Here is a 60,948-nt window from a genome sequence, read left to right as displayed (position 1 = left end):
GTGATAACTTTTCTGCACTCTAGCAGCAGAAGGCAGTTCCCCAGGTGTATATTTCTGATCAAGCATAAACTATGCATAAACTGACACTAACAGGAATTTTTTTCTTCTGTCACATTTTCCCTTTACTAATGCGTGGGTTCAAGTTAAAAACTCGCCTCTAATTATTTCCCATGTACCTACACACCAGTCATTTTATCATGTCACACAGGAAAAGAATGTCTTACTTTAGTAATTAATAATATCTCTTCAATAACGCTGCCCTTGAATAATTTTCACATGATTACATTGTTTCATGGTGTGTGTGTGTTCTGGCTTTAGTAGATCAGTGTTAAAAGCTTCAAGAGGACCTTCATTTAGTTTCTCATACTAGCAGTGAGTTTTAAGTCATTTCCCACATCTAAATAAAGGTGGTCAATCGTTCCTGAACAGCAGAAGTTGGAGGCGTCAATTTCTTAGTAAATATAAAAGTCTATAGTGGCAAGTAAGCAAGCCAGATAAGACTTCTTCATCATCCTGTCCCAATTTGGTGTTTCCCTTTCTGACGTTATCGACCACAGTGACGTGACACCAATATAAGCAGCAGTACTGAGAGTATGCAGGAGAATCAAGTTCTTCTGCTGAACCTGACAGAGCTGACTCAATAGCTTCTTTAGAGACAAACATGAACACCTCTGCGTTTCAGTGCTCTGTATTTATTAGTGTGATGATGGTCGTGGTGGTGTATTCAGCATCGGTGCACAACTGTCCACCAAACAAAGAAGTTGCGTGTAGAGCTCAGCTGCGCCGCATTGCGAATGCAAGTAATCATCTGTTAAAAGAGGTAAGAATACTACAAATCACTTATTAAGAGTTTTTTTCCAGGTCTGATTGACAATAAGCTATCATGTTTTTATTTTAGAACGTAAGCGGAATGGTGCCAAAGGTTTATACAGGTAGCTGCACGGTATGTGGAAAATGTTAATTTTTTTTAGATGGCTGTATTTGTGTCTTTAAACTTTTACCCATTTAGTCATGATGCAACATGTAGATTAATGGTAAAAATGAAAAAAGGGTTGATTCCCTCTAAATGTAAGATATTAGAGTTCTCAATTTAACAAATAACACTGGAATCTGTTGTTTCTTTATCTACATCAGAGTTTAGTACCTTATTTTTATGTTTCCCAAAAAATTCTACACTCCTTTTCTTTTGATCTCAATGAGTTAAGATGTAAAAACCATGAATGATTCTCTAAATATGAACTCTGTTGGCTACTTTTAACGATGATTTTTACACTTTATAGAACCTGTTCTTCTGTTTGGCGGAGAAGGCTCTTAATAACATTACTGGGGCAACGAATAACTCTCACCACAAGTTTAAAGACCTGCAGAGGGCCCTGCATCAATTCAACAACATGGTACAGAATAATTTGCATGCAATCTTTATAGTGTATTTAATGTTTTTAATATATCTGCTGAACGAAATATTAAGAGTCTTTTCCTAAAATATTGTGCACATTAATTCTGGTTTGAGATAAACTGAATGTGTGTGTTTTTTTTATTTTTTATTTGGAGCTAAATTTGTCAAATTGATTTTGTTTCAGACAAACGAGACCCACTGCCCACTGGATTTCAAGAGTAAATATCAACTCCATGAATTTCTTAAGAATGTGAGCAAGTGCACAGAACGTATCCTACATCTTCCCAGGTCTATAAGATGAAGGGACCCCATGACGTATTATGCACATTGTCTAAGTTATTTATAATAATGTAATATTTATTTTTTTATATTTATTTTGCGTTTCTATTGTAGATGGAATGCCTTTAAAAAAATAAATTGAAATGTGACAATAAAGGTGTTAAGTAAGCCTTTTTTTAAATAGATCAACCCAGAGGAGGATCTTTAAATTAACAGGCATAATTTCATAGGGAAGCTGGATGCACCACATTGCTTTGTGACATCACTACACAACGAGAACCTGAGGTCAGACAGGAATAATTTATTAAATAAAATCCAGATGTTTGTTGGTGTAAACATTTGACATACACTATGACAACAACAACAAAAAAAGCTAGCTTGCATTCACTAAAGACCAAAACATAAAAAAGAAAGTCATACAAGTGCATAAGGGATACAGGTACATACATTTATGGTGCATCACAAGTGTTGAAAATAAAGTTGACTGATGTGGAGGAAATGGTGCAGATGTAAGAGCTAAACGGCATGCATGCCCTTACTGCTTCTGACCTATAAAAGAAAACAGATTAGAAAGTTTTTTTGCGCTTCAGTTGAATTTAAAGCGTTTTCTTACTTCTGCAATACAATAATTTGACTAACTAGAATCTGATTAGAATGTATTCAGTTTTTTATTGAGCAGAAATATGTTAATTTATGAGAAGCAAAACAGTCAAAGTTTAATTTCTGAAATAAATGTGCCAACAGGACACTTGTAAAGGTGTTGCTGTTTGTAGGCCAGCACTGTGATTTCCTTTTAAACAATCTGACTGAAGTGCCTTGCAAAAGTCTTAACTCCCCTTGTACCAGTTCTCATTATGTCATGTGCTGAATTTTAAAAATGGAAAGGAAATGACACATAGTTTCTAAAAAGTGTGGTGTGCATTTGTTTTCAGCCCATTTTATTCTGATATCCCTAGATAAAATGTGACATAACTTCAGAAGTCACCACGGTATAAAACAGAGCCCATCTATATGTGACTTAATCTCAGTATAAAGCTGCTTTCTGAAGGAAGAATGTTAACAATTCAGTCTCATGTAGCTCTGCAGGAGCTGCAAAGCTCCCCAACTCAGTTGGAAGACCTTGTTGTCAGATCAACTACTATTTGCACACTTCAGAGATCTGGTCTTTGAATGCCAGTGCTGAAATAAAGCCCTGTTGCAGTTTGTCGCAAACCAATTAGAGGAACCAGCTAACAACAAGAAACGGAGAGAGCTACATGGCCTCCCTGTAAATTGCCAATTTATGTAAAAACACACCATTTTATCTTAAACACACCATTCACAATGTTGCACAAGGCGAGTGGTGTCTGTCCATACAAAGCCAGTAGAGACATAACCCTGAAAGCTCTGAATACAAATGCACACCACACTTTCAGGTTTCTATTTGTGAGGAATGTTAGAAGCAATGCGTCATTCCCATTACGCTTCCCAGGTATGCACTTGTCTCTGTTGGTGTATCACATGAAATACAAACAACATTCATTGAAGTTTGTGGTTCCAATGTGGCAAAATGTGAAAAAGTAGAAGAGGCCTGAGGCATTGCTTCAAGCAGATCGTCTTTCGTTGTGTCCTATTTTCAAGTGGTTGTTCTCCTAATAAACCTTACCATCTTATGCAGTGTGCGATCAAAATCTATTACTGTTCAACCATAAGCAGGACAAAATACTTCTTTTACGTTACATCAAAGCTGAAGTCAAGGTAAAGCTGTAGTGAAATGTTGGCCTCCATATCATCACTGCAGAAGGGAATCGATCACTGTGTCTGGTTTTGCGGATCTTTTCCTGTGGGGAGATGGCTGCATGATTATTGTTATCAAACATCCTTGGGTAGCTTTAAGTTTCCTGATTTCTGAGAACAGCGTCATGACACCGTATCAGCAATTTCGATCAGGCTTTTGCATAATTTTAACAAACACACACAAAAAAATGTAATGATGTACAGGCCCCCCAAAAGAGTTGCACAAAAAAATTCTTATGCAGCTTCATTCAATAGCAAAGAAAGAAAAAGTTGAAATTCACGTTAGGAAAATGCAAGTAAAAACAATAGGTGAGGCATCAACAGCAATAATAATATTTAGCAGCGTTTTGTTTAAAATAGAACATAAAAATGCAAAACGTAAAATGGTAAAAAAAACAACGCAAACAAAAAAAAAAAAACTAAACGGAAGAGTTGCAACAGAGTTTAAAATGAGATGGGTTAAATTCTGGTAACACCTCTGAGGACTGTTGCAACATATGCATGTTATTATCTAATATCAGATATGATGGGTTGCATCACTTTCAAGAAACAACCAGTAAATCAGTTGAACAGTTAATCACTTAATCAAGCAAGCAAGTACAAACATCACCTCAAACAAAGGTTTCACCCCACTAATTAGTTTTATTTTATCACTACATAGTTTTTATTATGCAGACATGGGAGAATTTATTGAACAATTATTTTTTTTATGAGCGTGCTCGGGTTTATAAAGGCTTGGGGTTAAACAGTTTCGGTCTCAGCATGAGGTGTAAAGGTCAAACCGAATGGTTGTTTAAGACGCTCAAGAAAGAATTAAAACAAACAAGATGCTCAAGCGCAAAAACAAAAAAAAAAAGTGTAGCAGAAACTGCAATCATGTCAGGAAATGTCTTTCTGATTTGAGAAGAAACAGCAGGAAAAAAAAATGCTTCATATTCTAAGACAATGTTAAAACAGAAGGTTGATTCCTGTGGAGAGAAAAGTTTTGAACATACATGCTGGATTATCCTTTTATAATGTTCGTACTGTGCAAGTTATTATTTGTGTATTTTTGTCAATATCCTACAGAGTAAAAATGCATTTTAAAACAACAAGCCTAGAGAAATAAAAATCACAAAGGTTGCTGAAGAGTAGAGTCTAGTGGTGCATGAAACATAAGGTCTTGCTTTGGAGCAAATTTACCTTCGGCCGGTCTTCGGTCTGCCACTTTTACTGCCTTTAGAGGCTTTGGGCCTCTCTAGTTTCATCAGAGATTGCCGCATGCTCTCCTCTGTATATGCTAGATACACGTGGGACATATCCACCTCAAATGGCTAAAAGTGGTGAAGACAAACATGAAAAGGGTCAATACTGCACCTCAATAACAACTAAACATCTGGATAATTAGTCATTGGTGACAAACTTCTGAAACTCACATCTTTTTCTTTTTTGTCTGGAACTGGGGTTTGTTTTCTCATATTATTGCCAGTGTACGCCACACATTTCTGAAAAAAATTAATTACAAACAAAGGTTAAAAATCAAGATTTTAATCCAACTGCACAACTGTGCAATCTCAACTCACCAGCTGCCATTCTCCAATATCTTCATTCCAGTGGACATAATTTTCTATCATCGCCTACAAAAAAAAAGATAATATTTTTAGGAAGTAGAAACTATGTCAAATTTTCACTCAAACTAAACCACCAGAGTCTGCCTAGCATAGTGCAGTAAACAATGCATCATTTTAATTTCTGATTTTTTTTTTTTTTACATTTTCTTGAACTAACAAACTTCAAAGTGGCTCTGGTTCAGGCCCACTGTGCATGAGAAGTGTGTGTGCGTGTGTGTGCCGGCATCCGTCAGTCAGGCTCGACTTCAGTCAGGGGCTGGGATTAAAACATCTCTCTCTAATCGAATTTAAAGGTGTAAAACATGCTAATATAAAAACTGTTAAAACTATAACATAAGTTTTCAAATAACTTTTGTAAATATCCTCTCTTTTTGTCTGGCTCAGGGTGAGACTATATATAGTTCACACTTTAAACGGCAGATTATGGATTACATATTAATTTGTGGTATGCAACCATTTTTAAATTGAAGAACGGGAACATGTAACATTCTTGCAATATGTATAAAACAATATCCTTAAAAAAAAACAACAACATAGACCTGATATTCCTGGGGAATAAAGTTATCTATGATGAGCATCTGGAGCCTCAGTTCTCGACTCAGCTGGCGGATGTTTTCCAGGAGGCCTTCAATCTCTCTGTTGTGCTCTTGTTGCAGATCTGCCATCTGATAAATACATCAGGAAAAAATATATATTACTGTGAGAAAATGTTCTGTTATCACTGACAGTAAAACGAACTCATCTGTGGATAGACACTGCAAAATGAATTACTCTATTTTATGTCGTTTATGGTTATAGGCAAGTCAAGTTTTTCAAAGAAACACTCATTTCTATCAATTTCAAGATAGCATATTTTAAATATTAAGGGTCACAATAAATAGAAATAATTAACCAAAGATATTTCTCAAATTAACTTTTTAAGAGCTCATAAAATATTGACACATCAATTCACAAGGATGTGCTTCAAAAACAAAAGAGCTAATAGTGAATAATGAATGAATAATAAAACAAAAAGAACAGCAAACAAGGCCGCAGCTTATTAATGGTGTATCTAAGTTTTATGGGTTTCTATCAGTACATTTCCATCTTGGTTAAAATTCCCTCTTAGTGAGTCTATACCAGCTCAGAAAAACTAAGTTGCAAAGTGACCAAATCAGAGGCCTGTCAATAATTTGGATCAGAATCTGTCATTTTTTTAAAAAAAACTTAAACCATTTCAAAGATCCTAAAGAACAGTCAGTCAGTGGAACAGAACTCTGTGCCACGAGATGAATGGTATCTTTACGAACAAAGTTCAAGTAGCAGCAGGCCTGAGATGACAGCATCTCTATGGAGGTATCATGTTACTTCAGAGGGAGGGGAGATCAGTAACCAAGGTAGATGTGAATAACGTCAAACGTATCAACCTCCAGATCACAGGAGGCATGAAAAGGGGGGGGGGGAATCTGCCCTCAACAAGCTCATTTCAAGTCACTTCAAAGATGTTTCTGCACAACGAATCTGACATTCTTGTAATCCCAATTGAAAAAAAAATACTAAGAAAAGGATCTAGAGCAAATTAACTAAGGATAGGAGCTAAAGTCTAACATTGCAAGGAAGTGTGAATAATTAATTGAAATTATTCCAACGCAGACAATTCCGTTCACTCCCAGATCATTTTTATTTATTGGACTTACTTCTGATTTGGCAGCCATGAGCATGGTCCACACTTTCTTCAGCTTTTTGGTCTTTCCTTGAGCTTCCTCCTGCAGACTTGTGTACTTCTCTTCTATATCTAAACGTTCTTGCTGTTTATGGAGGGAGAAAGGTCATTTGTTATACAGAAACATACAGTACAATATAGTATACATTGTAACATACAGTGAGTATTGAAAGTATTCTAACCCCTTTAAATTATATACTATATATCAATCAATCAATCAAACTTTATTTGTATAGCACATTTCAGCAGCAAGGCATTTCAAAGTGCTTTACATCAAATCAAACACAAAAACACAACGCAACATAGAATCAACATTAAAAACACAACATCAAGTCAGATTCCGTCAATAAATTTGCAATTGATTACGTTTCAAATACGACTCTAAACAAGTGGGTTTTTAGTTGAGATTTAAAGGAAGTCAGTGTTTCAGCTGTTTTACAGTTATATAGACAGATGTGTGGCTTTCCTAATCAAGTCCAATCTGTTTAATTAAATACAGCTGGACTCCAATGAAAGAGTAGAACCATCTCTAGGAAGAGCCGAAGAAATGGACAACATGCGAGTTAAATACGAGTATCACAGCAAAGGGTCCGAATACTTATCACCAAGTGATATTTTAGTTTTTCTTTATTAATAAATTTGAAAAAAATTCTACATTTCTGGTTTTTTTCTTTTTTCTGTCAAGATGGGATGCTTGGTGTACATTAATGAGAAATAATCTGAACTTTTTGATTTCAGCAAGCGTCTACAATCCAAGAAAGAGTGAAAAATCTAACAGGATCTGAATACTTTCCGTACCCACAGTACACATGGTTCAGTTTAAGAAGATTCCTTTACAAAGAAAAAGAAAGCCAAATCCTGCGTCAGTGTGAGCTGATGGGATAACACCAACACGGAATGTAAGTAAGATAAGGACGTGAGAATCTGAGAGATAACCTTATTTATAACCACAATGATTCAGCTTTTGAGTTTTCAGTAAGCATTGTGGTCTCATATCCTGTATAGCTTGCACTTGGTGACCGACAGCAGATTTTAGGTGAAAGCTGCGCAAATTTTGTTTGGCCACCTGTTGCTCTTAACATACAAAATCAGACTGTTCTTATCGCTCCATCAGGCTAGAAGCTGTATACCATCAATTATTCATACATGCCACAATTGTATCAGATAGAGAAAAACTGAGTCATAATGCAAGTTATCAATCAATCAAAGTGGCTTGGTGCCAGGCAGCTGGCTTGCAGCAGATCATACCTCTTTCTCTTCCAGCTCCTTGCGTAGCTGTTCTGCTCGTTTGCGACGCTCCTCAAGCTCATTATTCGATTCGTCCAGGAGCTTCTCCTGCTCCTCAGCCTTAGCGAGAAGATCCACTCCACCTACAATCACCTTCTTCTCTAAAGCCGACAATTTCTCCAGCAGGAGGTGATGCTCCTGTCTAAAATATATGAAAAATGGTTCACTCGGGATGTCCACATTTGACCTCCATAAACATGTATGATTTTTAAGTTTAATGACTCACTGGGCTTTAAGAAGATCCTTCTCCCTTTTCTCCAGCTCTGCTCTTGCCTTGTTCCTCTCCTCTTCCTCCATGTCCAGCTTGGCCTCCAGAGCCTTTCTTTCTTCCTCAATCTTTGCCTGCATCTCCACCATCTTGTCTGGAGAAACCTTCTTCCTTCCTAAAACGAGAACAGAGAATATGATCTGAAACTTCTTAGAAAGTATTAGTGGTAGTTCATCGTTTGCACAGTTCCAGTTAATTACACCACTGTCAAGGAATGATGGTGGTGTAATGGACACTAAAGAATGGATTTGTTGTTCCTTAAGGGGAATGATAATGCAAAATAATAAATTCTTAATATGTACCTTACAAAACCTAGACAATGTCTTTAAACTGTTGCACATTATGTCATTTGACAATCATAAACTTTCACGTATACCGTCACTGGGATTTTATGTGATAAAACAAAGGGCAGAATTGTGAAGTAGAAGGAAAATCATGCTTGTTTTTTGAAATATTTTACAGAAGAATAAATCTGAGGCGTGCATTTTGTTGCTCACCTTTCATTACAGTTACACCTAAAAGTCTTTTGCATGTATAACTGAATATGCACAATGGATGTATATCCATTCTTTGGTCCCAATATTCACACACTCTGACCTTTAGCGTCTGCACAACTAAGAGACATACATTAATTGTGGGAATCAAGGAAAGTGAACACAATAGGTCCAAAATGTTATTGGGAGGCAGAATTTGCATGCATCGCATGCTGAATATTGCATCCATGCAGTCCTGCACGACTGCAGCATTGCTCACACTAATCAACATATTGTGTAGCTCTGAACAATTCCTTCAACCTCAGCGTGATGCACTACTTCATGTTGGTTTACCACATAAAATCTTAATAAACTACATCAAAGCCTATGTTAATACAGTGGGAACATTTGTAATGTCTTTTTTTTCTCCCAAAGAACTGGACTAAATGAGAGATTCAACACGGTGATTGTCATGAAGATGAAAATGAAAACTGTCCTTGAAAGCCAGACAGAAAGATGTTACCAGTAATCGTCTCTTATTCAAGTAATTCCATCGGAGCGAGCTACAGTTTTAGCTGAATCTCCTTAAATTGTAATGTGATTGTTTGCTACGTGACTTAGAACCATCCGGGGTTTATTTTTTAACACCAACCTCTTTGGCCTTGAATAAAGAGGTATAAAGCGAGTCAAACAGGCATCATTTGCAACAGGAGGAGAGAGAAAGAGAGAGAGAGAAAAAAAACAACAACGCATTACAAAGTGATTTAGAAAGTTGTGTAAGGGGGAGGGGCACCAAATAAGAGGTCAAACAGTGAAACAAATACTGACGAAAACTTTCAGCAAGACCAACTATGTGCCAGTCAAGAATGATGAATTTAACTATATATAATGAAACAGGACGTGGGCAAACTGCATCTTTGAGGTTAGGGGGGCAAACATTTCACATAATAAAGCAAGTCAGAGATGAAAGCCGACAATCTGGTTAGACAATGCTCATGCTGAAGCTCTTTATGATGTCAAAGGAGTAACCAGTTAGGTAAAATGTGAAAAAAAAAGTTCTGGGCGATGCATTCACAGAAGTATTCATTCTTAGAAAGATTTACTGCTACTGAGCAGATAAGTCAGACAGAAATCTGCAAACACCAGGAACCTGGGAGACACTTAATATCCGTGTAATAAAAATGAAAGAAAGGTAAGGAGCTGTGCTGTGATAATACAGGGGTGATAAAGACAGGAGGAAAAGACAAAGCCCTTTTTACACATGTTCTTAACTCTGGAAATGATTCTCTGATAGACTGCCTACAAAGAACAGAAATTATTTTTATGTTCAATACTCAAAGATATGTCTCAGCTGCCCAACTCTTTAATATGAGTTTTATAAACTCCTGCATTTTTTAGTAACAGCAGAAATGGTCTAGTATTTATCTGCATTGGTACCGGTCCGAAGGCCGCCAATAATCATTAGTTTAGATTATTCTAGGATTAGGATGAATCCTAAATAATGTCCACAAAAATAATTTTAATGAACTTTTTAAATCATTAAATTAGACTTTCACATGTACTGCAGTCATCATAAAAAGTCCTTTAAAGATAGAAACCGATGTATGAAGTGTCAATCCCTTACTTTTTATTATTTAAGAAATAAAGTATTTGTTCAGATACTTTATCTGATATTGTGAATATTCAGGATACTAAACACAATAGGGTTCAACTAAAACTTACAACTGACCTCTATTAATGAACTCTGTGTAATATTTATTCATTTCTGTGATTTTATCTTCTTAGTCCAGGTAAATAAATGTGGTTAAAACAAGATGTTTTACAACTGGCTGCAGAGCATCTGCACATAATCACAGAGGAACAAAGTTATCAACATATCTGACATCACAGACTGCACTAAAAAGATGTAAAAAACCCTGTTGAGCTTCTTTGTCTTTACTGTTGGCACATCAGTGCCCTCTGCATGTCATCTCTGCAGCAGCTACTACTGTGCTGCTCGGGTTAAAATTGTATGCAGGAAAACCCCAAAGGGTGTCCGAGCCCCCCATTTCCTGTTGCCCATAATGTATGGACACAAAACTACTAAACCGACAAAGCTGCGCTTCGCTAATGGCCCAAATAACCAGACAGCTGAGGTACTTAGCAAACATAAAATATTATCAGCTCATTTGTGTGGAAAGTCTGTGGATTAAAAGAGACAATAGTCAATTAATACACAATTGTATTGAAAATATTTGATAGCAATCCAAGTCAAAGATCTCTTGGAAACATTAAAACCTGACAATCTGATGACAGTCTGATAATTAAACATTCATTTCTTGTCGTAATTTAGTTATATTTTTAGATTTGATTATTTTTTGTCATTGATTTTTTTTTTTGTGACTTTGTTGTAGAACGGTATACCGACAAATTTATTTGAGTTTGTGTTTGATATAATAGCCTACATTTCAACACTTACTTTATTGAAACATATTATTGAAGAGCAACTGCTGCATTGTTTTTCTAACCTCAAGACACAATTATTTAATTGTGACAGTATTTGTTAACCATTATTATGATTATCACTTCCATAAGCAAGGAATACATGGAAGAACGAGGAGCAGTCCTGCTTTTTTAAAAAGCTCCCTGTGCAGGGCTGGATTTTATTCTGTACATTTGACAACTCTTTCAATAAAATACTTGTAATCAAAATAAATTATTTTTAGCTCAGGTTAAAATTTTCTGTCTGCATCAGAACCTAATCACATCGATTTGATTGAAGTATCCTGAGCAAATTCAAAGTGACTGAATACGACTAAGATCAACCGTCAGCAGTGTTGGCATAGTTACTTTGAAAAAGTAACTTTAATCGGACTACTGATTACTCCTTGAAAAAGTAACTTAGTTATATTACTGACTACTTGATTTGTAAAGTAACTAAGTTACATTAAAAGTAACTTTTTAGTTACTTTCAGCAGCTGCTAACAACAACGCTCCACCTACTGTGAAAATCACATTGAGCTTTGCCAATACTTAATTGTCAGCTATTTTATAATGGTAACATCAACAATGTGTCTCCACTGATAAGGTTGAACTGAAGAGGCGATTGTACAAAAAACAGTACAAAAAATAAAAAACGTGAGTAATTTGTGTGGTCCTCTGTTGTCTGGAAAACTCTAAGAAGGATTTTAAAGCCCCCCCCTCCCCCCAGGCTCCAGGTTCTGCGTTACAGCCCTGCGTTTGGTGTCGCAGCGCACAGAGCTCCTCCTGCAGCTCCACAGCTCAGATGGCTGCACAGATTTGTGACACTTATCTTAATATTAATAATTATAGTGGCGATAAGTTGCCATTATAATTATTGGCAACTACGGACACGTTCATTCGTGGCTGTTTTCACGTTTATTGCGCTGTTCATATTGGTCTCGATGTTTGCAATTTTCTGGAGCGCAACGCGAAGCTCGACGTAATTCAGAGGTAATAAGTTAACTTGACATTAACAAAGACACAGCGGGACGAATCATCCAGGAAATGATGAACAGGGAGAGACTGAGTAAAACTACCTTAATGACGGACAAATTCTGGGATTTATTATGAGTCTCTGCTTATTCCAAAGCCCAAATGAGTAACTTCATGTTCAAAAACGAGCCCAAAAAGGCGCAACCCGCCACTCATTAAATTTGCAAGCGACTTAAAAAAATGAAGCCCAAAGCCACTTACAATAATCGGACTTGGCGACAGAAACTCAAAATAGTTCCAGTTTTTCCACCAACAAAATGCGCATCTCCCTCCATTGTTTACATTTCTGTCGCATAGAGACGTCGGTCACTCGACAAGACGCGTAGAGGAAATACGATTAAATTACAAAAGAAGATAGTAACGCACAGTGATTTTGATAAGTAACTGTAGTCTGACTACTCGATTTGAAATAGCAACGCGTTATATTACTCGTTACTGAAAAAAGTGGTCCGACGTCAGTAACGCATTACAAATTAACGCGTTACTGACATCACTGACCGTCAGTCACTCAATTTAAAATGTCTTTAAAGAAAACTTTGCGACACTCCAACATTTTGTACCATTGCTCAAAGTTTTATATATTATCTCACATCTATGGCAAGAGAAAAAAAATAGATCCTCTGTGACTCAGCTTGTAGACTTGACATCAAGGCAACAGGAAACCCCCTAAGGAAAACCACCTACCTACACATCATCCAAACCATTTTAGCTATTTACAGAGTGTTACTCAAAATCTTACAGGAAGATCTTGAACCACATGCATTAATAACGTAGAAGTATAGGTCACATATATGACAACTTTGACTGGATTTAAGGGATTGTTGTCTACAGATTTAAGGAATCGAAGATCCTAAACTTCCCCAAAAGATCTTTATGCGGCTGCCATGCTACAAAACGCAGCTTTCTAGAAACTTTTATTCCAAGAATATATTCATATATTTCTATTTTGTTCTCTTCTACTTGAGAATACAGCCATATAAGTCAAGAAAAGTAATAGGCACCAAGAAAAAGAAATAAAGTAAAACATTCAAATGAATGCATAGTCGCAGCAGCAAAAGTATCACATTGGATTTAATATATTAAAAGCTTCAAATTTCTGTGCTCATGTGTGAAAAGGGCTATAATTTGTGGGCAGGCTGGTTGGTGAGCAGAGGGCTACTCTAACTCACTATCCCGCAGGTCGGCGTCAGTGGGCGGTGGCACAGAGGAAGTGTCGGTAAATTCTGAACTATTACTTCTGCTGATATCACAACTGTCTGAAAAAGAAGCAAAAGAAGTCCCAAAGCCCACAGACAGAAACATGAAAGAAAGATCAACCATAAACAGTTGTAGGAAAATGTGATTATAAGTTTGAGAACAAAAAATAAGGCAAAAATAATTTGCAAGTGAAAAAGCCGGAGGTACGGACACGCAAACTGCTAACTCAGAGAAACAACTTAAAACTAAAATCACAAAAAAATAAAATAAAATAAAAAAATAAACTAACTAACTGGAATTCTATTGTGATGACAAAATAATTCTTGTTCATTTTTCACACCACTCACAGAAGGTACATGTTGAGAATACCAGGGGAACTCCTAAATGTGCAAACTACAAGGTTAACTGCAGCTTTAGTCATGCTATGCATCAAACCTCAAAACAACTTCGACTTGAATCAGATCTTAGGAACTGAATACTTGCTTAGCATTAAAACACTGTCGACAGATCAAACAAGTTACATGCAAATCATGTAGATGGTTATCTACTCTTGTGCTAAAACCGCACACTAAACTGCAAGAACAGATTTTGTTTTAGTCACAAAAGAAATGTGGGTGGTCTAACTTTTTCCACAATTTGTGTTCATTATCGATCAACTCGTACCCCTCCTCCTCCGGCGGCCTTCTCCTGCCTCTCCTGCATCATCGTCCCCTTCATCCATTTCCTCTGATCCACTGCCGTCTGAGCCAGAAATCTCTTCACCTAGTGTTGCACAAACAACAACGGTTTAGTCTCTGAAGAAAACACGCATGTTATGTTATTTTTTTATTTTTATCACTTAGCTCCTTACCCTCTTCCAGTTTCTTTTTGAGCTCCTCAATCTCTTTCTGAAACTGCCGTAGAAGGGCGTCCTTGGGATCTTCGTTGATTCTGGCTTTGTTTTTTATGTTTTTAGCCCTGTTAGCATAGCGCAAGGTACTGATGGTTTCGTCATAATTGTAGTCTGCGGGACCTATATTTGCACACTGGTAGGGAAAGGTATGGTGTGTAAAATTTTAAGGTAGATACAGGTATAACAACTTTCCTCAGACAACTAATGAAAACAGTACATATAAAATTAGAATATCACATCAGACCAATAAAACAAATGCTATAAATTATTAAAGAACAACTTACCTAAAGGTGGATTTTTTTTTTTTTCAAATAGTACTTTTAAATCCGACACAAAAATCTTATCAGAATACTGTAACACAGCCTTACAATTAATCCATGTGCGATATGACATTTAAAAAGGGCTCCTAATACTGTGTTCAAACTGAAGCTGTACCATCATGGTCTTGGAGTTTCCTCCCAGTGAATCCTGAAGCAAACGGGTCAGTTTGGAGTTTCTGTAGGGGACGTGAGTGCTCTTGCCGTCCACCAGGGCAGAGATAACGTTACCCAGGGTGGAGAGGGACAGATTGATCTTCGTTGCTTCCTTCAAACGCTGACCTGTGGCTCCGGTTTTGCCCTGTCTTTCTGAACCCTGTGTTTGTTGAGAATAAGCGGTAGTTGGTGAAAACTATGCAGAACATGTGCAGTGAGCCTTATTTAGAAGTACATTACCCTCACTGCTTATATACTTCATAAAAGTTTAAAAAGCTTTTATTATTTCATACTTACTGCCAGATCTACGAGATGAAGCTTTCCCATGCGCACATGCTGGTTACCATCAACACCCTTCTCACTGCACTCGATGGTGATGGTGAAGATGGCATGAGAGCGGGAGCTGTGCTCATTCATGTTTGTAGCACCGACGGATCCTGCACCAAAAAAAAAAAAAAAAAAAAGAAGAAGAAAAAAACATTTTTAACTTGACATTTAAAATTTTAAGCACTGCTCCTCCAATATCTCAACCTTTTTGTTTTGTGCAATTCAATAGTACCAGTGGTAGCACAGCAGAACCTCAGCATGATGCATCCACCACTATTATTGACAATGGCAAAGTGTTCATAAATTTGAAAGCCTCACCTGACTTCACCAAACATATATATGATGACTGGTGATGACTATTATATTCCAAGATCATGAATTCATCATTTGGATACAAAAACATATAAAGTGTGTTGGATTGAAACTGACTGCAAAGTGCTCAATAAATTACAGAGGATTGGAAGCATCACTCTACGGTAAGAGAGAGATGGGTGAGAAAAATAGAGATTTATCATGAGTAGTGTCGTTGCAACATCCAACAAAAATGTCGCATTTTATCTTTATTTTTTTTCCATTTCCTGAGCAGATGTGACAGATGGTTAAAAAAATATTATGTTGCAACTGATAGTGGTGTGAAAAATGTCTTGAGAATATCTCAAAACTATCATTATAAACTGAGGTTCCTGTACAAAGTGTGTTATTCATAAACTATTTTCTAATTGACACAGGAAGTTTGTATTAGCATATATCTAATTTTTTTTTTTTAAATGAACCGCAATACTTCCTAGATAAACCAAATTCACATACTTTATTACAGAGGCAGTAAATTAGATGTAAAATGACATCAACCAAGTCATGTGTGCAAAAACAGGAATTTTTGCTACAGCGGGGAAAAATTACAAGGAATTCGACGCCTTATGCACATTAACATAACAAACAGAAGCCTGTGTCTGCAGTGCATTTCACATAATGGCGCCTTAGCATTTTTCACTACAAGCAACAGACTTTCATTTTGATGAAAGTCAGAAGAATAAACCCACAATCCCTCCTGCACCACGACTGCTGTGTGCAAGAAGAGAAAATCATGGAGGCTATTTTCAATGAGCTTTGAAATATTTGAAGTCATAGCACAGCTTTAAAGAAATTTATGTGCCTGAGCACAGCATGAAATTCTGAACCTCATGCCTTTTTTTAGTATGGGTCACGCCTGTCCCCCACATGTTATACAATTCCTAAGTTTTGCCTGAAGCAATTCAATAACTGGATTTGGTATATGTGTCAACACGGCAAATTATAGAAATTATATTTTTAAGATGATATTGTATAAAGAGGATAAACTATTACTAATACTAATTAAAATTGTTGATGATGGTGAATTACTTTTAGTCTGTAATAATATTTTGCATATGTTTAACATGTTTAATAAAAAAATAACATTGATAATCTTGATGGATTTGTACAATAACCATTGTTTTGGCCAGAAGAATGTCAGAATACTTCAGGCAAAAAAGTCAAGCTATTAATAAGTAAGTGAGACAGGCAAACAAATCTAAAAACCAAATAGACACTGCTAGAAGCTAACAGACTTAGCATTAGCTGCAGGGAGAGTTAGTCTGAACAAAAGTCTCTACATGCAGTCATGTCTTTACAAAAACATGTGAAATGTTAGTCACAACAGTGTGAACAAGAAGAAAAATAATTTCCACATTTGACATATCATTGGTCAAATTCTGGAGCTAACATACGAGGGTGACAGTTTGGATGTTATGGTTAAAACGTGAATACCGCTAGGTGCTCCAACCCATTGATCACACCTTGAACCTGGCCTGGGATTGGATGAAGCTGGCTAACTTTACATTTTTGGAATAGCCTTACCGGAACCAGGCTTTAACTTTATAGAAAATGCAAGAAATAGGCTTGAAAGCTGGATCAGTTTCAGCAAACAAACCAATTTAATGGAACTCTATCAAATTTTATCAGGAAAACTGATCCAATATTCAGCCAGATATAATCATTGAGACTTTATGCAGTTGCATTATCCCAGCCGAGAAAAACGATTCAAATAATCCATTCAAAACCCAAATGTATTATGACATCTATGCCCAGGTGAGGTGCATATGAACCTCAGACCACAGCAGATTTTCTCATAGAAACAGAGTTAATAGTTATATACGTTTTGTGTTTGATCTGTTACTGTCATCACTTGTTATCAGTTCAGTGGCTGTGCTTACGGTTTTTGTGACCGAGTGTCATAATCCTGTCCATATCGTCAGCATTGTTTACAACATAACCAGAGAGGTCTTTGATGTACACGCCAACATCAGGTCTCTCTTTGACCTACAAAAAAAAAAAGATCTTTATCATTGAAAGCTGCAACAGTTGCAAATACAAATTTAGAGTTTAGCAATGACAAATGAAAACTGTGCCTTTTAAGACAAGTCATTGTGCAAAACATTTATAATCAGTCGGTAAATGTATCCTGTTACCTCAAGCCTTTGCAACTGGTCCTTGCCCAGCAAATCCCGCACTTCCTCGTTGTAAATCTCCAGGTATGAAACACGAACTAAAAACCTGTCAAAGACAAACATAGAAATAAATTACATTTTAAAAAGGCTGATGCTGGAATATAAACATTTGAAACCTTTCAAAAAGCCCTGTGTATATAAACGCTTTCACTTTGCTCCCACAATCTCGATGAGGGGGGGGAAAAAAAGAGCTAGCCCATTATAGGAATATATAAAGGAAGTCGATCACCCAATTAACTTCTATGAGGACAAGTCATTGTATATTTCTTTAGTAGGATTTAATAAGCATGTGGGAAAAATCTTTACTTCTCCTGAGCTCATCCAGACAATTACATTTGTTTAATTATAACTAGCAAGTAGGATAACTTATGTTCAGAGCTTAGCAACAGGAGAGCTTTATGTTTATGCTCTGCTTATATAACACTACTATTCAGAAACAAAACCACCTCACATATTTTACAACTTTAAGTGCAGTTACGAGAAATAGATTAAATTCCACGTTATTGGTTAGTAAAACTTGCCAGCCACTTAGTTGTGTCATATTTCTAAAATGACTGTCAAAGCTGTTGATCTACCAGTGCAAAACTCTGTGTTTATCAGGCGCAATCTCAAAAGAGGGTAAACCACAATAAGGATATGAAATGTTCACCTATGTCAAAAAAAAAAAAAAAAAATCCTAGCTCACTTCAATCATGTAGATTGTGTGAACCAGTGTTCACAAGAAAAGGCGGCAATGCCTATCCTAGTTTCTGCAAGCAACATTTCCTGTTTCCTGTTCATGTTTATATTACGCTCTAAGGTTTGTTTCCCAAGAGTATCTGGCAGAAGCCTTAATATGCTTTGAATATCTTTATTTTAGCATCTTGTTAAGTAAAACGTCACTGTATTTTGCAGGGATTATATGTGATAGACCATCACAAAACAGTGTATAAAATGTGGAAATAAAGTGAATTGGAAACCAATAAGTTGCTGCACTACTTATTACTAGTGCAGCAAGATAGGTTTATTATTTTTTATTTATTTTTACAAACAAATAGAAGAGTGTAGTGTATATTTTGTAAACTGCAGCCATCACTCTGCAGTTTAGTCAGTCTCCCAATTTACATTCTGTGGGACAACAAAAACTGAAGTTAACAGCTGCTCTCTGGCCAATGTGACTGAGCATGAGCTAATTTGGAATGAAGTGTAATAAAGTTGGTCTCTTCATGTGAAAACCTTTCACTACTAAAACCTTTTTGAAGGTCATCCGTCCATCATCTATACCTGCTTATTATTGCAGAGGTTGTCTGCAGTCTGATTTCATACCTTGTGTCGCCCTCTGCCTTGGCAATGTGTCCAAAAATATGAGCAAAAGAATTTGGAATAATCCCTCGAAGTTCTGGTACCGCCCTCACCCCCTCCATGGTGAAGGTTTTTCCTGTGCCAGTTTGCCCATATGCAAAAATTGTGCCTGGATTGGGAAATCAAAGAATATTATTCCATAATTCCTAATAATATAGATTGTAAAAAATGAAAATGACAAAGTATCAGGTAGAAGTTACTTTAGAAGAACTGTTATGTGCTTGTTATAAACCAGACTACAGTAATCCCTGCAACAATTGAAAGTTAACTATTACACTGCTTTAACAGAGCTTGTTAAACAAATCGTTTCTATAAGGACAACAACTGTACCGTTATATCCCTCTAAAACGGAGTCGATGATTGGGCGGGCTGTCAGGTTGTAGACATCTAGCTGCTTGCTGTCAGGCCCAAACACAGTGTCAAAGGTGAATGTCTTAGGAGGCTCGTGGGGGATCTCCAGTTTGTTCACCGTTATGGTGCCACGGATCTCGTCCACAATGACGGCCAGCTTGTGGGCCATCATCTTCTCCTTCTGGTTGAGGGGACGACATCTTACCACAACTTTGACATTATCACTGACTTCCTGTTTCTCAGCCTTATTGCTCTGAAATGGATAAAAATAAAAAACACATGGACTTATAGGCATAGCTGACAAATAGCATGGGGTACATATATGAATACACAGGAACATTTTGGCATTCATAATGAAGATATGCAGAAAAAGTATTGTGGAAAAACAGTGGTGAGAAAAAGCATTTGCCCCTCTTGATTTTCTTTTCTTTTTTTTTTGCATGTTTGCCACACTTAAATGCTTCAGCACATCAAACTAATTAAAATATTAGTCAATCCTCTCTCATGGACAAGCAAAAGAGAACAGTGGTTGATTTTCAGATCCTTGATACAAAACATAAAGCTAAATTAATACAATATAGTGATATCAGTCCCTATACTTAAATCCCACAGAAAACCCAATGGTTTAGCTAGAGAGTAGCCGGGATTCTGGACAGTCTAGACAAGGCCAGGGGTCTCCATCATTGGTCTTAGTTGCTTTCCTGCAACTTTCAGATGGCTCTGCTACCAAATACATGAATCAAACAGAAAGGATAAACCTCAGCAAAATCTGCAGAGGCCTGGTAATTAATCATTCATTTGATTCATGTGTGCTGAAACAGACTCCAAGGAGAAATGGTGAAAAATCCCTCTCTCTGTCTGCTCCAGTCCTGTGAAGTGCTGCTCCACTGGCAAATCATGTTGCATTGACAATAACTGTGTACTGATTTTGTTACAGTAGTTCTTAGCATGTGGTTTTAGTCCGCAAATAAATTGTATATTTAAGTTAAAGGCTGGATTACTAAAATTTTCACTGCGAGATTATTCTGCTAAACTAAAAGATTTTACAGCTTTTTACTGTAAAAAAGTAAAAAGCTTTTTTAAAAGGTTTCAATTAAATCTGTATGTACATACGGAATTTACTGTCTCAGAAACGCCCCATAAGAGAACACGCAATCTAAAGCAGACACAATAAAATCATAAATCAATCAGAGCTGAGAGGCTTTATGTTATAAGATGTTGCTAGGTAACGACGTTAAGGTCTTTGCTTTGACCGCAGCTGGTTTGCTAACAATAACTGCAATGTTCACTTACATGGAAGAAGCGAACGTAAAGTAAAAGCTATTGTGATAAAATAAACCCAGTAGTGCACAAAGCATTAAAAATAAACGGACAGTTCTCAGAGGCCTTTAACATATCTCTGTATCATGCAACAGCTACGATAACTGATATGCTAATGCTAAGCGGGGTTAGCATCACATCAACAGACGAAGGGAGGAACCCTACTTACGAACAAAACAAAACAACAAAAAAACATACAAAAAGGCGTGGCGACTTACCGGCATAGTGAGGAAGTGGAATGTGCTATATACGGAGGCTTCTAGAAGCTTGGAGTGTTCTGTTCATTTGATTTTGGGTTACTGCTCGCTGAATTTGTGCACCAGCGATGTTGTCATTCTCATCAGCAGCTCATGGCCGTTAGCTTGTCAGCTCCAGTCTGAGTCGGAGACGGTGTGCGCATGCGTATCCACTGGTTTCGACTGGACAGTTTTCATACAGTAATATCTATTAGTATTTTGCAGAAGTTAATTTGGTAACTCTACAATGTATTAAACCATAGAACTGTTATTTTAATAACATAAACGAGGACTTTGAGCTATTAGTCATCAAAATATCTGACTAAAAATATCTATGTAAAAATAGATATTTTACAATACAATTTTCTTTTTTATTGTAGGAGCCAATGTAAAAAAAAATGTGCTCATTACACTGTACCTGGATACAGCAATGAATACAATACTGGATCCATAGCGTATATGTAAAATGCCTTCTGTAGCCTATATGTAAAATTTTATAAATTAATTTCTCATTATGTAGCTCTCAAAAACTAAGATTAGACTTTTTTTTTTATTTGGACTTGAAACCCAAAGCAAACAAACAAACAAAAAATCCCTTTTCTTTAATATTTCAGAAAAAACCCTACCTTTAATTTGAATATTGATAGGTACTATTGATAACTCCATGCTAAGAACAAACAAAATAACTAGAGACGCAATTATATCAGTGCTGCTGCCGCAATCTGTTTAAAGAATCCATCTTTGTTCTGACTAATGGAGCTGTAGTTAGTCTTCTCCGAAGTTGCTATACATGGACTGTGGCGATTCGGCTCCTTGATTGTTGCTGACTTCAAACATTGCAATTTTATGGTATTTAAAATAGTAACTTCTGCCTTTCCTGAATTAAGCAGTGGGAAATTTAGAACCACTTTGTCATGTTTGCTATGGATGCACTGTTTAAGAATCTATGGTAGCCTGATGTCATGTGCTTACAGTAATAAAAAGTTGTCATCAGCATATATGTTATTAGATACAATAGTACTTTAATGTTTTCTCAGATTTATAATCACAAAATGATAAATTAGTCCTTTCCTGTCAGCTTAGATCAGAACTTGTGGGCACCATATCTAGACAGCAGGTTGCAGTTTTTAAGTCATGGTTCATTTCTATGAAACTGAGATGAGATGCATTGTTCAATGGTTCAAAATTAATCTACGTGAACAAATTATTACAGAGGCCACAAAGGTCTTACTCTTAGAATTTTGTCTCTGAAATAATCAGCAGGGTTTTTTCTAAATCTTGTATACAGGTATGATAACTCACTTTAAAAATGTTCTGATGGTTCTAGTTTAGAAATTTAGTTTTCTTGACCAGCGTTTGGTTCTTCTACACTTTTTTGTTCTGACTATCATAGCAGTCTCCGCAATGTAACATTTTCCTTTCACTTTAGTCTCAATTGAGGCAAATTCAGTCATCGCTTCTCAGCCGTAATACTGCAAGGAAAAATATTTACAGGTTCATTAAATTGGCCTGAAGAAAGGTTGGGTTATAGAAGAAAGAAGCCAAACTGTTAGAGGTTCTGGAACTATACTTTATTAACACAAAAGCAGTACAGATAATTTACCTAATCTCTCTAAATATGTACAAATATAATATATTTTCTTGGTGGGTTTTGACAAAGGCACTCACCATTGTGTAACAGATGAAGCAAGGAACCTGAAGTGGGTTTTTAGTGCAAAACATGAATAATATCACGTGTTACAAACATGCGCACACATTATAGGACGCAAAATACATCTCTGATTCCTGAAGACTTTACCCACGCTCTCAGGTCCTAAGTAAAATCCTGTTATTTGATTGTCGTGTGGCAGGATTAGTTTTGTTCGTTTTGTTCAATTGCTCTATTAAGTTATTTGGCAGTTTAAATAGATATGACAAAAAAATTAGGGGTGCACCAATTTATCGGCCAGCCGATTTATCTGCGCCAATTTCCTTATTTTTGGGAGATTGGTGATCGGCTGAAACTTACATGTGAAACACATCTTATCCCCCGATCTTATCTACGTCAGCAAATATTTAAAAATCAGCCACTGTTCTCTTCTGCTCTGCTGTCAGAGAGGTTTGACTGATAGACCGGCCCACCAGGTCATGGATGCAGATTTGCAGTTATGACCTGCAAATGTGCAGTTCACCCCACTGCTGCCAACTCAGCGACTTTCATGCTATATTTAGCAACATATCAGACAAAAGAAATTGGTATCGGCCAAAATTGGGACTTTTTAAAGATCATAATCGGCAAGAAAGCTGCAATCGGTGCATCCCTAACAGAAGTATCCATTAATTTAGCAGTAATACACAGTCAGCTGAGCCTCTCAAGGGCTTGGAGAATAGTGTTGTGGAAAATGCCTGTTTGTCCACTGCTCTCCTGCGTAAGGAGGACCCGTCCATCAGGCCGAGGTCTGTGGACGAGGACCACCTCTCCTTGCAGCAAACTGAGCTCTGAGTCTGTCTGGGCTAGATGTGTTGTGGTCACTCTGTGCCTGGAAAACAAAACATTTCAAATAAAATGGATAAGTAATTGCTCAGGTCCGCCTCTACTTGGGTGAGTGAGGACTCCAGAGTGAAGTTTACCTGACGGGGCTGAACTGAGCCGACAAGGCTGACAGCGACGGCTGAGAGTGGAATGGTTTCTGCGGGTTAGAACTTGGATCAGAAATGCCCGTTTCAAAGCCCTTCCTAAGAACTGGACCTTTCCCATCTTTGAGAAGGATCCCCGGTCCGTCTCTCCCCATGGTGAGAGAAGGGGCCCACACTTCTAAAGGCAGGGACCCTGGACGACAGTTTGGGTGAATCTGAGACCCAGATGACCAAGAGGAGGTCCGATGTCTTGGAGGAGGTGACTCTTCATCCGTCAGGAACCGAACTGATTTTGGAGGCTTTGGAAATGCAAAGAAACATTTAACCTTCCCAAAAGCCTGAGAATTTGAAAACGAAGGCAGACATGAATCTGACATTACCTTGTCTATGCTGTTTTTCTGTGCGTCAGGTCTGACTAAAATCGACTGAGGTGCGTTTGCAGCAGGCTGCCTGTGATGATGAAATACTGCTTCATGTGAGGCACCAAAGTCCCTGTCCTTCACGACCGCACCAGCAGAGAGCGCTGCTGGCTCAGTCATCCAGCCAAAAGGTTTGGAGTTGGAGAATGGGAAGCTGCTGTTTCGCTTTCTCTGCAGAGCAGGTGAGTAGCCCGACGCTTGAACTTGTGCGAAAGGTTGTGAGTTGGACGGGATGTTATAAGAGGACACATGGGAGGGACGGTTTGAGGCTGAAATAAAATATAAAGAGTGCATTTTTGTTTTACATCTGCTTGACCAAGACAAAGCAGCCCACTATTAGAAACCTATTTCTCACTGACCTCTGGGGTTGAAAACACGTCTCACAGTGTCCCAACCTTGAGACGACCCATAAAAAGACGGCTTAGCAGCTCCACTGGAGGACGCGGCGTGCTGTGCTCCGTTTGGCACAGCTGACACCGGTCCTGTTGAGAATTTTGTTCCATCCACCTTGTCAAGAGCAAGGACCACAGTGGGATTTTTTGCAGCGGTGGGTTTCTTCCCAGATACTGTGTTGTAATGCGATGATGCGTTAGCTGCTTTGGTCTCCAAAAGTCTGGCTGAGGTTCTGTAATAAAAACACATGTCATTTTAAAAACAGCACTTTACTTTAAAGGAGTATTCTCACATTTTTTTCACACTTTAACACAACTGTGTCTTATTGTGATTATAACATGACATGGTGGACCAGGGAACACTGGCCTTAAATAAATTGCTACAATAGAATGGTTTAGATCAAATCAAATCATATTCATGTTTTGAAACGGCCCAGTCAAAGTCCAGAACTAATGCCAACCAAGATGCCACAGTAAGAGTTGAAACGTGATATTCACAGGGCCTCAGCATCCAATTTGACCAAGATGGGACACACCCTCATAGGTATGCAGCAGTAATCACAGTGGAAGGTGGTCCCACAAAGCACTGACTCATGAGAACAAATGAAGAAACTTATTTGGAAAATATTTTGAAAACCATGAATTCTTTTTCTCTCATGTCACATTGTCGCATTACTTTGCTAGTTCTTCACATAAAATTCAAAAGAGGTGTTTGGTTCCAATAAGTCCTTCGATAACAAATTAGAGAGAGATCTTAAAATTGTTTCTCTTATTTATTTATTTGGGCATTGTGTTCCATTGAGTTTGACCACATTTCTGAAATGTATGCATGACTGAAAGCCTCCTGGCATGTATACAGATGCAGCCTCTCACCTGAGCACAGGGGTGATGTAGTTGCTAGGAAGAATGCCCACTTTCCCCGTTCGGAGCGACAGCCCACGCAGCCAGCCATCTTTGAACTTCCCGTACACGCCCACCATCTCTCCTTTCCTCAGCTCCAGCTCCTCCGGTCGTCGAGGTTTGTAGGAGTACAGGACAGCGCACCTGGAGGGGGCACATCCAGGGTTGGCTTAAGTTGTTACCACATGTTCACGGCCCATAAAATGTCGCTCAAGCTTTTCTTATGATACCCTTAAGACTCTCATCCTTGCACACATGATCGTACATTATCGTCTTAATAATGTAATGTCTTAAAGATGACTCACACGCTGATCGAGAGCTGCTGCGTGGAGGAGTTTCTGCCGTCTGCAGAGGAGGAGGCCATTTGGGGGTTCATCAGAGCCATGGAGATTGTGGACGGGGTCTCGCTGGTCATTTTCTTCTCACTCTGAAAGGCAATCCGATTTGAAATTATAATAAGAAACTGAAAGCATGACGCGCAGTGCATTATGAAAGCACACATGCATGTATAAGAGATGCCGGCACAGCTGCATTTCTCGGAATGTAATGTCTATTTTTTTTTTTAACAACATGAGTCAACAAGAGACCTGATGGTGGGTACGAATGGCGTCATTAAACCTCATCTTACATGCACTGTGACTTATACTGGGTGTAACTCAATGTATCAGCATAGGAAAGATCAAAGTGGGAGATTGCTGTGCAAAAACCTATTACCACAGCTGATATTCCTTTGATCTGACCCACGTAGACAGCTGGTGTCTCATTGTGTCTCTCAGGGTGTTTTAACAAATTCAGTACAGCTCTTATGATTGGGAAGTTATTTTTACTCAGTAAGACCTATGATTTTATCTATGATGCACAAAACATCATCCGAATTTTGACTCAAGACAAACTCATGGTACATATGTCTGTCGGAAGCCGATGATATCACCTGACAAGAAGTTCAAAAACTGATGCAAATAACGTTTGTGCTACACTGTTTTAAAGTAGGGGAGTTTAAGTTTCATATTTCAAAACTGAGGTCTTAAATGGTACCACAAAAATAAACATTTATTCCAGATCATTTGTTTGAATTTGTTTATGACTTTAAACAAGAAAAAACTCATAAACAATTACAATAAAAAGCATATTTTTTCTGCTATCCTATAGAGGTTTTGTTTATCATCTCTCTTCTAAACCTTTTACAAGGTTTACAAGCCTGTGATCAGACATTTTGAAAGCAACAGCCCATAACTTTTAAGTGGACAAAAATAAGCTATGTTGCAAACAGCTAGCATCATAATCGCTCTGCTCCTTTACCTTCTCATCTGTCTGCGTAGCGTTTACGATTTGATGATTTACTCTTTGAAGTCCTGAAAGCCTTTTACTTTCAAATTGCTGATGCAAAAATGACGCACATGCATAAAGCTATGTAGAATACACCATGAAATATAAATGAACGAAAGCTTGTTTAGAATAGTTATTCTATGACCGTAGTTTATCTGTGTGGGGCTGAGAAGCTGGGGAACTTTTTCCAGGCTAGATGTCAGCCAGCTGTGAGTCAGCCATGACGTTGTCGGTGAATGACAGGGAGTGCCACGACAGCGAGCCAGCCGACCATTAAGGATCTACTTCAGAGCTTGATCCCTCTTGTTAGAAGAGTGATGATGGTCTTAATGAGGCTTTGACTAGACCTGTTTCTGCTTTTCCTTCCACCACTGTGTCCTGCTCGCATTTTTTTAATACAGTCACTACAAAGTGGGTGGAAAAACTTTCGTGCTGCCCTTTATCTTTTGTCATAACAGACATTTGGTACTATTTATAGCTTACCCCCACTCATCTTCTACTTACTGCTGGCCTGTGGGCATTTTGTTTCCTAAATGCACCTCGCATCAGGCTCTCAATTCACATTAAAACTTAAAATCACACTGTAGCGCAAGCTTCCAGGGCTGGACACTTTACAATTAAAATAATTTAATTAAATAATAATAATCAAAATAGTAATGAGAAATGGCTGAGCTGTACATCATCCATCGTTCAGAGGAAAATGTTTTATATTTCTTCTTTCACACCTGTTACTCCATGCACACAATTATACCCAAAACAATCATAACCATCATCGTAGAACCTCACAAGTTTGAGTTTACATATCCACTCTAAGGCAGCAGGTTCATTTAATTTACACAGTTTCTTACAATTCTGCAAAACTCCTGTGTAAAAACTCTTCTGCAACATTATGCAAGAACAACAGCAAAAAAATACTTTTATCACCTCTTGAATTATTTAGATTCCTTCCAAATTTTTCTGTTTTTTTTTGTTTTTTTTAATCTTTGTGCTTAAAGACTTATGCAAACATGAGGCGCTTTGAAAGTGTGAGGATATCAATATTCACCCTGTTCACACTAAAACTTTGAATGGAATCACCATCGGCATAAATGTTTTACTGATTTGGGTTTTTAAGTGAATCATGCAAAATTATACATACATGTTCAGACACATTTAATATGTGGTTAACTGGACCATAAGAGATTGTTCAGCAACCACAAGCTTACTGTAATGACAATTAAACCTAGGCATAAATCTGACTGTTTATTCAACCACAACTAGAACTGGTCATATTTATTCAAACTGGCTGATTCCTGAGTATTAACCAGGCTTTTAAGAGCAGCGCCCAAGTTTTCAAATGTGAGAAGGTCTGGGCTTACCGACTGCAGGCCTGACTCAAATGACGACTTTTCAGGTGACATTTAAATGGATCCGTAGGAATGTCTGGCCAGAACTACATGGGATTAAGATTTGTTAAATGATATAATGTTTATTGTATGGGAAGGTAACACTTAAATAAAAACTAGACCTGAATTACATTCAACATAAAAATAGTAAATTCAGTTATTTTAATTCAGTATCAGGAGAAGGGTCAAGATGAACAGTTAGCTTACCGTATGTCACTGCTGGTTCTATTATTAACTTGTTTGGTTTAATTGGCTTAAAAATACTTGTGGAATGAAGCAGAACATGTTTATCAAAGGTTTAATTAAATCAATGTCATCAATACTTGCAATAATGGTTATATAATTAACTTGACAAACCCAAAGAAAATTATCTGACCCAGCCTTTGCAAAAAAAAAAAAAAATAAATAAAAAATATATATATATATGTATATATATATATATATATATATATATATATTACGAGACTCTCCTATATATGTCCTATATATATATATATATATATATATATATATATATATATATATATATATATATAGTCACATATATATATCACATATATATATATATATATATATATATATATATATATATATATATATATATATATATATATCAGCCCAGATCCACCAAGTTTTAACATTGATATCTTAATTCTTAATTACATGACATATAACAAGCATTAATCAATTTATCTTTTGGAGCACCAATTTAGTTTAAGTTGGAACTCAGATTAAGCTGAAAGGATGTTATGGTAAGTACTACATGGGGTTAAGGTTATCCTTCAGGATGTTTATTTCTGTAAGTCATGTCACCATCTTCTCTACAACTGCTTCAAATCGTACTGTGTTCCACTTTGGCAGAGCACAATCAAAGCTGTTTTGAATTTGCTGAACCCTCGGCTCCTCACGGCTGAAATAATAAATCTTTGTGAGGGTGCGTCACCAGGACAGACTCGTAATAAGGGTTTGTTCAAGATGTTCTGTGAGTACTTAAGCTGAACAGAGCGGCCTTTTCTCTTTGGCTCATCCTAACAAACCGCCGTTAAGACACATGCTGTACTAATAAGTGAATAATGCTCTACCAGTAGTTTGCTTAAAGTCTTTGTCAGAACTTTAATTTCTAATCGCCTCCAAGTTTACTGCCAGCTTGAATGTAGAAATGTATTTTAGATTTTATCAAGGGATAAATATTTTTCTTAAATGTGTCCCATCATGAATGTAGCACGATATTTTGTAACCAACAACAAAAACATCAAAACTAGAGGCCTTAATGGTGAAAGAATCACTGCATGGCTGATCCCTATTGCTCCCATCTTGCATTTTATTTCCTGTTCATTTGTTGCAGAGTTTGTACTAACGTACTGTATTGTTAACTTGTGTGGTAGTTTAAAACCGATTGCTCTTGAAAACGAGACCATGTGTCTGGATGAGAAGAGGGAGAAATAAAAGGCCAAAAAAAAAAAAAAATAGCCTAAAAATGTTCATCTAAAAACAGGAACCAGACTGCACACTTATAAGCTGATTGCAGCAAGCATTTTAAAAGAGATGAAGAAGAGAATACAACATGAACCAAGTTGTCATAAGATCCGCTTTCACAGAAACACAAATTAATAGTGAATGCTCAGCAATTATTAAGGACAAAACCAACTGTTCTGAAAATCAAAGTTTACCATTTCATCCCAATTTCTATTTGAATCCCCTCAAAACAAACTATCTCATATCCACATGTCTAAACCACGCAATAAAGGTTTGACTTGTCGTCTAAAAGACACTATCTCCGTGAGAGGCATGGTAGCAGTAGCATCATGCTGTGGGGATGCCTTTTTCCAGCAGGAACAGGGCCCGTTTACTCTCAAGACTAGCTGTCACAACACAGTAACATTGTGTATGAATGAGCTATAGCTCATCTGCTGATGAGCTAAAGGTGAGCACTTCGAATGGGTATATTGTGCATCTATAATAAAGTCACAGGAAGTAGTAAAGCCAATCCCAAAATAGACACGCCCTGCTTCAGTCTAAACAAAACTGGATTAGTGTAATCCAATTTCGTTTTGAATGGAGACAGTCACAGACAGACATTTCAATAAAGAGATTTAAAAAAATCCATAATATGATTCAGACTACAACCGCTGTCACTTGGTGCAGAGGATGTCATGAAAAGTTGGTGGTGACATCAAATGTTGTCAGGGACGACTGAAACCTTTATGGTTTGCATGAGAGAGTAATGAGGAGTCCAGCTTTTTAGTGCTAATAAGTGGTGTGTGAGGTGTGATGCAGACACCTTCATTGAATGTCTGAGTGGTAATCCACTGAGTCATGTACATTAATGTGGAGGGACTCTGTGCAGAATTGTTTCAATTCAGCCACAATGTGCATGGTCAGTCTGTTGCAGGTCATGACAAAACATTTCCATTGGATGTAAGTTCAGCTTTGACCAAGTCCCCTCAAATCCCTCAACTCAAATCATTTTTAAGTCATTCACTTGCTGTCTTGCTGGTGTGCTTTGGATCAGAAACTAGCGGCTGAATGATCTCCATCAGGATTTCCTGATTCAAAGCAAAATATATGGCATCATCAACTACAGCAAATCAAATGGGCCTTAAAGTAACCAAGCGGTCTCATCCCATCGCACTACCACCACTGACAGAGTGTGATGTTTTTTGAAATGTTGTCAGAGAGAATTACAAAATTATTTGGACAAATTTAAGTAGCAAATGTCTGAGGACCTACATTTTTATTAAATATTTAGGACTGTCCCCAGTCCTAGTGCAAACTTGAATAAGCCCACTATTAAATAGATACAAATTGAGTACATTGTCATACGCCATTTTGGCAGCGGTAGTTCAAAAGTTTTCGCAAACACTGATAAGAACTGGAAAAACTGAGTTGGCGCACATGTCTCATCAGAAAATAAAAGTCCCTTCCCTAGATAATTTTGTTGTAAGAAATTGAAATTCCCCTGTTATAAATACATATGACATTAAAAACCAAAAGTCCCGCTGAGAAAAGAACATTCTAATTCAAAAAGGAATTCCATTCCAGGTGAATAAGTTCATCAGATATGGATTAAAATAGTTTGTGCTACATGTAAGGCGTGATTCTGCTTGAAAAACGGGAAGCCTGATCTTATATCGATCTTGTTTTACCTTTTCTATCTCCCTCCTAAATTCTGCTCTTACGTAACCACGCCGATATTCACAATGATGAACATCATTTCCCTGACAGTGGGAGGGATGCTGCCGCTCTCTCAGAAAGCAGAACCTGAGGTAAGAGGAGCCTGTGAGCGTGACGGAGAAACCCCAACCCCAGCTGGGCTCGGCCGCCTGGGCGGACCCGGCCTGGGCTTCAGGGACCCGGCCTGGGCTTCAGCTTCAGGGACCCGGCCTGGGATTCAGGGACCCGGCCTGGGATTCAGGGACCCGGCCTGGGATTCAGGGACCCGGCCTGGGCTTCAGGGACCCGGCCTGGGATTCAGGGACCCGGCCTGGGATTCAGGGACCCGGCCCTAACCGAGAGGCTAATGCCAGTCTGATGCCGACTGATGTAAAGGTGTTACCTGCTTCGTGAAGAGGAAGGAGGATAGTGTGGTCTGTTATGTAACCAACTTCACAAGTGACTCATCATCATCATCTTCATCATCATCATCATCATCATCATCATCATCATCATCATCATCAGTAGAGCAAAATAAGCAGACACACTGAGGGACACTCTAAGCCTCCCACTCTCCACATCATTCTCTCACTTGTCCACCTCCTTCCTTCTCTCTCTTGTGGTTTACCTTTTGATGGGTTGCTTCTCTTCCCAGCTCAAAAACATCTTTCTTTACAAGTATTTCCTCTCACATTTTTTCCCCCTCTTCCTGCCTAACCTATCCCATTTCCCCTATTTCTTATCACTCCTCTCAGGTGTTCTCCACTTCCTTCCCCTCCTGGTTTCTTCAGAAACAAATGAGATTTTTTTTTTTCCCCCTACTTTTTTTTTTTTTTTTTTTTAATGCGCTGACACATGTAATTGCGGGTTAGAGCTCTGAAATCTGATGTAATGCAAGGGAAACCATTACATGAGGGGGCGGACCAGCAGATTATATTATCAAGGTTTTTCAGGTTTCAGTGCGACCGCCGCAGTCGGTGTAAATGCCTTGATTATCTACTAACAGGATGTTCTGCTTTATTATTCCTTAGGATTGTAAAAACTTAAATGCAGCCTTTCGTTTGAAACGTTATTATTTATTTGAAATTGTGTAAACAAATAAAACTTAATCAGTGACTGCAACTTGGTGACAGTTAAATAAATCAAAGTCTATCTACGGAGATGCAGAAGAAAGAGAAATAAAGAGGTTGTAGGAGTCAGATTATTTTGGGGGCTTGGCTCGACAGCAACACTGTTTGGTGTGGAAGTTGTTACTTAAAGAACAAGAGTCAGGATGTTCCTTCAAGCCACTACTGGAATACAATGGGACATGTCAGCAAATAGCAGGAAACTAAAACAGTAATTTTACTCTTTTTTTTTTTATTCTTTTGAAAAATTTGGTCATGAAGCAGGGTGGATTAGAAAAATACGGAAATCTCATAATAAAGGAAAGAGCCTGCTGTTAACTACACTCATCATGATAAACATCTATATCATGAAAGAGTCTAAATATGAACTCTGTTATGAGGTCAAGTTTTTAAGTATTATGGAAACCTTGTTTATCTGTAAACTTGTGTGACACTGACTGTTTTATAGGAGGTGATGTTGCTTCTGCTGCTACTCTGAATAATGAATAATTGATCATGACAGAAAGGCTGTTTGACGTCGACGATGAAAGTACATTTTTAACATGAACAATTAACATTCAATTAGAGTTTTTTTTGTCTTCTGAAATATTAAGTGGGAAAATGTTAAATTCATTTTAAAATTTACGTCGGAGAAAAAAAAAAAAATTGCATTTCATCTTGGATCAAGATCAGCTGATTAAAACGAAACAAAGCAACCCAAGATAATCACACTGCCACCACCATGCCTGAGATGTCAATATGAGGTTATATCAATAAAATGCTAGCTTGGTTTTACTGCACAACAGAACATGCCATTATGGCATGAATAACTTAAAAACTAACTCACTTTTTCCTATGCATACTCTTGATTGTTAACTCATGAACTCTGACCTTAACTGAGCCAAGTGATGCCTGCAGTATTTGTTGTCTAGGTGATTTTGTGACTTCCTGGTTGAGTCACTAATGTAGTCTTTGAGTATTTTTGGTGGATCACAAACGTTAGAAGGTCAACAAGGTGAAGGTTTACAAATGACTTCGTAACCTTTCTCAAATTGAATCATTTTGTTTCTAATCTGGTCATAAACTCCTTCAAATCAGCTGCTTTTTGACAACTTTTAGTCAATTTCATGTTGTCAGACACATTCTGACAAATTTAACTCAGTTATTCAGAGAAATGTAGTTTTCATTTTAAAATGAAATGAGAAGCATACCTGACTGTGGGAGATTTGGAATGTTTTTTTTTTCTTTTATACAATTTCAGAAACAAAATTAAGGAAAATATATAGTTCCTTTGCATTGTACATTCTGAAGTGTGCAAAAATAATTGTGCGAGCTTTAATATTTTCTGTAAATAACAAGCAGTAACTATTTTTAGTTCGTATGTATTTGTATAGGCACCTCAGTCAGATGTCTTTGAATACATTACTGTATTTGCAGATTTTCAGTGATGCAAAAACTCTCTAACTGTGGTTAGTTTTAAGCTGTTTTATTTTACCACAAAATATTTTATTATAAAGACAGTCACGTTTTCAGTTGATTCAGAAATTATTTCAAAAGCATTTAAAGTCCTTAGTAAGAAACTGGTCAGAGCTTCATAAAATTGTTGACCAGAATTCAAACAAACCTGATCTCTGATCAGTCAGTCTCTAATCTTTCTGTCTTATGATGGAGTTACATATTTAACACAAGACAGCTATTTTTAAAAACATTTTTTCTTATCCTGTATCAAATGTCTCAATTTGTGCAAGACTCTGAGATGAAGGGAGAAAAATGGACACACGCTTACATGTTCCCTGTTTGGCTGGAATTCAGCCTGGACTCTCCACCTAGAGTCGGATGATTAAAGACCTTTTCAATGTTACAACCCATTCTCATCTTTCTTATCTTGCTCTTTTCCACATCTGTGTTCTTTTAAGAGCCTTTTAATCAAACCTGCATGAGCAAACACCCCTTTCTTATCCGCTCCTTGAGCTCAGTGTTATTATTCCCCTCCCTGCATTCCTGAGGTCAACTTGATCTTTTTTATGACTCAAGCAAAACATCAATATTATCCCATTGGAAATCGGCCGAACGCTTTGTGCCAACCACATGTTTTCTGTTCGGATAAATCCCTGACAAGAAAACAAGGTCAAATATGACTTAGCTCAACAGTGATGCGAGTACAACAGAAAGAAAAGGTGGAGAGCTTGCAGAGTTCGACTCACCTGTAACAGGTGTCTGTGGGAGTCGGAGCGCCGGCTGTTTCGCCGAGAGTTCACTCTGCGAGGGTAGGACTGGCTGCGCGCTGCGGAGGGCACATAGAAGTGCTGCGGCTGACCCGGAGGGATGAAGCTGATGTTGGCGGGCGGCTGGAAGGAGCTGGCTGTGGGCTGCTTCCGCAAAGCATTGATGACGGGGGTCTTGGTTTGGACCTGAGGGACTCCGTAATGGGCAGAGCGGCTGGATGCGTCAGCGGCCTTGTCTTTGCCCCCGCTGCCGGACTGATGATGAGGTTCTGCTGAGTCACTCCCACTCCGGCCCTTTCCTTTAAGCAGCTTGGCTGCTGCAGAGTTTGGCTGGAATAGTCGGAGAAGCGCAACTAAAAATCAGGACGAATTCATGCAACATCCTCTCCTACACGCTGCTAGTGCCTGACAACCTTCTGCTCCCACTGATCGGCGAAGCGGCTGTTTAAACACACCTACTTATCAAAAACTCGGTTCTCCCTTACAACTTGTTGTGCAGGCTGGCAAGGCAGACAGGGTAAGTATGAGCCAATCAGCCAAGAAGGGCTGAGCGATGCTGAGAAAGGAGCAGACAGACAGACAAACAGACAGATAGACAGGCATAGCGGGGTTGATGCTGCTCCCTCGGCACTGTGATGTGCTGTTATGTCACCCAGGCAGAGAAAGCATTACCGTGTCTTCACGCCTGACTGCACGACGAGAGGAGAGACAGGCTTGGAGAGGAAAAAAAAGTACAAGCAGAGGCTAAGATGGATGAAAAAGGAGGAGGCGAAGACGTGGGGACAAAAGCAGGTGCACGAGGAGATGTCTTAGTGACAAGAGGAGACTTTGGGAGAAAATCTAACCAGGAGCAGTGAACACACTGTAGGAGCAAATGCAATTTTCTCCAGCATGAATGAAGTTAATTCCTTAAGACAGAAAGCACAGAGGAAAACAAATGACAGCCAGCAAGCGAGGCAAGCCCAGCAAACCTGAGTAAAGCACACAGTCACACACTAATGAGCAGCTGCAGACACAGCACAGCTTCACAGACGAGCCCTCTGCCTCAGCGCTTTGCAGCACAACAGTGACCTTTACTGATGAATCAACCATTTAACTGAAAAATAAGGCAGCATCCAGTCACTGAGGTGTATCCAGTCACATCTGGGACATGCTTTATCCACCGTCGAGAGCCGAGCATCTTAAAACAGAACGAGTTGAAAAGTAGAGCGAGGAAAAAAGAAGCTCACCTCCACAAACTGTCTGGGACAAATCCCAACTTTCTCCCCCAGCTTTGCCTCGATCCAGTGCTCGTCCACTCGCCTGATGGCGGTCAGGATGTCTCCCTGCAAAGATCGGAAGTAAGCGAGAGGCACATAGAGAGCAGCAGGAAAACATCAGGTGGTTGATAACAAGCCGGAGCTCATCCCAGAGACTGAGCACTCTGCCCAGAAGCTCTCAGAGTTCCTGTGTTTCTGCTGCCGTATGTGACTTCAGCTCGCTTTGTGTCTGGAGGCCTGGTGCTTTCTGTGGCCAACCTCTTAAAAAAAAAGGAAAGAGACATTTGACCACCTCCATTAAAGAGAAAGGCCAGCTCAAGTGTGCTTTAATGGAGAGCGCACTTGAAACCGAGGCCCTTATATAACAGACTCAGAGATGCCTCAGGGTAAGTAACGACCAGTGCAGCAGAGGTCGGTGCCCTCAGCTCCATAAGTCTCAGTTTTCCCTATGTGAAAAACAGGCGAGCGAACAAAACGCAGTGACCGTTACATAATGGTACCACCGTGAACTTACTGTGCAGAACATTCATGATCGCACGTTGTTAGAGAGACTAATATGCTGAGGTCGTCAGTCAGCTATTTTCAAAGCTGCTGACCAGCAAATCGGCCCTATTACTAATCTTGAGTAAAAAAATTGAAAGAGGCGCAAATGAATTAGCTGCTGATCTGGAGAGGACAATTTTGGTCGGCGCTGACAGCTGACCGCCCGGTTAGGAGGTCAAAGATCCGATCTGCATTTGCTCAGCGGATCCTCCACATGTGGCTATTTTTAGAATCAGCAATGTGTTCAAGTAAAGTCAAATGAGAAGAAGTTATTAAAAAAGTGTTTTTAAGGTCACATGGCTCATTCAACAGCTCCCAGCAGAAAACAGGAAGCCTGAATGAGTTTCATCTGTTTTACTGTTGGATTTGGAAAATGCTGGTAACCTTTTAGTTAAACTCGATAAACACAGACTGTTGTCATAGTGATGCTGCAATGCTGTTCAGTGCTCTTCTTATATTTTTTACGGTAATGTTCGATAAAAAAAAAAAAAAAATCGATATTACAGTTGTGACAGAATGGACATTAGAAGTATTACACCCCCCTCCCTTTTTTTACTTTACTTTATTTAAAGACTTCTTTTGACCGTGCCTTTGGGCTGCACTTCCCCTGCTTGAGCTGGGATGCAGTTACAGCAGTTCGCCACCAGTTGGCACATGGAGCACGGTGAGCACTCCTGACTCAGCGAGCCAACGGCAATTTAGTGCAGTAACGGCTGGTCAGCGGAGGCGCTCACTGTCGCTCTTGTCTGTGTTAACAGGTAAATATCAATTAGCGCTGCTATTTACATAAATTGTCTTGTTGAGGGGAAGTGTGCTAGAGTAAAGTAACTAAATGTTTATGTGTAAGTTTTGAATGAGCATTTTGACCTATATTGTAAATATTTATTGACTGAGTGAGCAAACGGCAATTTAGTGCAGTAATTGCTGGTCAGAGGGGCTCAAGGTCACTCTTGTCTGTGTTAACAGTGTACAGAGAATAAAAGAACCTGCGAAAAACACACTGCCTAATCATTTAGTGTGCAACAAAAATTGGTGGCCCGTACAGGGATCAGCTGTGTTTCAGTAAAGAGAAAGAGAGACTGTGGCACACCAGCAATGGACTTGGAGCAACTGCCAGACCAGCTAAGTAAGGTCCTGGTGCAGTTGAAAGTGGACCACCTACAAGAGGTGTGTTTATATGGAAAAGTCTCAGCAGAAAACCAGAAGCACAAGCTGATCAGTCTAATAAATACAGCCCTAGATACAACTATAGATTGTGAGGAAGAGGATGTGACTTGTGAATTCCTCAGCAGATTAATATCAAAAGCTAAAGAAGTGAGCAAAAATGAGATGTCACAGGTGGTCGATAATGCTGCGAATCAGGATAATGCTGCTCTTATAAGTTTGCAAGAACAATATGCAGCATTACAGCTAAGTTTCCAGGCTGCAACAAAGAAATTATAGGGAGAAATGGCAAGATTGGAAAACAAAGTGAAAAAAACCTACCAACCCCATTGTAGCACATCCACCAGAAGTTACAATAAGAAGAGAGTTTAAAATTAATGGCCAAATTGGAGAAAGAGGTCAGAGAGACAAACTGTCCTATTCAAACCTGATCCATCAGATTGAAATGGGCCTAAAAAGAAATCACAGTGAAGTGGAGATCATAGAGGCTGTGGTCAGGGCTATTAGCCCAGGTCTACCCCTCCGACATGCTAGAGATCAAAACAGACCTCACTATTGCACAGCTGCGAACAATACTAAAGGGTCATTACAAAGAAGACAGCTCCACTGACCTGTACCATCGGTTAATTAACATCACACAGGACAGTAATGAGTCACCACAAAATTTCTTGTTTAGAGCAATAGAGTTAAAAGAAAGATTGCTCATGCATCTAGAGAACCTGGCTCTGAGGAAGATTACGGCCCAGAACTGATTCAAAAGAAGTTTCTGAGAGCAGTAGGAACAGGACTTATTAATGATAATGTTAAACACCAGCTCAAGAACTTCCTGGATGATCTGACAGTTGCAGATGATGTACTGATAGCAAAGACTAATGAGGCAGCTAGTATTGAATGGGAAAGGCAACAGAAGTTCAGAAGGAATAATAAAGATCTGAAAGTGAGGGAGGTTAGAGCAGAAGCACAGGCAGTTCCCAAAACAACAGTTGGAGCAGTTTGGGAGCAAGAACAGCCATCTTCCATCGAAAAAAAAAATAGAACTGGAAAAGTACAATCATCTGCTTCTCACACAGAAACTGAGCTCCTAGATGCCATCCGACAACTTCAAAGTGAGATGCAAGACATCAGGAGACTGGTTAATGACTCTCATTTATCTATTTCCAAATCAAAACCAAGTCGGAGGCGTGGATGTAAACATTGCCAGGAAAACAATAGAGGAGAGTTTTGTGACCATTGCTTCAAATGTGGACAAGGTGGGCATCTATCACGTGGGTGTAGATTTGTTAAAACACATCAGACAGGCCCGGAGAAGCAGATATGTCTGTGAGCAGTGTGACATCTGTACCAGCAACAGAATATGATAAAAAGGAAAATGACCAAACAGGAAATGGACACAAGCTGACCACTGACATCACACATCATTCGGAACTTAAGTGTATGGAAGGAGTGAGACATGCAGCACCTGAGTTGAATGAGAGTGTTGGTATCAACCTCCTCTCTCCATCACAAAGAGACAAACTGCTTAACTTGATTGGAAAGAAGTGTACCATTATCTGTCTGCTGGATGGAGTGGAAACCAGAGCTCTATGGGATACTGGATCACAGGTCTGCCTCATGAGTGAAAAATGGAGAAAGCAGAATCTCCCTCATGTTACTATCAGAAGTCTCACTGAGATTATTGGACCTGGAATATTGGATGGAAGAGCAGTGAATAAGACACCAATCCCTTTTATTGGCTGGGTTGAGGTCAAATTTAAATTACCATCAGTGAGTCAAACACAACTAGAGCTCTGGGTGCCAGTTCTAGTTGCTGAAGAGGATGCAGTGGGAGAAGAACCAATCATTGGTTACAATGTGATTGAGTACCTATTAAAAGGGGGTCTAGATCCTCCATCATCACAGAAGCTGTTAGTACAGCATTTTCCATTGAAAGTAAGAAGGCAGAGGTATTTCTAAAAGTCATGAGAAATATGAAGGAGGAACAGGGCATAAGTACTGTTAAAGCATCGAGAGAAAACTTCATCATCCCAGCTGGCCAGAAGATGGTGAAGTGCAGTACCAGGTCCACTTGCAGGTCAGCAAGGAGTCCTGTTTGAACCTCTGTCACAGTCGCAGCTACCAGAAGGACTAAGGGTTAAAGAAGGAATAGTGCGCCTACATCAGAGTTCCTGGTCCTGCTTCAGAATCCCAGTGAACAATGATACTGCTCATGACATTATTTTACCCTCCAAAAGCAAAGTAGGTCAAATCCAAGCAGTAAAAGCAATGTATGTGGCACCAACAGAATCAACAAAAATAAATGAAATAGAGACACCAAATTTCAATTGTGAAAAGGGAACTTCAACAGGATCAGAGAGCAAAGGAGAAAAAAAGGAGAACCAAAATAGGGCTGAAAGTGAAGATCTTTGGGATCCACCAGTTCCCATCAGCCACCTTTCCCCAGCACAACAGCAGTTGGTGAAACAACTACTCCGAGATGAGTGTAAAGCCTTCTCTCATGATGATTATGATGTTGGAACCATCCCCTCACTGCAGCTCAAAATCCGACTGCAAGATCCCACACCAGTGACAAGAACATATATATCTGTTCCAAAACCACTGCACAATGAGGTAAAAGAATATCTTGAAGATTTGTTAAATAGAGGATGGATCACAAAGTCTAGGTCAAATTATTCTAGCCCAATAGTCTGTGTCCGTAAAAGGGATGGTAGCCTCAGACTGTGCTGTGATTACAGAGAGTTGAATAAGAAGTCTCTGCCAGATCGTCATCCCATTCCCCGCATACAGGACATGCTAAATAGCCTGATTGGAAGTTCTTGGTTTTCTGTCCTTGATCAGGGAAAAGCCTATCACCAGGGCTTTCTGGAAGAATCAAGTCGCCACTGCATTTATCACACCGTGGGGTCTGTATGAATGGGTGAGAATACCATTTGGATTATCATCAGCACCAGCAGAGTTTCAGAGGTCCATGGAGGAGTGCCTGACTGGACTACGTGATGAGGTGTGTTTGCCTTACCTGGATGATAATTTGGTGCACTCTAAAACATTTGAAGACCACTTGAATCATCTTAGAAGTGTATTGCAGCGTTATCAGGAAACAGGAGTCAAGCTGACACCAAGGAAATGTGACATCTTTAAGAACCAAGTGAGATTTCTTGGAAAGTTGGTCACAAAAGATGGATATACAGTGGATCCTGCAGATATTGCTCCTGTACAGGCTTTGAGAGAGAGAAAACCCTCCACAGTGGGAGAACTGAGAAAATTATTGGGATTTGTCTCCTACTATCGCAGTTACATCCCAAACTTCTCCGGCATAGCTAAGCCTCTATATGATCTTCTCTCCTTAAGCCCTGAGAAAAAGGGAAAAGGAAAACACAAAAAGCGAGAAGTAGGGAAACAAAATCAGAACAGTGGACAATTACCATCATCACACCCAATTATATGGTCAGCAAAACATCAAGAAGTGCTTGGCCAGTTATTAGATTTTCTAGTGAAGCCACCAGTATTGGGTTATCCGGACTTTGAACAACCGTTCATTCTACATTGTGATGCTTCACAAGAAGGGCTTGGTGCTGTACTTTACCAGAGACAACAGGGAACTCTAGCAGTCATAGCATATGGATCCAGAACGCTAACCCCCCCCGAAAAAAACTATCACCTTCATTCAGGAAAACTGGAGTTCCTGGCTCTGAAGTGGGCCATCTGTGAGAGGTTTAGAGATTATCTCTATTATGCACCACCATTTACAGTTTACACTGACAATAACCCTCTTACATATGTGCTTTCCACAGCTAAACTGAATGCAACCACTCATCGATGGGTTGCTGAACTGGCTGATTTCCAGTTCTCAATAAAGTATCGCCCAGGTAAAGTAAATGGAGATGCAGATGGTCTCCCGAATGTCACTCAGCATGGAGGAGTACATGCAAACCTGCACACAGGTAGTACACCCAGAGGTGATGAACAGTGTTATTCAAGCAGTTGCTCTTCAGTTTCAAGACTCTGAGCCATGGCTATGCCCAGCAACCATCAACAGTCTGGTCACAGAGGAATGTGATGCAGCTAACACATCAGTAAAGGACATCAGTAGAGCAGCTCTTAGACAAGCTCAACAAGATGATCCAGTGATTAGTGAAGTATTGAGATGTGTTACTGCACAGAAAAAACCAAAGCATGGCTGGCACAAGGGCAACAGGTTGGCTGTTGCTCTGATGAGACAAAAACACAGATTATATATGGATGAAGATGGACTACTCCACCGCAAGACAGCCAGTCTCACAACTCCTTCTACCACAGAAATATCATGCACTTGTTTTTAAGGAGCTTCATGAGGAGATGGGTCATCTTGGAGTTGAGAGGGTGTTGCATCTCATCAGAGATCGTTTCTATTGGCCTAACATGCAAGGTGATGTTGAACACTATGTCACCCGTGTATGCAGTTGTTTGAAACGACAGCGGCCCAATAAACCAGCTCGAGCCACTCTTACCAACATCATCACTACATACCCATTTGAGTTAGTCTCCATTGATTTCTTACATCTGGAGAAATGCAGTGGTGGGTATGAATACATCCTTGTAGTGATGGATCATTTCACACGGTTTGCCCAGGCTTATCCTTGCAAAAACAAAGCTGCCAAAACAGCTGCAGAGAAAATATTTGGGGATTTTATTTTGAAGTTTGGTTTTCCACAAAGCTGCATCATGACCAGGGTAAAGAGTTTGAAAACAAACTATTTGCATCACTCGAAAAGTACAGTGGAGTCAAGGGGTCAAGAACAACGCCATACCATCCGCAGGGTAATGGTCAGGTTGAAAGGTTCAACAGGACACTACTTGCCATGCTGAGGAGTCTGCCAGAAATTGAAAAAAAAGATTGGAAATCTTCTCTACCAAAAGTGGTTCATGCATACAATTGCACACGCAGCGAAGCTACTGGCTATGCTCCGTACTTCCTCTTATTTGGTCGTCAGCCCCGGCTCCCCATTGATCTTATGTTTGGTCTCAGTGAAAAGAACCAAAGCTCTTCCCACGGGATTATGCAGAAAAATGGAGGACAAGGATGAGTGAAGCCTATCAGTTGGCATCCAGGACAGCCAGTAAGCAAGCGATGAGAGGGAAGGCTCACTATGATAGGAAACTGCATGGAGGGGAGTTGTATCCAGGTTGCCGAGTGCTTGTTAGGAATCTGAATGAGAAGGGAGGACCAGGAAAATTGAGAGCATTCTGGGAAGATAAAGTGTACCTTGTTAAAGAAAGGAAACATCAGGACAGTCCTGTCTATGAAATTCACCCAGAAAGTGGAAAAGGCGAATCAGGACCATCCACAGAAATCTGCTGCTTCCATGCGATTTCCTTTCAACGACAGAACCAAAAGTAACCACTCAACCTAAAAGACCCGAAAAGAAAGAGAAGCAGAGACATGCAGACAGCTCTGATGATGAAGACGACTGGGAAGCCATCATTCATCCACCTCTACAGCATCACAAAATGGAGTCAGATCATCTCATCGAGAGTCAGCTGAGCGGAGGCACCAGAGTTCCACCCAATCAACGAGGACATGCAAAGGGACTGCATAGCTGATGGTGGTGGACCAGGGCAGCAACCAACTCTTGGTGAGGACATGGATGCAACACTAGAAGACGACTTTCATCCAGAGAACATGAACAGTGGAGATGAGTCTCACCAGTCAGCTGCCAGTGACCAAGAAGAGACTGACATATCACCCCACAGGGTGGGAAGGTATCCTTTTCGAACAAGAAAACCTATGTTACGATTCAATTACCATAATTTGGGACAGCCTTTTCTCTAATGTGAATAAGTTAGAATGATTTGCATGATTAACTACTTTTTGATGTATCTTAGGTAGAATGATAGATGAGTACCCATGGTATCAATTTCAGCATGTTTTTAAAGGTAGAGTTTACTTTTAAGTTAAAGTACCTTACTCTCAGAAGAGATTGCAGATATTTACGCTACTGGCGGATCAAGTGGTGGATTGTCATCGTGCACAATGACGTCGACTGCAGCAATGTGACGTTAATAGGAGATATATGTCATATTGTCGGACTGGACACAGCATAGCATCTCTTTGAACATTCATTCTGACTCCTTCCTAGAAGTACTCTGCATAATTGTAAAGCATTAAAACATGTTTGCTGATTTATTTGCTGTAACGCTAGGGTACCCGAATGTCGGGACGACATTACATTTTGGAGGGGAGAGTGTGACAGAATGGACATTAGAAGTATTACACCCCCCTCCCTTTTTTTACTTTACTTTATTTAAAGACTTCTTTTGACCGTGCCTTTGGGCTGCACTTCCCCTGCTTGAGCTGGGATGCAGTTACAGCAGTTCGCCACCAGTTGGCACATGGAGCACGGTGAGCACTCCTGACTCAGCGAGCCAACGGCAATTTAGTGCAGTAACGGCTGGTCAGCGGAGGCGCTCACTGTCGCTCTTGTCTGTGTTAACAGGTAAATATCAATTAGCGCTGCTATTTACATAAATTGTCTTGTTGAGGGGAAGTGTGCTAGAGTAAAGTAACTAAATGTTTATGTGTAAGTTTTGAATGAGCATTTTGACCTATATTGTAAATATTTATTGACTCAGCGAGCCAACGGCAATTTAGTGCAGTAACGGCTGGTCAGCGGAGGCGCTCACTGTCGCTCTTGTCTGTGTTAACAGTGTAAAGAAAATAAAGAACCTGCGAAAAACACACTGTCTAATCATTAAAGTGTGCAACACAGTATCATGAGATTTATACAAAAACGTAAAACATGATATGACTACTTTTATTCATCATTGAAATAACTATCCCTACTGCTGCTGATGACTGTGACGGTTACATATGATATGCATAATGTTTACTGTCATTTTGAATTGGTTGAAGGGATTTATGCTAATATATAGATCAAACACTCACTAAATTTATTTAGAGTAGCTTCTACATTTTTTTGCAGTTCAAGAAGATGTCAGGAGAATATTTAGACAGGCTGTCTGTCCTAATTTGTTTTTCTAGTTTGTTTTTCTAGAGTTAGGATTAATTCTTTCTTGAAGGTCGTTCAATTGCAATTTGCAGCAAGAGGTGGGGGAGGGGCTACATTGGTCCAACCAGCCACACCAGCATTTTCTTTGTCAAAAGGTCTTTAACCCTGGTAAATCTGGTGACTTTTTAAAATCTTGGGATACCTGGATACAGGTAACCACCCAATGCAGCAAACTGACGAAACTTTAATTTAGCCGGTATCAACATGGACGTTTGAGGTGGATAGTTTCCCAAGAACTACAGTTGTTTTAAAAATATTGATTAAAAAAAAATGTGGCTAAGGTGCATATTGTTACAAACGATAATTAAAAAGAGTGATTCCCATCAGAGCTTCACAAGCGACATGTAGCACTGTCATCGTAAACTCCTGGGTTGAATTATTTTACGCTAGTAAAATATTTGGCCTGTGAGATGAACTTTCACTGGCTTAACTTATATTCCCTTCCCTTTTTCTCTAATTGTGAAGATCTACTTAAAAGTAAAAAAAACAAAAGCCAATCAATAACAATAATAAAGAAATGACATCCAAATACAGATAACATCTACCAAAAAAACAAGAAAAATCAACTTCTATTAAGCTTCCTTCACAGCTCACGGCCTATTTTCATTCATCATTAGAAAAAGCATTTATTCAAGTTTCAACTCAATTAAACTTGTCTCAACACCAAGCAGCTGTGAATCACTTTAAGCATCAACCTTTCTGCCCAAGCTCCTAAAGAAAAAAAAGCCGCTTTAACATGGGATGAAGATTAATTTCAGATCTGAACAAAGCACAAAACCTCTAAGGAAGGTGAAAACCTCCATTTCACCGCAAAGGGATTTGAAAGGTTCAGCAGGTTTTAGAGTGATCCTACCAGACCTGCTAAACAAGTCTGTAGAACAAAAATACAGAACGAATAAATTTCCTGCAATGAATGGGGAAAATAAAGGCTACAAAATATTTTACTCCACTATGAAAGCAAGGGTGTCAATAGGGGGGGGGAAATGCTTAATCGTAACTGTAACATAAGCAAAAGATTAATAAAAATAAGGGACTGGAAAAAAAGACAAACTCTTAAAAGTGTCCAAAGTATTTTTATTTTTGTGAAAACTAAGTTAGCCTAGCGTCATCTTACAAGATCACTGAATCTGAGAGAACGGATTTTAAGATTTTCCTAAACTTGAGCTGAAAATAAACTCCTCAAAAACTGTAAAAGGACAAATATAAAAGACTTTAAAATCTACTATTTGTGCAGCCTTTTACATTTGTGAGTGAGTATGTATCTCCCCTATTTGGTGATGCTGCACATTGGATGACAAAGTGTTTTGAATTCTGGTGGCCGGCTGGTCGAATGAGGCCGACAAAAACAGGAAAACTCCACTCTACGCACGCCGACAGCCGAAGGCGATGAACGTGAGCTTTCCCTGCTGTGTTTGTGTTGTGTTGAGTGGCAGACCTTGAGGAAGCTCAGATAATATTTGCTGTTTTCCACATCCATCTCTTCTGGGTTGAAGTCACAGAGCGCCCTGCAGAGAGCCTGCGGCTGGGCCTGCTGCAGGGGCTGCAGCTGAGGCGCCTGGCTGCCCGCCTGCGGCGCGCTGAGGGACGCTCTGCTGCTGTTTTCATAGCCCCGCTTGTCCTCTGCTTTGTGGCTGGGAGGGACACTGCTAGCAGGTGTGAAGACCAGCTCCCCCGATGCGTCAGCCCGATGGTTGTTTGCAGGCGATCTGAAGGCCGCCTGAGCAGCGGGAGAGAGTCAGACATCAGCGGATTCCTGTGACACCATTGCTTTTAAAGAGCAGGCACACTGAATTTGTCTGTAAGAAAAGTGTTGTGCCTTTTTTAGGAGCCTGTTCATGAATAACATGAAAACACAAAATAAATGAGCTATGTTTTGATGACTCTGTTATGATCAAAGATTGCTGAAATGCGTGTCCCTTACACAAACTTAAAGCACTTTTAACAGATATGTAAAAAACATATTTTTGTAAAAGCTACATACTGCAGCTTTAAGGTCAAATATCCAGGAAGTTAAGAAATCAGTTAGTTTTTGAAATGCACTACAAATTATCAGTTGCTGTTTATGTTATTTTTGTTTCTGTATTTAATCACGAATGTCAAGATAATAAAGATTAGCGTGTATCATTACTACTCAACCCCTTTTAGCCCGAGACTGATTAAAAATTAAGTCACCTACTTAGTGAATAGTTTACCAGTTTACCAGTTAAGTATAAATCCACTGAAGGTCCCAGATTGTGTTACATAAACAAATCTCACAATGTCATAATGTTCTGCAGATTAAACTCAGAAAAATTATGTACACAGATGTTCTCTATCCAACGTGTCTGAGCTTGAGCAAGTCTCTAAATATTTGCAGCTTTGATAAATGCTGAAATGCTCGCTACTCTTTTACACTTTTTATATACAAAAAAACCCCATTCAAATTGGCGGTTATAAAATCTCAAAAAAGCACAAAGAAGTCTCTAGTTTTAACAAAGCAAAATGTGAAAAAAGCTTAGTATGCATGAATACTTTTGCACTGCACTGTAGTACTTATTTTATCCCAGAATGAAAGATTGAAATTAAACAACTTCATGTAAAATGATACCTTCCTGTCTAAACTGTAAAAGGACCCGAGGTTAAGCGACCTGAACTGAGCAGTGCCTTTTGAACTCTGCTTGAACTCCTGATGGGGATTTGAAGAAAAACCCTCAACTCCGAGGCAGAGCAAATGGGAGGAAGAAAGTATTTTTTTCCCCTTTATGACAATACTTTTTCACAATAAGGTGAAAAATGCATCTCAATTACCAATCTGCTTAGTATGTTCACAGAAAGCCAGGTATAAATAATGTGGAAATCTGAAATGAGTTTCAAATAGATTAATAATTCTAAAAAGTTTAATAATTTTTTCTTTTTTTTAAAAGCATGAAAAAAATCAGAAAGTGTTGATTGTCAGAAAGTGCTGCGGCAGGAGGGAAATTTGAAATTTCATGATTCAATTACAGTTTATCTGACCCAGTCTTGCTGTTTCAATGCATTCCTTTTAGAGTTTTTCAATAACTCATGAGCACTTTGAGCCTGTGCACTGCACTGGCTTTCTCAGTGGAGACTTGTGTTAGAGAACAGGACTCAGGGGACGTGCAGGGGTTTGTGTTCGGCTCTTTGTCATGAGGGAAGTGAACCCTCAGCTCTGAGTTTACATGCACCTGATGAACAGCAGCAGCAGCATCCACACACAGGTCTGAGCGGACCGCCTTGCTCCAGGCCAAACGGAGCAGGGAATGCCATTTTAATGAGTCGGATTATGCTCTAGTGTGACTATTACAGAATTAATTCAACCGTTTCAGGCTGTAATGTGCATGAAAGATGAAACACACCATAAAAATACCGTCATTGGAACCTTGTCACTGGGCAAGTAGCAACAACCACCAGGAGATTTATTATTTTATTTTTTTTACTGTGTACACTGAAACAGCCTAACCTTCAAAATGCATCACTGCACTGCGGGAAATATTCCCAATTAAACTGCAGCACTGCATTATCATTACAAATGTGACAGGTTTTTTTTTTTTCCCCATGCTTTCAGGTCAAACTCAACTTTTATGTTTTATTAAATATCTTTTTACTGAAACTATAGAGAGCTCCGCAGCCAAATGTGGATCTTTTGTGCCAAAGTAACTAGTTGGTCCTAATATCTTTGGGAGAAAAAAATAAATTGAAACTAAGTGGTATTTTTAAGAGTAAAGGTAATAAAATATGTGACTTTAACGGCTTTTTTTAAGCCGTTAAAGTAAACACAAAAAACGTTAAAGTCACATATTTAACGCAATATTATGTTGTTTGAATTCTGTGTTCTTACGAACTACAAGATTTGTTTCTCAGTTTTTCAAGAAACAAAAAAGGACATTTTCATTGACAAATGTATGTTTTACTTTGTGTCCTTAAAATAAGGATTACATTTTGGTTTTACAATAACACCAACTTATTTTACATTGTTTTATCTAGTAGGAGGAATAGCACAAAGTTGTTAAGTCATGTTTTGCTTACTTATTCCGTATGTCATTAGTTTTACCATTCTTTAAAGACATTTAACAAATAAATCTTACTTTAAATGTCCAATTCCTGTTTCAATACTGTTTTAAATTTGTCAGTATATTTACAAAACTTTGTAGTTACTAAGGTGGTACTTGTAATTAAAATGTTGGAGAACCTTTTCTCCGGACGGATCATTCCAGATATGATTCTGAAGATGAAGAACGAAGGTAATGAAGTTTTTACTTACAGTAGAAAACACCCACAACAGGCACAGCCACTAATATGTGTATGCTACCACCAAGCCACACCTGAAGTTTGCACAATGTTGTTCAAGTTGCTGCAGTTGTGAACAACATTATGATCCACATGCTTTCTGTAAAACCTCATCTTTTAATGACATAATTGTTAAAAATAAAATAATAAAAAAACAAAAGAAATGTAGAGCATATTGACTGGGGTCACGCACTGACCTCACTGTATCCTTGCCACTCTCTGCGTTGACCCTCCTGCTGCTGATCCTCCAAGCTGCTCTTATCCACTGGAAATACATACCGGACCCTGTTTGGGCTTTTTTCAGGTCCCGACAGTCCCTGAAGCCCCTCCAGGAGCCGGACCAGCATCAGGTTTTCCGGCAGCTCCTCCACTGTCCTGACAGGGACGGGAGCTCGACACTCCGGGCAGAACAGCTGGGACTGGGCCACCCCGTGCCTCTGCAGACAGGACAGGCAGAAGGTGTGCTGGCAGGGCAACACCTTAGCAGAAGCATCCAGCCGCTCAAAACACAAGGGGCATTCCAGGAGGGATATCAGAGCCAGGTCCTCTGGTTCAAGTGAGAACTGGGACCCAGGTCCATTTGAAACACTGTAATCCACCATGCTGGAGAGAGAGAGATGACAGGAGACACAATAAACTACTTGAAATATTTCAATTACATAATACTAAGTTTTGAAGTTTACATATGTCACATGGTTAAGTTCAATAAGGCGGATTCACTACATAATGAGTTTACATCGTGTCAACACTGCGTGTGCACAGGTGTCCTATCGCCTCATCTGGCTGCACAGGTGACACAACAACCGGAAATCTACGAAAATATCCGTATTCCTCCAAACCAAAATGAAAAAAAAAAACAAACAACAACAAAAAAACCCACAACAACCTTCAAGTCTTACTTACACGCTCATCTACGGCCTGTCACGGTGATTCCCCCCATGAACTCCGCTTTTAAAAAAGGCGTAAGTTTTTCGCGGCGGTCGCCATGTGTGAACACGGAGGAGGAGGCGGCGACGGTGGTGGAGCAGCTCTCTGCCCCGGGGAGAGAAGGAGGAACAGCCCGGCGTCACATAACCACCGACAACTCACCTCCTGTCTACAGTTTGGTTGTACGTGTCAACACGAAACCCACCTGTGGAGCTTCTGCCCGAAACGAACCCGCGAAAAGAGAAATGCCTCTACAGGCAGACTCATGCTTCAGGAACTGTGTCGGATTTCAGTCATGACGAGCTCAGTTAACCCTTACACTGTAAAAGGGAATTTTACAGGGTTTTAAATATTAGCCATTTAAACGGTCTGAACTCGAACCAAGAAAACCGAATGAAAACTCTGATTATAAATTTTATTTCTCAAGCATGAACTCAAATATTTTGAACCAGTTTACAAAAGGAAGGTATAGCCGTACCCTTAAATTTAATTGAAGAACCTTCTGGAGATGAAGTGCTTGTAGGATAATTTTTGTTGGCCCATTCGTTTTTACTTGTTTTTAAATGTTTTTAAAAGTAAACTACTCTCGGTTTTTCAGCTATTCTATGCAGGGCCGGTTTATTATGCTGACTGATGTGAGCCAAACATGCACACACCCTCACACACATATTATGCTAAAGTATATGCATAATATGTACTTATGCATACCTGCTTGTGTTTTTATTTCCCATCTGCTGAGTCTGCAGTGGCCTTTGAAGGGCAAGGTCGTGGACAACATACAATAAATTGTCCCTGGAAGAGCAGCTAAGACCAAAATCATTATGATTTATCTTTGGTGATGAACTCTAAGTATTTAAAATTGGAAAGCATCCTTATCATTACCCTAATCTTTTGCTCCTTCCACAAATTCTCAATCAGATTGAAGCAAAACATTACTGTTTCTATTCAAAATAGACATGTTGGCAAAATGAAAACAATCTTAATCTGGACATCAGGTGTACGAATTATATAGAGCATAACTAGTTTACTCTGTTCAAAACTTACATATGTTACCTAAAGCAGACATTAATTTGAACAGCTTTATGCTCCAGCTTTAAGCAGCTTTGGGTCTTGCAACAATTTTATTTTTCTTTTGTTTGTTTCTTCCTTGCAAAATGTTAGTTATTTTTACTCATCTTTATAAATTATTTATAATTTATGCTACTACTACAAATAATAATAACTATTATTATTATTACAATGTAATGATGTTACAATAAATCTGACACTCAATACTAGATTAGCTTTTACATAAAACACTTTTTCCTCTCACTTGGTCATTTTTTTTAATGACTGCTCTTGTGCAACACCTGGACACATATTGGCAAAACAAAGGTCTGAGGCGCTGGCTGCGGTCGCCCTGCGCACTGGAAAATTTTAATTTGCGGGGCATTCAAGTGCCGTTCCCATTCAGGAAAAATTATACTTAAATGTGTTCCATGTCAAGAGGCTGCACTGTTTGAAAACAGTAACGTTCAGTAATGGTTACATTGTAAAAACATTCTCCATTTCCTTTGGTAAGAGATACTATCAGAATATTTTTATATATTTACTGAAAACATCAATGTTATTCTCAGTAGTCCTGAGTTGTGTCTAGAGTGATTGGTACATTTATATTTGTGGTGTTTAGTAAAGGTTAAGAAGTGTCATAAGACTTGAAGCTGTAAAGGTGTCTGTGGTGAGGCAAAAAATTCAATTTGTATCTAAGTTTTGCCCACACTGATCAAATAAGCTGTTACTTACAATAATTAACCAATTTCATCGGTATAACACATTCTATTTGGCTAGATTTTAAATAATATTACCAAGTAGATATGATGTAGAGCTTAGCGGCTGTAAATTAGTTAAATACCAATGACTTGCAAAATCGATGCTGGCAACTCCTAAGATGATGTTATTGGTTTAATTTATGAAATAAATTGGTTACATTATTACTATCGTGGTCTTATATTGGCTCAGACTGGAAACATTCATCAAAATATTATTTTATTAATAAATTGGAACAACTGAAAAATCTGTTTTTAAGAAAGTATGCAGTCAAAATTTCTCAATGAGGAATATGTTTTCACAACATAAGCTTACATCAGTCATTACTAAACACACTTAATTGATAAAGTGTACTTTTCTAATTATTATTGATTGTTTTTGTGTGTTTTGGACTTTGAGTTAATGTATCTATACAGTTTCACAGTAACAGTGACTAATGCACACAATAAGTCAGTTCTCAGATTCTGTTCTCAGACGATGACATGCAAACTTTTTCCCTGACAACAGAAACTAAAATGGTGCTCACTGGCAACCGCTGCTTCAAGTTCAGCTGGGTAGCAAGTTTGTCTTAAACATCACTGTTGTTGCTACGGTAGCTGAAGCATGAAATGCTACTGAAATAGTAACAAAATGTTGAAATCAAATCAATCAAGGCGGCATGGGAACTGTTTTCCTAACAACCACTGTTTCTTAGCAAAGAATCGTAGCTGTCAGGAAGTTTTGAGTTCAAAAGTTTCGGAATCGAAGAGGGCAAATCTTTTAATGCATGCTTTTTCTGTTTTCTAGCATGGATTTTGTTGTTGCAGCATGATCTTAGTAAGTTGTGGGTGTTACTGTTTTATTATTTGATGTATAAATGAACCATTCCTGTCTAGACTGAGCAGACCATCTGGATGGAGCAGCAGAGGGGAGGATCTCTACCCTCCTCAGGGGAGGCTAACTAGCAGGTTGGGAGCAACGGGAGGCCAGCACCACAGGAGAGCTGGAGGCTCTGAAAGAGTCAGAACGAAGAGCCAAGCGAAAGCAGAGCGTGTAGCAGCAGCAGAAGAAAGGCAGCTGTAGTGATGCCAATCTTGACTGGGAGAAACGAAAGATCTCAGGGAGCAAGCAGAGCCCAGATTCAGAAATGGCCACAGTGTATTTTCCACCCTCCCTTGGACCAAGTGGACCTGGACTCCTTGAATGCTAAGAATTTTTAACCCAAATTATGTTTTTAATTTTTTTTATAACTTTTTGTTGATTTTAGTTTCTTTCTTTCTTACAGTGATAAAACTTTTAAGCACAGTACCTTTTCACCCCATTCTTAAAAGAACTGGGCCACACCATTGCTAAGCTAAAAGGTGGATGTAAACAGAAATTTTTGCTCCAACACAGTCATGGAGCAGCTCTTAACTTGTACTAAGTTGATATATTTATTCATAATACAGCCTTTGATGTTGTCTGGAGTCTGGATACAGCACACAGTAATCGAGAACAATGCTTAACCAATGAACTAACACCTTGGTTTAAATTATTAGAAAAATCTTCAGGCCAGACTTGTTACAAAAAAAGTAGCTAATGTTGTTAGCTACAATGTTGTTAGTATTGTAAAATTTATACAATAACCGCTGATTACAATCTAAACCATTAAAATGTGCAAAATGCAGTTGCTCTGGTTTTGTTCATTAAATTCCAACAGTTTGTTTTGTGAGTGCAGCAGCTCCTTGAAATGATTGCGACATGATAAGAAAACTTTCACTGTTCAGTAACCCTGACAGTACAAGACAAATATTTTCGTTATTCTGGAGGAGTTTATCAGTTATGATACAAATAACTGAATGATAGTAATTAAAATAAATAATAGATACATTCAAATTTCGTGTTTGATTTACTTAAAAAATAATTTATGTTGCTTAGAATAGTTTGATGGTTGTTTTATTCAAATGATCATTAAAGCTATCTTTACATCATAACTGACTTTAAAAAAATGTAAAAAGATAAAAGTTACCCAATGACAGCACATGTGACACAATGGCGCCCTCTACTGGGGCATTCACTGACGTGCCGTTTCCCAAACAAATCTCAATTGGAGTCAGAAATCAAAGCTGACCTCTTCCAGCTCCTCTTTATCCTCTATCACCGTATTTAAGTTTTAGTTTCACATGAAGACAGTTCACAAAGACAGAGGAATGTCCACTACTCGTAGTCCTTCGTTTGAATTCAGCTGTTTTTATTGTTTTCCTTTGGATTTCCAGTTGCACACTTCAAGCCCCAAAACGGCAGTCTTGAGTCCCAGGGTTAAATAATTTATCCGTGCCAGCTAGGCACCGTAGGTTCAGAACATCGGCTTGAATTTTTCAAACAAACATGAATCTTTCATGTTTTTCTTCACGTCAGCAGAACTGGGGGAATTCTAAAAATGTACATATGGCTTTTTACATCAAGTCTGAGAGCAACAGAGATGACTTATTCAAATGTTCACATCAGCTCTGGAACAGGACATTCCTCCTCCTCCTCCTCCTCCTCCTCCTCTGTGCAGGCCTCCCTCAGCGACACCCGGTTTAAGCTTTTAAAATATTTTTTCCTCACTGAAACTCAGTATAGTCCCTTCCTGTGCAGCGAATTGATTCTCTGTCTTCCTTTCAGCGATAAAGAGGGAGCAGAAAATGGTCTTTCAGAGGAAGTGTGTGCATAAGTGCTTATCAGCTCCTCACAGTCTGACGGTCAGGCTGGCCTCCGCAGGGAAAGCCCTGTGTGCCGTGGGGTGAAGAAACAGGTCTGATGACTCTGATATGACGCCTATATGATGCAGAGGGAAGGCTGTCCCCTGGTGTACAGCTAAGCAGGTTGCACAGTTTCAGAATATTATGACTTGCCACAAGTTTCTTTTATTCTATTTTTTGCATATAGAAGAGCGCCTCCTTCTCCTGCTTTCATGTTTTATTTAAAGTGCTGTCTTACTCAGAGTGAGATGCCAAGTCACCGCCTTTCCCTCTTTTTCGTCAGGCGAGGAGACTCTTTCTACCCCCTCACTCTGCTGCCATATTTGATCATTAGGTGTTTTTATGTTTTTTTATGCTTCTGTGTGTATGAGGAACGGCGCCTCCCGAAAGTTTTCCCATTTTGATGCTGCAAAACCACAAACTTTACTCTGCAATGTGAAAGGAAATGAATGAACGATGTTCAGGGTTTTCTTTTCAAATATGAAATCTGAAAAGTGTGGCTTGGACTTGTTTTTACTGCCCCCTGAGTCAATAATTCATAGAACCTGCTTTGTTTGGACTTACAGCCTCAGTTGTTTGTGGGTATGCCTCGACATGGTTTGCACAGCTAGAGACCGATGTTTTTACACAAAGTAACTCAAACTCAGTCTAACTGGACGGAGAATGTCTGTGAACATCAATTTTCAGCTGATAAAAATCAGGAAAGGTCTTCAGGCTATTAGAACTTGAATTGACTTATTGATACGTTGACTAAAGCTAATTTATCTTGCAAGTGCAAAGCCTTTAAGTTCTTATCACTGGAATTAGATTATTTGCTTTGGGTTGCTTATCTTTGTAAGTTGGGTGTATTGCAAATGTTTGTTGCCATAGAATATTTTAGAATTTAGATTAATTTGATTAGTGGTGACTTTTTTCTTTGATTCATGCAGTTGTTTCTGAATTATCTTTGTCTTGGGTGAGATGTCCTGAGCTGTGGAAGAAATCAAATTTAGTGCAGACAGCTAGACTTTTTGAAATGTAATAATTGATTGTTTAATGGTAAAATAATCAACATCAGGCTGATAGTCTGCTGAATTGTAAAACACATAAACTAATTTGAATATTATATCTTAATGTAATCTAAAATAGTTCTAAGCTATGCTACATCATTGGATGGCTCCCAAACACCGACACATCAGCTGCTGTTTTAAAACAGCAAAAAGGTGTAATCTATTCCAATTTGTCATTTGATCCCAGCCCAGTGGTACGGTTGGATCTCTGTCAACACCTCAGAACTCAAGATCTAATATGGCTGCTGATACCTGCAGTAAAAAGCTGTTTATTTATTGTTATTGTGGGCTCATCGCATCCAGTCACTCAAAATACACTGTAAAAAAAGTTTGTAAAATAAACAGTAAAAATCTGTTAAATCATGTCAGAAAAGTTTTGTAAAGAAAAACACAATGATATTTTGTTCATTTACCAGTATTATGTTGTATAGTGTAGAACCGAAAATTGTTGTAAATTTTAAAATATAAAATTGCAAATAATACTGTATTTTGTTGTGGAAAACACACATTTTGTATTTTTAATGGAAAAAGTTGTACCCTTCACAACATTTTTACATTTCAGCAGTGTAAAACTAACATTAACATTCTGTGATTATTAAATCCAAATGAATTGGAAGCTAGCTTACCATTTTTTTTGCTAGGGATAAGTAAGTTTGGGCTTCCCTGTTTGCCCCTGTGACCCAACTCATGATGGTTCACAACGTTGCTAATCAGACCAATTTGCCCAAACACTGGGCACAACATTTATCAAAAGATATTATTTACAGATGCAAATTTCTGTTACACTGTTATCCACTTTAGTTTCAGAAAGGTCTTCCTAAATAAATCCATAAAGAGTTATTGAAATTGAAAAAATAATAATATAATAAAAAGATAAATGTGCTTAAATAATGAATCTTTTGTTTGTGTAAGTTGGCTTGACTTCACCGTTCATCTTTCACTGGTTAAGTGCCAAAATACATCCAGTGGTACTTGTGCCTCAGAACTTTAAATCCAAACCTGCCTAAGAAAATACCAGAAGTAAAAATGAAATCTTAACTGATTTACAAAAATGTCAAAAAGAGAAGAAATAAACCCCTCAATGAATAAATATTTAAAACAATTTGGAACCCAAATAGTAGCAAATAGTAGCTGATCAGACCACTGATGATGCAAAACTAGCGAACAAACAAAGACTGAAGTGGTAAAAAATATACCCACTTGAGTCAGGATTGTCTGCCCAAAATAGAAGAAAAACTGAGCAAGTAAACATCAAACATCCCCTCCTTTTACAATCAGAAGGTGGTATGACTCATTTATGCTATTCAAGGAGAACTGCTGCTGCTCCAAATGTGACTCCAACAACAAAAAAACCTCAAAATAGATTAATTAATCTGTTATTACCAGTAAATAGCAGACTGACAAAGTTCACTTAATGTGTACAATCCAGTAGTCAACTAAGAAGTCATATTAACAATACAAAAAAACTATTTTAAGAATGAAAAATAAACAGTAACTAAAACACAAGCAAGTCATTTATGTGTTCAGCTGTCTCAGAAACCTCCATCCCAGACTCCAGTCTTGTGCGGCCTGCAATGCATTCAGCTCCACCTTCCCAAAAACTCTGACTCACTTCCGTGGTCCTGCTGAACAGAACCACAGCATGATGCTGCCACCACCATGTTTCACCCTAAGGCAGGTGTGTCCCGGGTGATTAGCTTTTGATCTCACACGGCGTTTTTAATTTTGTCGAGAGAGTTCAGTTTTAATCTGCTCTGACCGAAACGACTTTCCTTTCACGACACGGCTTGTCCCAAACTGGAAAGAGAACCTCTTCTTGCTTCATTTTCCCTCCACATCACAATTTAGCACTGCTTTATGTTGGTCTATCACACGAAATCCTTCTAAAATACCTCAAAGTTTGTGGTTGTAACATGAAAAAAAGAGAGAAGAACTTCGAGGGATATGAAGGCAGTTCAATTTGAACTCATAATCCTCGCGCTGCAATGCCCTGGTGAGGATTAGTCACAATCAACTAACGTGACGACGAGTCACATTAGGTGTGTCAGAGAAACCTAATTAACTTCTCTCTTTCAGGAGGAACTAATCCTCCACCTAAAGGTAAGAGGGTCATACGGCTGCTGCTGTTCCCAGGTGACTCATTTGCATTGTTTCTCTGCAAAAAAAAAAAAAAAAAATGCACCAGCCTAAATGTTTTTTTTTTATTTGTTTATTTAGAGTGAATGTCTGAGGGAAAGAGTCAGCTTGTGTTTGCAGGAGGATTGTAGTATTCCAGTCAAACCGGTTCAACTGGAGCATCTGCAGTTTTTTATTTGTTTTTTGGGGGGGGTGGGGAGAGGGCTAACACTGTTTATACATCACCTTTTTTCCAGGTGAAATTTTCCACTCTTGCTGCATGAGAAAGTCCAGCTGACAGCAGAGTGGAAGGATAATGGCCCTCAGTGTGTTGTCACTGTGGGTCCACTGACTCAGCCATGACTGCCTGTGAGTTTGAGAATGTCATTTCGGACTAAAATATACACAGAGCAGCAGGCAGTCTTCCATCAGATGTCTCCCCCCCCTTTTTTTTTTAAGCTTCCATTTAAAGCTGCTTGACCATGTTTTTTTCTCGCCCACTGTTTGTTCTCCCTGGCTCCTCTGCCTGCACATTGAATCCTGTAAATATTTTAGAGTCGATAAATAAATCAAACAACCTCTTTTCTTACTCCGAGGCAGCACGCTGAGATGCTCCCCTACCTACGTCTGCAGCAGCTTATTATCGCAGCTCTTACTTTGTTTCAGCCGGAGCCCAAATGAGGCTCCGCTCAGGGACATTTTCATTTATTTTTCAAAAAGGCATCAAATGCATCCTCTCTGCTGCCAGGAACAGAATTTTTTATTTTTTATTTTATTTTTACAGAAACTGTGCTGGAGAACCTCCTTTTAGAAGGTGTTTTTTTTAGATCTACCAAAGCATTTGATGTATTAAATATTTTCTGACTTTAAAGAATTTTGTTGTTGTTGTTAAACACAGCAGACATGCTTGTCAAGACTGTTGAGAGAAAACCAAGGACATCTGAGCTCTCCATGTCATTAATGACCTTTGACTGCTCTACGGCTGCCATCTCCCTCTATACATTAAATGTACCATAGCTGCAGCAATCTGACTTATCAGGCTGCAGGCGTTGTGCATCGACAGCGCGGGGGTCATGTGACCTGTGTTTCTGTTCGTGTGCAGAAGGAACCCGACCCGTCTGGTTGGAGCTGAAGTCACCTGTGCCGGAGTAAACTTTAAGTCTCCCTCCTCCCTGGGATGTCTGTCGGCAGTGACAGCGAGCTGAAGACTTTTTTTTTTTTTTTTTTTTAGCTTGCAAATGCTCCAGCAGCTGTTTGAGCCTGAGATGTGCATGAGGGAAACCAAAAATAGGAAGCACACACCTCAGAGCCAGCTGTCGTTCACTGCCTGCGGGACTGCCTTTTGCACCCCTCCTCCCACCGCTTCTCGCTCTCCTCCGTCTTACTCCCCCCCTCCTGCTCTCAGACTTTTCTTAATCCCAGAATCCAGCCTGGTGCTGGGATGAACTGCGCTTTCCCTCACAGTGGTTCATTATGCAAAGTCATGAAAAAGTAAAGGATGAAATCTTTTCCAGATGCAAGTTTATTGGGAGGCACACAGCAGTTTCTGTCCATTCTGAGTGAAGAGGATAAACGGGTGGAATTAAAGTTACTTGGATTAATCCATCCATCCCAGCCCAGACATCCCCAGCTCCTCCAGGTGAATCCCAAGGTGTCTCCAGGTTTATTGCCTTCAAAGCAACTGGGCATATTGGTATCCCAAAAACCAGATTAAGCTGCCCTTATGGTTGCCTGACACAGATGTTGCCCCCTCAGGTTGTAGGCTCATATGTTGGGGACTCCAAACACCTGAACCTGGTGAGCCTCAGGAGCCGAGACTGGACCCCACAGGCACCAGAGCTCAGTTTTACACATTTTAAAGATAAAAATTCTGTACTTTCCCGGAGTCAGCATCTTAGATATTATTTTCTGTCTTTATTTTATGACATTCCAGACATTTGGGTACAAAGGTCTAAGTCAGGGGTGTCAAACTCCAGTCCTCAAGGGCCACTATCCTGTACTTTTTACATGTGCCACAAGTACAAAACACTGGAATGAAATGACTTAATCACCTCCTCCTTGTGTAGACCAGTTCTCCTTACAAATTACTTAATTATTCTATCCAGGTGTGGTGCAGCAGAGGCACATCTAAAGGTTGCAGGACGGCAGCCCTCAGGACTGGACTTTGACACTTGTGGTCTAAACACTCTAGTCCCTTTTTCTTTGGAAACGTCATAATGGTAGAAAGGTATTGAAGATTCATTTCACTATTTTTGTGACATTTGGGCCAACTTCTATCTGTTCTGATTCAACATCTTTATCTATTTGACTCCTCAAATATTCAACAGAGAATCTTTGACCAAATACAGAAACTTTAAGGCAAAGTTTGTGGTCTTTGGTACTGTCGTTCTGATGGTAGAAATTCATAAATTTAGTTGTTTTATTGCTTCAATTAGTCCTTTAGATAAATTTATTAACTCCTGGTAGTTATACTTGAATTTAAAGAGAAAACAGGACGACCGATTTTTAGTGGTGACTGAGCGTTTATTCGTTCAGTAAGAAACCAAAAGTTTTTTAGAAATTGAAAGATAAAATGTGTTCAACTCCACACAGTTCTATTACAAAGCAGTAGTAGAAGTAATCTATTTAATAAGCCTCATTAGATGTCTGTTCTTTATAAAGTGAGAGATGAAAACTTTTTTCCTACTTAATTCTCTTTTTTTGTATTCATCTAGAACTGACCTTTCTGCACACTTTGCAATCAAAGTGTGCAGAAATTGAGAAAAATAACATCCACTGCTCTGTTCATGTTGCTGCATTAATATCTAAGCCCATATAGCAGTTTTACAACACCTGGAATTTAAAACATTTCTCCTGTAGAGGAAAGAATTAATCCAAATAAGCAGCAGATAAATCTGACGTCATGCATCACCTGAACTTCAATCCACAGCAGGATATCAGAAGGTTGGTGTGACTTGCAGCCAAGGATGGGGAGGGTAAGGAGGATGTGCTGTGGAACTGGCTTTATAAAAACCTAATTATAAAAGAAAAAGAAACAGAAACAGTACGAGCGATTGGAAGCAAAGGTTTAAAAATGTTTCTGTATTTTGTGAGAAAATTAAAATTCTGTCTTCAAATGAAGGCAGTGTGTAAAAGACTAAAAACAGCAAAAACAAGGAAATCAATGAGTAAACATTCAATAAAAGATTGAAGGAAAAATGAAAAACAAAAGTGTGCGTCTGTCAGAACTCCTCTATTTCGATGGCTCCTGGTTGTTACTTCCTGTAGCTCTTTCTGAAGTCCATAATGCCGGAAACATCTTCTCAGTTTTAAAACTGATTTGCATAAAGCTTTTCCCCTCAGCTCTTAAGCCCATCAACTCCACTTCCAAACAAGACAAGAGCACCTGAAACGAGGATGGAGACAGTGTTTTAAGTAGCTGTTTGGTGTTTTTTATCTTTCATCGCACCTTTTAAGATGCTTTTAAGATTCAAAATGTGCATCAGTTCATAACCTGCTGCTGCTTGTAAAAACAGCAGATCGAAGTAGGTTAATGCAGAGCACCACTTGAAGCTCCACTTGGAGAGGAGTGAGCTGAAGGCTT

At 38.9% G+C, this 60,948-nt stretch overlaps 2 protein-coding genes across 4 annotated transcripts; both read right to left on the bottom strand.

The window, feature by feature from the left end:
* Positions 1 to 1,961: 1,961 nt before the first annotated feature.
* Positions 1,962 to 21,111, bottom strand: kif3a (kinesin family member 3A). 3 transcript variants are annotated; one of them, XR_006371769.1, is made up of 18 exons: positions 20,931 to 21,111; positions 19,372 to 19,645; positions 19,006 to 19,150; positions 17,662 to 17,746; positions 17,407 to 17,512; positions 15,146 to 15,285; positions 14,811 to 15,008; positions 14,334 to 14,508; positions 14,147 to 14,245; positions 8,277 to 8,433; positions 8,012 to 8,192; positions 6,738 to 6,848; positions 5,601 to 5,726; positions 5,014 to 5,067; positions 4,867 to 4,935; positions 4,634 to 4,764; positions 3,390 to 3,495; positions 1,962 to 2,224 (listed from the first exon to the last, which is right to left on the bottom strand). XR_006371769.1 is itself a non-coding variant. In XM_044127703.1 (17 exons), exons 1-17 carry the CDS (start codon positions 20,934 to 20,936, stop codon positions 3,447 to 3,449), a joined length of 2,106 nt encoding a protein of 701 aa, XP_043983638.1. In that variant the 5' UTR covers positions 20,937 to 21,111; the 3' UTR covers positions 1,962 to 3,446. The 3 variants fall into 3 exon arrangements, 1 of the variants encoding a protein (XP_043983638.1); XR_006371768.1 differs by having other exon boundaries at positions 3,395 to 3,495; XM_044127703.1 differs by having other exon boundaries at positions 1,962 to 3,495.
* A 1,389-nt stretch (positions 21,112 to 22,500) lies between these two features.
* sh3rf2 (SH3 domain containing ring finger 2) lies at positions 22,501 to 49,986 on the bottom strand. The gene is made up of 12 exons (XM_044127702.1): positions 49,899 to 49,986; positions 49,670 to 49,798; positions 48,964 to 49,369; positions 45,915 to 46,196; positions 35,700 to 35,795; positions 34,450 to 34,800; positions 25,581 to 25,702; positions 25,249 to 25,419; positions 24,343 to 24,608; positions 23,945 to 24,252; positions 23,559 to 23,863; positions 22,501 to 23,467 (listed from the first exon to the last, which is right to left on the bottom strand). The coding sequence occupies exons 2-12, from the start codon at positions 49,675 to 49,677 to the stop codon at positions 23,287 to 23,289; spliced, it is 2,496 nt and encodes an 831-aa protein (XP_043983637.1). The 5' UTR covers positions 49,678 to 49,798; positions 49,899 to 49,986; the 3' UTR covers positions 22,501 to 23,286.
* Between the last annotated feature and the right edge of the window lie 10,962 nt (positions 49,987 to 60,948).

The sequence above is a fragment of the Gambusia affinis genome, linkage group LG09 (assembly GCF_019740435.1).
Source record: "Gambusia affinis linkage group LG09, SWU_Gaff_1.0, whole genome shotgun sequence".
Classification (NCBI taxonomy): domain Eukaryota; kingdom Metazoa; phylum Chordata; class Actinopteri; order Cyprinodontiformes; family Poeciliidae; genus Gambusia; species Gambusia affinis.
Note: the sequence above shows the minus strand (reverse complement) of the source record. Positions and strands in the feature narration are given on the sequence as shown.

What these genes read in the sequence shown, in the direction of transcription:
- kif3a (XM_044127703.1), bottom strand. An exon ending in GAAACTCCAAGACCATGATG is followed by an intron (nt 14,509 to 14,810) that starts GTACAGCTTCAG and finishes TTTCCCTACCAG; the next exon opens with TGTGCAAATATAGGTCCCGC. An exon ending in TCATGGCTGCCAAATCAGAA is followed by an intron (nt 5,727 to 6,737) that starts GTAAGTCCAATA and finishes TGTATTTATCAG; the next exon opens with ATGGCAGATCTGCAACAAGA.
- sh3rf2 (XM_044127702.1), bottom strand. An exon ending in AGTGGCAAGGATACAGTGAG is followed by an intron (nt 46,197 to 48,963) that starts GTCAGTGCGTGA and finishes CCCGCTGCTCAG; the next exon opens with GCGGCCTTCAGATCGCCTGC. An exon ending in CAGCAGCTCTCGATCAGCGT is followed by an intron (nt 25,420 to 25,580) that starts GTGAGTCATCTT and finishes TGCCCCCTCCAG; the next exon opens with GTGCGCTGTCCTGTACTCCT.